The sequence below is a fragment of the Triticum aestivum genome, chromosome 6A (assembly GCF_018294505.1).
Source record: "Triticum aestivum cultivar Chinese Spring chromosome 6A, IWGSC CS RefSeq v2.1, whole genome shotgun sequence".
Lineage (NCBI taxonomy): Eukaryota > Viridiplantae > Streptophyta > Magnoliopsida > Poales > Poaceae > Triticum > Triticum aestivum.
In genome coordinates, this window is record NC_057809.1 from 343,315,357 (window position 1) to 343,387,445 (window position 72,089).

The window sequence follows — 72,089 nt, forward strand, 5'->3', positions numbered from 1 at the left end:
TTCTTCACGCGCGGGCGGCGGGCGCGGCAGATCACGTCGCAGAGGCGCACTCCTTGGCACCAAGGCACCGTCTTGGGGTCGAGGTGGTGGAGGCGCGCCACGAGCCCCGTTGCCCATGGCCTGCTGAGGGGGAGGCACAGAGTGGGACGGCGCCAGAGAGCCCCCAGCGGCGCGGGCAAGCTCGGCGACACGGTCGAGCCACTCCTCATAGACGTTGTCGACGGGCGGTAACGCAGGAGCTCGTTCATCGCGATGAGCGCGGCCCACGCCTCCAGGGGAGCGCGGTGCGCATGGGACGAAGAGCCAGCAGGAGTGAGTGATGGAGAACGGTGCGGCCGTCCTGGCGCACCGAAGGATGTTGCGAGGATGCCTGCTGCTCGTTTCCCACCGGGCCGGTGGCAGCGTTGGCGGCAGGGGATGGAGAACGACGAGGTGGACCGCCGACAGGAGCCGTCTGAGCGACATGGGCGGTGAGGGCGGCCTGACGCTCAGCTCGAGCGTGGCGAGCATCCGACATGGAGACGACGGATCGACGGAGCGATGAGCTAATGGAAGGGAAGCTACGGCGCAGCCCTACCTGGCATGCCAAATGTTAGGGTATGGGGTCCCGGCAAACCCTTAAGGTTCGAACACTGGGGTGCGCGCGAAGTCTTTCCCTCCAACCGATCTACGCTCTAGCTTGCTAGGATCTCGCGGACGAACTCGACGAACTCACAACACAGAAGGACACAGGGTTTATACTGGTTCGGGGCACCATTGTGGTGTAATACCCTACTCTAGTGTGGTGGTGGTGGATTGCCTCTTAGGCTGATGATGAATAATATAAGGGCAGAACGGCCTCCTGAGGTTGAGGTGTTCTTGTGCGTATGAACTTGTGTGTCTCCCCCCTTCTCTCTACTCTGATTCCCCTCCTAATGTGGTGGCTAGTCCTATTTATAGAGGCTCTGGTCCTCTTCCCAAATATCGAGCGGGAACGGAGCCAACAATGGCGGGCTAATTTGAAGGGGGACAGCTAGTACAAGCTATCCTGACAAAAGTAGTCTTCGCCTGCACAAAGTTCTGGTGGTGACGCTGTTCTGGGCTCCACGATGACCTCCGTATTGCAGTCCTTGGTCTTGGTCTTGTTGCACCGAAATGGCAACCTTTGCTTGATGCCTTAGTACTCCGCGACTGCGCTTGCCCCCTTTGCACCAAAGAGGAAACAAGGATGTTGTGCGCGTTGGCGCCCACCTGGTGTCGATCGTCACGGTTCACGTCACGAGATCCTCATGAGGTTCGCCTCGCCTTGATATCTCCACTCCTCATGAGCCTGCCTGGCTAGGCCACTCCAGAGGAGGTCTTGCGTCGTCCGCCTCGCGAGGCTTGGCCCCTCGCGAGCGTCTTGGGCGCTTCGTTGGTGAGGATGGGCCGTGCGGCCTGCTGGCTTAGCCACGCGGCGGGCCGCGGGCAGGCAAGTCTGGGGACCCCCGTTCCCAGAACACCGACAAAGTCCTCAGTGAAGCCATCTTCACGAAGATCGTCTTCAGGACAGAGTAGTGTGAGACTCTTCCAGGACCGCCGATAGGCTTCATGGGAAACAAACGAGTTCTTGGTGGCCAAATTTCGAATGCGGTTGAAATCCACCAAGATACTCTGCATCTGACGCTTTAGCCGGTCATGATGCTTATCATATTTCTGATGCAAGGCCACAAGAAGCTCTCGGTCATTGAGTACACGAGAATGCTTTCAAGGCCTCTGTGCAATCGTACATGTTGTGGCTTCGGTGTTGGCGCGATGTGGCACTCTCATACTCCCAGCTAGAGGATAAGTAGGGGTTGCAGCATTGGGAACAAGAATTCCCTCCATTGGTTGTAAGAAGCTTTGGTGTTCAGCATTTTGAAAATGTAGAGGCTCCTTGGCAGGCTCGGTGTAGATGGCGTCAATGGACAGATCAACCTTAGGCAGGAAAACAAGATGGTTGTGTGTTGAGGGCTGATAGTCAACAGAAGAATGGAGCTTGATTAGGTGCATCACCCATGGAGCATAGAACTTTAGGCCAAACAGATCAATCCCAGAAGCAGCTAGTTGTCTGATGAAGAGATCCTGGGTATTGAATATGATGTCGTTGATGATATAGAATACTAAAGTCTTCATGGCTCCATCAAGTTTGGCTTCAGAAGAATGTCCCTTGATTGTCCATAGAGTACGCCTTAGAAAGTGGTATACTGTGCGTGTCAAGTACTCGAGGTCCTGGATGAAGAATTCCTTTGAGTATTCACCATCTTGAGGTAATGGCTTCATCATGTTGAGCATCTGACCCATATTGGGTTCGGGCCTCTGAAAGATACTCTACAGTTCATCTTGATGACACTGACAACCGGACTCATATAACTCGTCTGGAGTGATCAGGGAAGTAAGCTCGATAATATCTTGAGCTTTGGCTTCGTGATGTACATCACCTGACATCCACTCAAGGATCCATGCCTTCGGATCCCTGTTGTAGCCACGAATATGAAGAGCAGCATAGAACTACAGTAGAAGCTCTCCATTCCAGTGCTCTTTGTCTGTTACAAATGGTAGAATACCAACATCCCTGAAGCAGTCAAGCGCTTCTTCAAGACCTGGCAGCCCAGCAATAGCTTCACTATACAGACGCATGTGGGTAAAGATTCGCTCTTGATTGTACAGAATGCAAGAGTCATAGCTTCGCTATTGATGGCTCCAAAAATGATTAGATGAGATCTTTGGCTTTGTGTAGGGATTTTTGGCACTGTCAAAGAAGGTGTTGTGGGCTCTGAAGCTGTGCATGTTGAAAGAACCCGTTGTAGTTGCAGCACCTAGAAGCCTTGGCAGTCGTGGCTTGGGCTTCTAAACTTGAGGCCTCTGCTCCACATGATAGTCATATTGTGGGCCTGGAGCAGTAGGAGGAACCATAATAGGCCATTTTATAGTGACCAGTTGTCCATGATCAAAGGCCTGTTCAATGGTGTGAGGCCTTGGAGGTGGAACAGTGGCTTCAGCATCCACATTGGCTTCAGGCTCCACATTGTCTTCAGCCATGACTGAGTCATTGGCTTTAGTGGCATTGTTTGTGGCAGACTCAGTGTTTGTAACCTCCGTTTGTTCAATAACAGGAGGGTCGGGCACAAGCACATTCTCCTCGAGAACGACTTGATTAGTAGTAGGGGGTGGGGCAACTCTTTCTTCATCTCTTGCTTCTTCACAATCTTCATTGGTTGATGCAGCCGGAATATCTTTAGTGACTTTAGCTTCAGACTCAGAGACATTCGCAGAAGGGGTGGCTTCAGGGAACACTTGACCAGCAACTAAGCTTTGGTGCACTTCCCCTTCCGGAATGCTCCACATGGTGACCTGTGGCCTGGGGCCTTTGCGAAGCCTGTGAAATGCGAGCGACGCCTTTGGTGAGGGAGTGGTCTGCACCATGTAGTTGTCATCGTCAAGCACCGGAGTGGTGACTTGAGGTGGTGGAGTTATAGGTGTCTCATCATGGACGGGTGTGTCTTGCTGAGGGCGCTCAGCCCATGAGTCATCATGAGCAATTGGTGTAAAATGACGACCAATGCTGATAAGTTCACTGTTCGTAAGAATAGGCGATGATACCGTCTGGGGCTGGAGCTGAGGAAGGACTACATCATCATCAACATTGTCTTCACGACCAATTTCTTCAGCTGCGTTGGGGTCGGCAGCTGGAACTTCTTCACTTGCATGAGCCTCTGTGGAAGCAGGCTCATGGATCACAAGACGACACTCTTGGTTGGTTGAGGTAGGAGGAGCAACAAAAATGGGTTCAACATTGAGGGGCTTAGTGGCCGCATCACACTCTTGCCTTGAAAACTTCATCTTCAATTTCTTCTTGGATGGGGCTTCATAAGAAGTGTTCTTGTGCTTGCGTTTCCTGGCTTCGGCTTCAACTGCCCTTGTTTTCTTCACATTTGAAGATGCTGAGGGGACCTTAGTCTTTGAGCCTGTCATACTGGCAGGGAAGACAATGTGAGGTTCATCCTGCCTTGGTGCTTCAGTTTGGGCCGCAGCAGGCTTCTTCTTTTGCTTGCCAGCCATCCTGGGGTCGATGCCAGGGCGTCCAAGAGCTTTGCGCTTTTCAGCTTCATTGTGTGCTTGAACACACTTCTGCGCGTAGTACTTCATGCGCTCACGAGAGCCTTTGGCTTCTTCCCTCTTCTTGTGAAACTCGTCCTTGAGGTCATGCAGCATCTTCTTGAAGATCTGCACATCAGCCGCACTGAGCTTGGCCATATTCTTCTTGAAATGAGCCTTCTCATAATCAATCTTGTTCTTGAGTTCAACAATTTTCTGAGCCAATGCGAACTCATTAGCAATGGCTCTGTGAAACGTGACGCTTATGTCCATAGGCAGCTGAAGATCATCAATATTGATGCTTTGATCATCGAACCACTCATCTATGAAGTTGTTCAGAATGTCAACATTAAAGAGGGGCAGATCGTTGAAGATCTCCGCCTCTTGCTTACTCTTGATCAGGTGCTCAAGTGCGTCATCACCAAGATCTTCATCACTGGATAGATCAATGGTGTCTTCCTCCTTGGGCAGAACGGTAGCAGGAGTCAGTTCATGCCCAGAACTCTTCTTGGGATTCATGGTTTTCTTGGACTTCTCAGCCTTCTTGGAGACATGAGAAAAATCTTCAGACTGCACACTCGATCCAGGAGGTGCAGTGGTCAACGGCTTCAGAGTCGAAGCTTTTGGTGACGCAGAGGGCTTCGAAGCTTTTGAGTTCTTTTTCTTTTGCTTCGGTGGAGCAGGCGCATCTTCGGAGTCTGTGCCATCAGTTGATTGTTCCATAGTGGCCCTCTGAGCAGCAATGTGAGAGAGAAGCCCATAGAAGCTGTTGAACGGGCCGATGACATTGGGATTGGCATCGCGAGTGCCATCCTACCTAGGAGCAGATGGACCAGGATTGAAGTTGAGTCCTAGTTCCTTCTTGTTCTTTGTAGTTGACTCCTTGGCAAAGTGATAGTTGCACTTAAAGAGATTGTCTTCACGACACCATAATAATGATGATGGGTCGGCATTCTTAGGCTTCGGTCCACGGACCATGCATGGATAGAGGCCTTCAGAAATGGCTTCAGGCTTTGACTTAGGCTGCAGATTCATGTACAGAATATCTCCCCATGGGCGCTTGATGGCATTCTTCTCTGCATATTCAGGGGTTACGAAGTTATACTTGAACCACTGTTCAGCCCAATATCTTCGAATCCATTGGATTCGGGTCTTGCGCTGGCCGTAGCTTTCCTCAGGATCTGACTTGTACAATTCATACAGGTCCGGAGGCAGATCTAGAGCTATGTTGCCTTTGCGCTGCCTGCCATCTTTCCTTGCTGATTTCTCTGTTGCCATTATATTCAAACTGATTGGCTTCAGAATAGTGAAAGGCTTCCTCTACTGGTCAGAGAAGAACTGGCTTCAGGGGAGTGAATATGATGCTGTTATAACTCTGCAAATGAATGCACACTATGAGAACCAAGGAATTCTCCCACGGACATGTACCAGTGATAGCATTAAAATTGCGAGGGAAGGGGAAGAGGTCATATGCATTCTCAGAAGATTTTGAAGATAAATCAGTTTGTAGACATTGACCTCATAGTGCGAAGACACTCACTTATTTGCAGAGAGTTGGTTCTAGATTTGTACGAATCCATGAATAAGTACAAGTGAGGAATCTAACTAGTTATGAAGCATAAGTGAATACCCTTAGCATAGTATGAGATGCAGATAAAGACAGATCCAGATTTGGAAGTGTAGAAACCACTTTTGGTTGAAGTGGATGGATTTTACGTATCAAAACACTATAAAAAGAGAGGTTTATTTACCGCTGGCGAACTACTAGATGAGGCAGAGTTTTGAAGCCGAGCAGTTCAATCTCCCACGCCCTAACTTGGCGGCGGAAGACACCTACGACGGTGGCGGAGAGGACGAGGTCCACGGCCGGCGTGAGTACGGCGTTGAAGAAGTTGCGGCAGCTAAGCGCTTCGTCTCCGGCGTCAATGCAAGCTAGTGGAGGCGCTAGGGTTTGAGCGAGGTGGCCAAGTGGAAGAAGAGATAATGACCGCGCGTGGAGTGTATTTATAAGGAAAGGGACAACACAGTGTAATTACACAGGCGCCCCTGGCAGTTCACATCTGAAGGACACGTGGCTTGCATGCAACTTATTGGAAGTTGTTGCATGTTCCCATGCACGCCTGGATTGTCAGGTGGTCATTCCGCCTTCTCGGGTATTCCGGCAGAAGGGATATATCATTAAAGCAGATTTTAAATGTGTGTCTCTATGTCTTCAGCTGACAAGGATTCAGTGAAGATATTCGACAGGTTTCAACAGAACGCATAAGACTTGGATAGATAGAATTTGAGGTAGAGGCACATACGGGGGATAGGATCCGATCACATTCACTTAGATAAAAAACTTCAAGTGTGAAGACATATCTATAAATGAATGTTGTAGAGGACAGAACACGCACATATATATAGGGTGGGTCTATTATGATAACACCCCTTAAGAGTCTTATTCTAATAACACCAGCCTTATTCTGCACATCCCCCACCAGATCGCCGCCGCCCCTCCCCTCCCGACCTTCTACCGCGGCAGCAGCCTGGGAGCGCCTCCGCCCCTCCCCTCCCGGCCTTCTTCCGCGGCAGCGGCCTGGAAGCGCCATCGCCCCTCCCCTCCCGGCCTTCTTCCACGGCAGCAGCCTGGAAGCCATGCCGCCCCTCCCCTCCCGGCTTTCTCCCATGGCGGCGGCCTGGGAGCGCCATCGCCCCTCCCCTCCCTGCCTTATTCCGCGGCAGCGGACGGCAGCGACACCGTCCCTCCCCTCCAGGCCTTCTTCCGCGGCAGCGGCCAAGAAGTGTCGCCGCCCATCGCCGCTCGGTTTTCTTCCGCAGAAGCAGACGAGCAACGCCTCCCCCACCAGCATATCGGCCTTCTTCCATGGCAGCAGGTCGGTAGTGCCGCCGTCGAACTCCTCCAGGCCTGCAATTAGTTGTACTTCATTAGATGTGGATAGGTGCTGCCTCGAGATCAAACCAATTCGAGCAAGGAGGACTATGTGCAAGGTTCCTTCATCCACGGCAGCTTCTTGGATTAAGTCTACAATGACCTTCAGAGCAAATCCTCCATCTTCGTTCACCTTGAGCAACATCCAGACCGCTCATGAACTTCTGAAGGGCAAGTGGACTGCACAGGCGAACGCGAAAGTTGTGCAGACGGACGAGAAGAGAACTTCCTCCTGCAAACACAAGAAATCACTGCAACACGAGGTAAGCAGTACACTTCCTCAACCATATCAGTTTCGTTATTCCAAACAAAGCAGTACATGTAGTCCAGTACGCCTACAAATACGATGCAGTGTGGTTGCTTCAGTTTGTTGTGGGGGAAAATGCAGTGAACTTGCTTGGTTATGCAGTACGCTTGTGTAGGTTCATTATGGACAACGATGCAGTGCGATTACTTCAATTCACATTGTAGGGTGATGCAGTCAGCATGCATTAGTTTCGCTGTACCGTTTGTAACACATTGCAGTTCGCATGATTCAATTCATTTTTCCTAACAATGCAGCTCGGTCATTTTGTGTGCAGGAAATGACGTTCAGCAGATACAAAATGCCGCGCATAATTAACAACCCAGGGAACAACAACTTTTAGAAGAGTAAAGCTTCTTCTGAAAGAGATACTGGTTGGGTTACCCCTGAGATTCCTCGAGGATTCTTCACGACAACAAACAGGGTGCACTACTCTCCAGAAGAGGATTTTTTTCTAGAGAGAAGAGGTAGTTGAGGATAACGACGATGTCACCTTCATCTGGGAGGGCACTCACTGACAGGAGGATGAAGATGACGACGATGAAGATGACCCAATAACAGTTCTCAACCCAGAGTATAAGCACGAGTTCACTATGTTTGGACAGCATGTTCGAACAGACAAGGATGATGCAGTTGAACACGATGTTGCAGCAGATGATGATGATGTTCCACCACTCCAAAATTTTCAAACCAATCCACTGAGACATCGTCACAACACTAGATTACCACCACGTCCACATGTTGCACCCCAAAACAGAGCTCCAAGAAGAGCTGTTGCATCAACTTCGACAAAGCAACCACCAACGGTGCCTCGGTCAAAAGTCAATAGTATGTACAAATCCTCCTCACTGTTGCCGCCGCGAGATCCTCAACTACACAGATCTGCTATAACCCCGCCATGTCCAATACAACCCGGCGAGCTGCAAACACCATCGGGTGAACGACTCTACACACATGTAAGTTTATGTTTTGAAAAATAATAATAATAGTTGCAGTCCATTCAGATAACATTGCAGTGCACACTGATATTTCTTGTGAGGTTTGACCTAGCATCTAATACATTGGATTCTTCTGAAAACTTAGGAACATTGCAATGCTTTTTTTAAACTCGTATGCACTCCTCGTATTTAAAGACAGAACAGAGCAAATTATCTTATAGAGCATTGTGCTTAATGTAGGATAAAAACATGTCGCTAAACCTCATACCTGCCGTTGGAATGAAGTTCACCACATACAACAAGGCATGGGACTTGTACAACAATTATGCAAGATGTGCAGGGTTTGGCATACGCCAGAGGGCACAACACAAGACAAATACCTACATTGTCTGCTCAAGAGAAGGGATGCACAAGTAGACTATGTCAGATTATCAAAGGAAATGTCAAAAGACATCAAAAAGGATTGACTGCAAGGCAAAGATTAGAGTCAAAAAGAGGAAGGACGGCAAATTTGTGATAGAAATGGTTGAACTCAACCACAATCACAAGATGCTGGAAAGCCCTGGGATGCTTTTGCACAAGCGATCGCACAAAAAAGACGATCCTTTGATAGACCTGTTAGTTAAAGACATGCAACTAGACAACCACACACATGCTCAGATGATGTCAACGTTGTCACGTATGTCAAGTGGTCTGCAGTACATGGGACATACTAGCCGCGACTGGGTAAACAAGTAAGCACATCACAAAACTTATCGCTTGAGCATCATGTCGGTAATTATTTCCTGTTTGATGAGATGAGTTTGCATTGCGTTCGAAAATGCAGGAAATAAAAGTTTGCCAGAGAAGAGTCCCAAGATGATGTCAAGAAACTTCTGGATTTCTTCGAGAAGATGTAGAAGATAAACCCAGAGTTCTTCTATCATTATGACGTTGATGCAGATAACCATGTAAGAAACATCTTTTGGGCCAACACAAGTTGCAAAGGATCGTATGATGATTTTGGAGACTGTGTTACATTTGACACGATGTATAAAACTAACAAATTTCGCATGCCACTGGGAGTCTTCGTGGGAGTGAACCATCCTCTACAGAGCACCATATTTGTTGTTGCCCTCGTGCGAGATGAGACAATACCATCGTTCGAGTGGGTTTTCAAAACATTTCTGAGGTTTATGAAGAACAAGCCGCCAATGTGCATCCTCACCGGTACAAAAAAAACCTGCATACTTACGTTTTTTTGGTGCACTTATATTTCTTCCATCTATCTTACACACACACAAACAACTTAATAAAAACACTATTTGTGCCTTCTTAGACCAGTGTTTTTCGATGAAGGTAGCATTAAAAACTATCCTCCCACATACTCTGCATAAGTTGTGTTGGTGGCATATCATGAAGAAGTACAAAGACCAGCTCGCCTTGCTGTATAAGGCGCACGAGAAACTCAAGGATGATCTCAATGTGGTGCTCAACCACCCACTAATGCCGTCAGAATTTGAACGAGCATGGAAGGACCTCATTCAGAGATACAACTTGCAAGACGACGAAGTGATGAATTCGCTGTGGGAAGACAGGCACGAGTGGTTCTCGGCTTGCTACAAGGAATATTTCTGTGCTCGGATGACTTCCACACAGAGAAGCGAGAGCATGAACCACATACTGAAGCAAAACTTTGTCAAAGAGAAGCATGATCTCCATCTGTTTGCTCAGCAGGTGGACAAGTGCATTCAGACCAGGAAGGCCGCCGAGCACGCAGAGACAGTAGCAAATGAGGTAAACAAAAAAGGTCCATCAAAAACTGCTAAAAATATAACTACAAAAACAAAACAAAAATTCATTTATCTAGTTCGTAACAGTGCATTTCTGATCATGCAGTCAGAAGTAAAGACAACAACATAGTTTGGGTTCGAAGTTCAGCTATCAAAAGTGTATACAAGGGCAGTGTTTGCAGATTTCAAAGAAACACTCTACTGTAGCACTGCATTCAGAGTAGAACGGTGCCCTGAGAACCCGACAAAGTATCTCGTACACCACTACAACATATCGGATGCATTTGACTGGGCAAGGCATAATTTCCAAGTGGTCACCGATGAACAGAAAGGTGTCTACGAATGTGAATTCAAACTCTGGACACACACGGGTGAGACTCCTATCAAAGAAGTTCACTTCCTTAAAATGAACAAATAACAAAAAAAATTGTGTTTATTAATTTCAAGCAGTTCACTTACAAAACAAAGAAATCATGTGTTGTCTGCAGGGCTCTTTTGCGTCCATGTGTTATGCATGCTTTCTCATTTGAGAGTACTCAAGATTCCTGAGGTGTACACCATGAAAAGATACACCCGTAACGCAAGATCAAATGCAACGTTTGACAGAAGAGACTATGAACAAAGAGCACCAGATGGAACATCGCTTTTTTGCCATAGAAAATTGCTGATAGAAATAGCAATGGACCTTGCAAACAGAGCAACAAGGTCCGACGCTGGGTGCCCTAGAGCGTTGTCTGGTATGAGGGCACTGATTGAGGAAGTAGATGTGCTCAACAAAGAAGAAGAAGAAGAAGAAGAAGAAGCAAAACTAAAGCAACAAGAGAAATCGCAGCATGACAATAATGCCGAGCAAGTAGAAAATACCGAACACGGCGAAACTGGTGCTATCAAAAAAGAAACAATTCTTCCACCTCCTGTTTCAAACACAAGAGGAAGGAAGAAAGGGGGCGACGCAACCTAGAAAAAGGTTGCGTGCAAGGAGAAAAATGATGACAAAAACAGTAAGCCACAGCCTGAGCTGGACAGTGATGGTCACCCACTGGGAATAAGAAGGTGCAAGACATGTAATGAAATCAGACGCCAAAATTCCAGGACATGTACAAAAAGACATGAACAAGAAAAACAAGGACATGGCGACGCACAACCAAACAGAAATTCCACTCACAACACTAAGAAATGGACGAAACCAAGACGTTGTAGCATCTGCAAAAAGAGTAAGAGACACAATTCAAGAACCTGCCTGTCGTGGGAACGATTCCGACAATAAGAGAGGGGTAGGATAAAGGAGAATGATCTATCGAGATGCATATGGGTGACACTGTAGTTTTAGCGAGTTCGGGCCTCTCACGGTGGAGATAACAACCCTACATCTCGTGCTCCGGAGAGGCCTTTTTTATCTTAGTATGTATCTGGAGATTACAATGAGAGGAGAAATGATCCCCGTAGTCCTGAGACTAATGGTGAAAAATAGATAGATGGAAGAAGATCCCCCTTGTCTAGTGGTGGGGGTGGCTTATATAGAGTGTGCCACCCCCCACCCCCCCACCTCCTATGTTACAAAGTGGGGCATGAATGCCATAATACCAGCCCACTACCAAGCCCTCACTATGAGAATGATGTCGACTGCTTTGTTGCCTACTGGTCTTCATATATCCGAGTGAGTCGTACGGTCGAGTGGTGAACTGTCATCTGAGTAGATGGTATATATGCTGCTTGGTCGAGTGGATGGTATGCTGCTTGGTCGAGTGGATAGTATGCCTGTATGAAATTTATCTGGACCCACATGTTGTGTGGACCCCATGCTTTATGATATTTCGACCCTTCGTGGGCCTACCTATTATGTGTATCTCCAACATTAGCCCCCGAATCGATTGTGATTTTGCAGAACAAGTTTGTGAAAGACAGAATTTGGTCCGAGTGATTACGGCAATACTCGGTACTTGTCATCGTGCTTTCAGACAACCAAGGTTTGAACAAAATCTCAATGGATTCCGACACTACGCTTCCCGACTGATCTGGGGGTAAGTGCCCGCGAGGAGCAACTTGGTGACATTTGTTCATCTCGCGGAAGAGGTTAACTCATGATTGAAGTATGGGTGTGTCATTAAATTCGGGCAACAAGATTGACGCATGGACTGTTCTCTCAGAGAGATGCCATTCTTTATCCTGGGGGAACGTCAATATGAGTCAGTTCTGGATCCAAACGTGTGACACTTTGAGTCCTAGAAGAAGGCTCAAAACAGGTCCAATGGAGGAGCGTTAAACTCACCTTATAGGATTTTTTTGGGAGTGATTTGGAGCTGGTCCTGCATCGAGTAACTGATTACTTGGAATTTCTTCACGCCTGGGACATGTATTTTTTTATTGTTTGGCCGACACTCGGACCGGGCGGACCGTTCCGAGTGGATACCATTCCAGTGGGGGCACGCTGAGTGCACCCACTGGGGGTAGTCCTCGAGACTGCCGTCGACTACGGGCAGTCGGCGGGAGTCTTAGAGCATGTCCTTTTTTGTTGTTGTTCATCACTCGGACTGGTCAGGCCGTACTGAGTGGAGATTACTCCAGTGGGGGCACGCTGAGTGCACCCACTAGGTGTAGTCCCCAAGACCGCCGTTGACTGTGGGCAGTCGGCGGGGGTCTAAGAGAACTAAAAATCTTCTTAGCAGATACTGATCGAACTTGTTCTTCTCTAACTCGGAGGTCGAGTAATTCTGGAGCTGGTTTTACATCGAGCAAAATGTTTCCTTCTGAGTTCTCTTCCAGTGGGGGCACGCTGAGTGCACCCACTGGGTGTAGTCCCCGAGCCTCTGTCGGACTAGATGAGTCTGGCAGAGGGTTTAAGTCTCCCGATAAACCTCCATGCCGTCGACACGGTAAATATCTTTGTTTGAAATTGAGTCAATCAGATGCATCTTCAGGCGCTTGACATGGTAAGCTCAGCCTGGAGCTGAGTCAGTCGGACTGATCTTCGTGCACTCGGCATGGAAAAAATTTGGCCTGGAACTCGGTCAAGCAGCTGAATCTTCATGCTCTCAGCATGGTGAATGAATTCGGCTTTGAAACTGACGACTGTAGAAAAAATTTGGACACTCCAGCGAGTAATCGTTCCAGTAGTACTTCTTATATTGACCGTTGGATTTTGCGTGAAAGGGGTATTTGTCCGAGTGGACGTGCTTCCCAACTGATCGGGGTATGTTGACTACAAGGAAAAACTTGGTGGCACTCGTATGTCTCCCGGAGGAGATAGACTAGTGGTCCACATGGATGTGCCATGAAACCCGAGTGGCGAGGCTAGTGTGTGGGTTGAGTCTCTGGAGAGATGCCACTCATTATCCCGGGGGAACACCAACACATGCCATCTCTGAGTCCAAGTTTGTGAAACTGACGCCTTGGAGCCAAGGATAAGGGCCAAGTGTATCCGTAGAGGAGAGTTGTTTTCACCCTTTTGCAGTCCTGAAGCTGACTTCAAGAAATGATTTGGGCGATCGTCCGAGTGGATGATACTACCCTTATAGATTTTCGGCAGAACGAGCATGTATGGTCAGAAAGATATTCCTGATGCGATCAATGGGTTGATCGAATGTGCATAACCTCTGAGGGCAGCGTGGCCAACGGCTGTGCGTATCCCCCGAGTGATGCTCGAAAGAGGTAAGCTTTGCTACAGAGTGTGATATGAGGATGAGTAACTTAGTCATTCCTGTGCTGGGGTGTAGAGGTAAAGACATGTCCAAATGATGGTGACGCGCGAGGTGGCCGAGGGGCGATGGTGTGTACAACCGAGTGACGACGCGCGGGGTGGTCGAGTCATGATGTGCGAGGTGGCCGAGTGAAGGACTACGTGTCCAGCCAAGTGGCCGAAATGGTCTTCGAAGGAATTAGCCAGATGCTTTCGAAGCTAATGTAGCGATGAGGTTGATGTAGTGTGGTTGCGACGCAACAAGACCGGCGTGACAACTGAGTTTGAGTAGGAATGAAGATGGCGCACACAGCGTCTGGGTGATTATAAAGCTTGTCAAAGTGGCGGATCGAATGCACTTGTTGAAGTAAAGGATCTAACTGGTGATGAAGCACTCGACCACTCAGGAGAGTGTCATTCCAAATGAGTTGTAGCCCCCGAGTGTGGCGTAGCTCCCGAGCGTACTACAGGCTTCGACAACGGACATGTCGGAATACGGGAAATATAGTTTTGAATGGATAATTTGTAATTCATCGAGTCAGACTCGGGTAAAGATGAGGAGAAGCTTCTGAGTGATGCTCGAAAGAGGCAAACTCGCAAAGGAGTGAAGTGAGAAGTTTAATTGTAAAAGGAACTTATCTGTCTCATGCCTGGGGGGGTCTATATCATTGATACGATGAAGAGGATTCCATAGAGGGGTGGGCTGGATGTGTTTGAAGTCAATAGAGCGACAAGGCCGGTGTTGTGGTGCGCTAGGACTGGTACGGTGACCGAGTCCGAGCAGCGATGAAGTTGGCGCATAGGGCTGTCGAGTGATTGCGTAACTTGTGTAAAAATGGCACAAGCCAATGAAATAATTTCTCGAGGAAATTTGATGTGTGCTGAAATGATTTGTGTGAATAACACCCATAGACACCCGCTGGGAGTGCAAGGGGCTTGCTGGTTAGCCATCAAGAGTCTGAAAGAGCGAAGGATCCGTTCGAACTTGTTGAAGCAATGGATCTGACTGAACTCATTAGAATACTGGCTCAAATAAAATGGAAGTGTAGTGTTTCAACTGAGTTGCAGCCCCGGAAGACCGATGCAAACTCGAAATGAAGAATGACACATGGTGTTCGTGAATTATGTATGCGAAAAAATGGAAGCTGGACTCGTGAGTCACGTAACCAGTACTAAGCAAGTATGTGAAAATAAGCAGCCGAGCATAGAGGTACACTCGGTGGCGTGGCCTCTGAGTGAACATGATGTGTGAATTACAGGACACTCGGGAAGACGGAAATAACTGGATGTAAAATGACTTAGCTGACTGAAGGCGCGTGAGTGGTCGAGTGGTGACGAGGCGATGGTGACAGTCGACCTTCGTCTCGGTGTCCTTGTGGATAGGGATGGAGCGCACATTATACTTGTGATGCAGCTCCTTGAGTTAGAGGTTTGCTCTTGTCTCAGTCGGATTTTGGCTACTTAGGCGAGTCCTTGGACTGCAGCTAAGCCTCCGAGTGGGAGGCTTGCTCTCCACTCGGTAGGATTTCAAACACTTAGGCGAGCACTGGACTGCAGCTAAGCCCCCGAGTGGGAGGTTTGCTCTCCACTCAGTAGTATTTTTTTCAAACTTAGGCGAGTACTGGACTTCAGCTAAGCCCCCGAGTGGGAGGTTTGCTCTCCACTCGGTAGGATTTTTTTCAAACTTAGGCGAGTACTGGACTGCAGCTAAGCCCCCGAGTGGGAGGTTTGCTCTCCACTCGGTAGGATTTTTTCAAACTTACGCGAGTACTGGACTGCAGCTAAGCCCCCGAGTGGGAGGTTTGCTCTCCACTCGGTAGGATTTTTTCAAACTTAGGCGAGTACTGGACTGCAGCTAAGCCCCCGAGTGAGAGGCTGACTCATCACTCAGTAGGATTTTTCGAACTTACGCGAAACAGATTCGCAGCTAAGCCCCCGAGTGAGAGGCTGACTCATCACTCGGTAGGATTTTTCGAACTTAGGCGAAACAGATTCGCAGCTAAGCCCCCGAGTGAGAGGCAGACTCATCACTCGGTAGGATTTCTTGAACTTCGGCAAAACAGATTCGCAGCTAAGTCACCCACTTGGGGATTTTGGTTACAAGTATAAGCAACAACAATTATTTCAGAAAAAAATTGTTAAAATCTATGTGGTGATGAGGTGACCAACCGATGGCGACGCACGGGGCGGCCGAGTGGTGATGAGGTGACCAACCGACGGCGACGCGGGGGGCAGCCGAGTGGTGATGAGGTGACCAACCGATGGCGACGCGCAGGGCGGCCAAGTGGTGATGCGGTGACCAACCGAGTGGTGACACGCGGGGTGGCCGAGTGGTTATGAGGTGACCAACCGATGGCGACGCGCGGGGCGGCCGAGTGGTAATGAGGTGACCAACTGAATGGCGACGCATGGGGCGGCCGAGTGGTGATGAGGTGACCAACCGATGGCGACGAGCGGGGCGGTCGAGTGGTGATGAGGTGACCAACCGATGGCGACGCGCGGGGCGGCCGAGTGGTGATGAGGTGACCAACCGATGGCGACGCGCGGGGCGGCCGAGTGGTAATGAGGTGACCAACCGAGTGGTGACGCGCGGGGCGGCTGAGTGGTTATGAGGTGACCAACCGAGTGGCGAACCGCGGGGCGGCCGAGTGGTTATGAGGTGACCAACCGATGGCGACGCACGAGGTGGTCGGGTGGTGATGAGGTGACCAACCGATGGCGACGTGTGGGGCGGCCGAGTGGTGATGAGGTGACCAACCGAGTGGCGACGCGCGAGGCGGCGGAGTGGTGATGAGGTGACCAACCGAGTGGCGACGCGCGGGGCGGCCGAGTGGTTATGAGGTGACCAACCGATGGCGACGCGCGGGGTAGCCGAGTGATGATGAGGTGACCAACTGAGTGGCGACGCGCGGGGCGGCCGAGTGGTGATGAGGTGACCAACCGAGTGGCGACGCGCGGGGCGGCCGAGTGGTGATGAGGTGACCAACCGATGGCGACGCGCGGGGAGGCTGAGTGGTGATGAGGTGACCAACCGATGGCGACGCGCGGGGCGGCCGAGTGGTGATGAGGTGACCAACCGATGGTGACGTGCGGGGCGGCCGAGTGGTGATGAGGTGACCAACCGATGGCGACGCGCGGGGCGGCTGAGTGGTGATGAGGTGACCAACCGATGGCGACGCGCGGGGCGGACGAGTGGTGATGAGGTGACCAACCGATGGCGACCCGCGGGGCGGACGAGTGGTGATGAGGTGACCAACCGAGTGGCGACGTGCGGGGCGGCCGAGTGATGTAGACGCGTCCCGCAGAGTGGCAACGAGCGGGGCGTCCGAGTGAAGTAGACGCGTGCCGCGGAGTGACGATGCGCCGGGCGTCCGTGTGATGTAGACACGTGGCGTGGAGTGACGATGCGCTGGGGCGTCCGAGTGATGTAGACGCGTCCCGCGGAGTGACGAGGTGCAGGGCGTCCGAGTGAAGTAGACGCGTCCCGCGGAGTGACGATGCGCCGGGGCGTCCGAATGATGTAGACGTGTGGCGCGGAGTGACGATGCGTCGGGGCATCCGAGTGATGTAGACGCGTCCCGCGGAGTGACGAGGTGCAGGGCGTCCGAGTGAAGTAGACGCGTCCCGCGGAGTGGTGACGCGCGGAGCGGCGAAGTGGATGAAGATGCGGTTGGTTCTGTAGATTCACGGTCGTAGTTGCTATCAATGATGTTCTGGATGTTAACCGGTCGAGTGAACCCATGGGCTTCACGGCAAACGAGGGTCATTCGAGTGGAGGCCTCATCTGAGTGTTCCTGCCCATCCAAGTGAACCACAGCTACTCAGCTAGGTTGCGATCTGGACGGTGTGGAGCTGGTTCGGCAGGCCAACTCGGAGTGTTGGGCTCGGAGGCGTTGGCGAGGTTCGGCGTGGAAGTGCCCATGAGCGAACGAGCGATGCTTCCTCCGCTGGAGGCGGGCGGCTGCTAGCGGCCATGGACACCATGCAGCGGAGGCAGCCAGGCGCGACGGCGCCAGAGCTGGGCGCCGGAGGGCAGACGATGAGGTCGACTTGGTACAAAGTCCAGACAGTCATGGAGCAATAAATCCTTCATAATTACGCATTGAAGGAGTTGCCCATGTCCAAGACGTGTACGCAGAATCTGCATGCAAGAGAGCACTAATTAAGCGAGAGTTAGAGCCATTCATGCATGTAATGAACGTTTCCCAGGGCCATTTATCTCCTGCATGCAGGACTTAAATGGGATGGAATTAAGATTAGAAGGAGAGTAGAGGGGCGCAGAGCTCCCTGGTCGGCCACGGCAGCGGCGGTGGCGGCTTTGATTCGGATCCAGCGCAAGGTGAGGCGGCCCACGACAACTCCGAGTGCGGACCACGTTCTTCTGCGAGGCTGCGCGCGGGCGGAGCTTGAGGAGGCGGCTAGTCGATCCGGTGGCTCCCATCTTGTTGTGGCCAAGGACGTAGACAGCCTCGCCCACGACGCCGCGTCAGGTTCATGCATCGACCGCGGAGGTCGCCGCGCCGCGGTTGACGAGGGACGCCGCTGCAGCGTGCCATGTCGGGCCGTCGCAGAGAGGCCGATGCAGCACGAGGCCTACGCGCACGTCGCAACGGCCACGGCCGAGCGCCCGCGTTGCCAGATGGACTACCGAGCACTTGCGATCGCTGCACTCAGATGACGGGTGAGTTGAGGTCGACTGAGAAGAGGAAGCAGGAGGCGCAGTCCAACAAGCTGGCGGCCGTGTGTGAGGGCGATGGCTACGACCCATAGCGCAGCACGTCAATGCCCTTTTCTCTTCCTCGTCTCTTGTCTGATCTATCCATCGGAAGTTTTTGTTGTTTATCCCGATGGGCGCCTGCTAGTACAGGGAGGAAAACAACGGATTTGTTTAGAGCTACGATGATTGTTAGATCATAAGAGGATAGCATAGAAAGAAATTTCTTGATCGATCCGTCTGCGAACAGTCATGTACGCCTGCAGCATCAAGTGAAGATGTATCTTATCCTCTCCTTTTGAGATGCTTTAGTTACCATCTGCATCATGGCTCGATAGATGCCATGCCCCACGGTGGGTGCCAACTGTCGTGGGAACGATTCCGACAATAAGAGAGGGGTAGGATAAAGGAGCATGATCTATCGAGATGCATATGGGTGACACGATAGTTTTAGCGAGTTCGGGCCTCTCACGGTGGAGATAACAACCCTACGTCTCGTGCTCCGGAGAGGCTTTTCTTTATCTTAGTATGTATCCGGAGATTACAATGAGAGGAGAACTGATCCCCATAGTCCTGAGACTAATGGTGAAAAAGAGATAGATGGAAGAAGAGCCCCCTCGTCTAGTGGTGGGAGTGGCTTATATAGAGTGCGCCACCCCCCCACCTCCTATGTTACAAAGTGGGGCATGAATGCCATAATACCAGACCACTACCAAGCCCTCACTATGAGAATGATGCCGACTGCTTTGCTGCCTACTGGTCTTCGTATATCCGAGTGAGTCCTACCGTCGAGTGGTGAACTGTCATCTGAGTAGATGGTATATATGCTGCTTGGTCGAGTGGATGGTATGCTGCTTGGTCGAGTGGATAGTATGCATGTATGAAATTTATCTGGACCCACATGTTGTGTGGACCCCATGCTTTATGATATTTGGACCCTTCGTGGGCCTACCTAATATGTGTATGCCCAACACTGCCCCAAAAGAATAAGATCCGAAAACGAGGAAGATGAGGAAGATGAAATCAAAGAAGAAGATGGCGACACAACTGAAGAAGAAATGTCTTATGAAGAAGCAGACGAAGAAGAGGAGGAAGAAGAGAGTGAAGAGGATGAAGAACATGAAGAAACTGAAGAAACAGTGGCTTATGAAGAAACAGATGATGAAGATGAGGAAGAGCAAGAAGAGGAGGAAGAAGAGAGTGAAGATGACGACGAACATGAAGAAACAATGCCAACAAGACCACCACAAAGGAATGCTGCTTTATAGAAACAACCGAGAACGACACCACTTTCAAAAAACAAGGTAGGAGCACGAAAGGATGCAGTTCACAGCACTCAAAAACAAAAGCAGCCATCAACCAGCACGCGGGGAGCAAAGAAGGATGCAGTTCACATCACTAGAAAACGAAAGCGGCCATCAACAAGCACGCGGGGAGCAACGAATGTTGCAGTTCAGAACACTCAAAAACAAAAGCCACCATCAACCAGCACGCGAGGGACTACAAACACAACGGTGCAGAGACAAGAACCAGCAACACCGCCACAGAGAACAAAAGAAAGTGCGACATTAGACACGCTCCAGTCACCGCGGAGAAGCAGCAGGTTAACGACCAAATACATGAACTTCAATAAATTAATCATATGCATAGCAGTTTGCTTATCTGTATGACTTATGTATCAGTTTAAATTTCGTGTAAACACAAATTTCCCACTGACTATGAGTTATTCAACTAAACCATCTAAAGACAAATGGTGTATATAGTATACCATATATATATAGCAGTCTAGAGTAAAACTTTGACACATATTAATCTAAAAACGATGTAAAAATGCAGTTAGCTCACTGGGAGCATGAAGTTCGGAATTATAATTGAAGCGATTCAGATCACAGAAGTGCTTATTACAAAACACATCAAAAAGATGAAGCGTTCGACACGCAAAAGTACTTATTAAAAATCTACCTCATAACCTTAACCAATCACGTCAAACATGATTCTAACAGTACGATCCTCGAGTTCAAAGAAGTTGAGGACAACAACTTGCTCAGACTTCAGGCCACTATCAATGACAAATTCCTTCCACCCTTTCTGCAGACACATCCGCCCGTCAACGCCTACACGGTACTTGGCTGGTTTAAGGTGTCCATTACCAAGAACAACTTGGAGAATTCCCTTCTTCTTGAGCCGGAGATACCTAACAGCTCGTTGGGGAATTTTCTGCAAAAAAACAGTACAGATTAAACGCAATCTAATGTGCAGCTCGGAACTTGCAAACAAGAAGTACTCTTGCAAATATTATGAAGTTCTTGAGACTACCTGCATGTAGTACAAAACCTACAAGCGGGGAAAATTGTGGAAACTATTACTTCTCATCTATTATCTAAGCAGTTCACATATTGTAACCATGCAAAATAAAACACGAGCTCCATGCACACAAGCAAAGAAATAAAAACAAGATATAAGTACAAAGTGCAGTACACTTCAATAAAACAAAATAAGTACATTCCTAAAAAACTAGAAGTTCAGACTAGTATGGAATTATACAAAAAAACACAAAGAAAAAATCAGATCAAGCAAAAATTACCATCTTGTAGTGAGTCTCAACATTTGTTGGCCTAAGCTGATGGACAAAAGGACTTGTGCGGCCAAGGCCACGGCGAAGCAGGGCGGAATAGAACGCAAAAACGTTGATGTGCCCATATCCAATCCTTCTGTGAATATTGTGCCATATGCAAGCTGCTCACGTCGCCCAGCTCGGCACAATACCTTCCCCCATGATGAGCACGACGGGCCTGCGAGCAAGCTAAGCAATCGCAATGCGTCGGCACACCACAACCATGCCCGCAGCAGGAGAGATTCGCGCAGGGGCCTGGAGCCATCGCAACAAAAACCTAGAAAAGGTAACAAATAAAGAGAGGCTAGAGAAAGGAGAGGAGTTGCAGCTAGAGGAGAAATGAACTGCAAAGGAAGGGTAGAAGTTGGCCTACATTTATAGGAGAGGAATGCAAAAAGGTCAAAACTGAAAATTAAAGAGGAGTTAATGAAAATTATGTTACCAAGAATGAAGGACAATCAATAAAGGTTTATGTTACCAAAACAAAAAAGTCTTACCAGGAAATTCTACAATGACTTTGACTTCACAAATTCATGACGAATTTGTACACCTGAAGCACAGGACCATGACGAATGCAGTGCATAAAGGCAACAAAGTAGTACACACCCCTACCAATGCAGTGCACAAAAATGTAGCGCAAAACATGTGTTGTACGGAATGCGTGCACATGCAGTCCAGAAAACTAATCAATGCGGTGCACGGATGATTTGCTAAGCAGTGCACGCCCCTACATTGAAAAAAATACTTAAGATAGAAAATACAAAGAAAAAAATTTGACCACCACAGGTGCATCCGGCCCCAGCCAGTCTCGTAGTAGGTCTGCGCCCATCGTAGGCAAGCCGTTCTGATCCACAATGCATGGGACCGGGCGCACATGGGGCCACAGGTCAAAGAGCATAGAGCTTTGAGCACCGGATATAAGCGCCCAAATAAGTAACCAGAGGAGTTCAACATGGCCGCCTCGCCAACGCTTATAAACAGGTCGGGCGCGCCTTTTGCGGGCGAGGTGGGACTAAATATTTGGCCGCACACAACGCACCGGGAACCAGCCGTGCTCACAGGCCGACTTGGGCCCAATGCGTCTTCACTCCACGAACACAGGTCCAACAAGGCCCACTAAGAAAAAACAATAACTTCAAAAAAAAATGGGGGGCAACCCCCCCCCCTTACCCCTCCCATACAGGGACTGCAGTAAGTAGAAGCAAAAAAATGGATGCAGTACGGAGCACTAGAAAGAGGTGGTGCATTTAGCTACACGAAGCAGTACGGTTTAGCAAATCCAGTTCTGGATTACCTACATGAATAAATACACGGTATAGAACACAGCGAAAAACTCATAAAATTGCGGAATACATTGTACTTTATTCAAGGGCTCCAGCAAGGACACGCAAAAAATACTGTGAAGTAAGCACCTGTACACAACATGCAGTTCTCCATTGCACATGATGCAGTGCAGAACTCTAACGAATGCAGTTTCGTTATCATGCAGGATACATATAAAACATCACAAAATGCTTGTTCGCACAAAAAGTGGTGGTTAAACAAAATCTACTGATCAAAAATAAAAGAACCACGTTAAAAAACACCACGTTCGCATACAATCACCCAATCAGAGCGGTTCCATCGCCACGAGGCCACAATCACAGACACAACACCAACCCACAATCTGCACAAACCGCATCGTCAGCAAGATCGTGTAGTTCATCTGATGCGACCATCCCACCCCGCGCCCTCCCCTTAAATTCAGACCCCTGCCATAGGCCTTCTCATCCACAACAACACAAGTATCCATTGCGCTGCCACCAAATCACTCCATCACATCCATCTCCACGCAAAACACCAAGCCCCTACTACCGGCCATGGCGTTCGCTGACGAGTACAAGGATGTGGAGGCCCACAGAAACACCAAGTTGCACGTCATCCACACCAACGACAAGAAGCAGGTGGCTATCACCCTCGCGCAGTACGAGCGCCACCTCAGCCTCCAGCACCACAAGATCATCGGCATTGATCTCGAGTACAACAACGAGCCTAAAGCGACGCAGAAACCCGCCCTCTACCAACTCTCCATCGGAAAGAAACACCCGGTGCTGCTCTTCCAACTGAGTGCCGCTGAAAGGTGCACCGTCTTCCACAACTTCCTCGCTGACCCCAGGTACACCTTTGCAGGCTTCTCCATCAACGGCAACAAAAAAGGCTAGAGCGCATCAATCTGGAGGTCGCCAACTTCGTCGACATCCAGAAGGAGTGGAGGGTGCCCGAGGCAACCAAGGAGTTGGACTCCCTTGGAGACGTCTCTGGCATGCTCATTGACGACTACTACAACAACATGAAGAAGAAGATCACCGACGGCGAGCACAAGCACTGGGCCACCCTGCCTCTATCCATGAGGCACATCAAGTACGCGGCAAAGGACGCCAACGCAGTGTATGAGATATGGAACCGCATCACCCTCACCCAGGATGGGCTTCGCCGTGCAAAGCTGGAGAAGGAGGAGCCCCCCAAGAAGCGCGGCAGGAGCAGCTGGGGATGGGGAGACGCTGACTGGTGAAGAAGAAGATGGTGCCGGCCAAAGAGCAACCAATGCCAGCGTCGTTTTAGAATTATTATCAAATTTGCTTTATGTTGTTTGCTTATGTATCGTTAGTTTGCTTGTGATCATTTGCTTTTGCTGAACTTAGTTTGCTTGCCATGCAGAATCGCTTGTAATGATGTGAACTTTGATTATGTTAGATTGCTTTCTATTGAAATTAGTTTGCTCATGATGAACTTGTCGTACAGAATGCCTATGATAATTTTTTTTCTATTATTTTCTTATGAATCATTAGATTCGAGCAGTGTGCAAAACAAAAAATAAGATGCAGTGTGCAAATAGGACGCATGAAGTGCAAGTTGTGTACCAATGAAGTACATACTCTGTCGAATTAAGTTTACACATACGCAATGAAGCAGTGAACGCCCCTAAATTTGATAAAAAAGAATACATAAGAGCAAAAGGACAAAAATAAAAAATGCGACTGTATATGTAGTGCGGAAATATATGAACGTGCAGTACACAAACATAATCAATGCAGTACGGGTTATGTTTACTAAGCAGTGCACTCCCTACATTGGAAAAAAGATTACATAAGAGCAAAAACATGAAAACAAAACATGAGAACAGTACATCTACTACAGAATGCATGCGCATGCAGTACAGAACACTGATCAATGCAGTGCACAGATGGTTTACAAAGCAGTGCACACCCGTACATTGAAAAAAGATGTAGTGCGGAAATATATGAACATGTAGTACAGGGATATAATCAATGCAGTACAGGTATGTTTACTAAGCAGTGCACTCTACATTGGAAAAAAGATTACGTAAGAGCAAAAACATGAAAACAAAAAATGAGAAATGTGCATGTAGTACGGGCTGCGTGCACGTGCAGTACAGAACTCTGATCAGTGCAGTGCACAGATGGTTTACAAAGCAGTGCACACCCAACCCCCCCCCTACATTGAAAAAAACAATAGAAAAAAAATTGACCACCCAGGTGTAGCCGGCCCTAGCCAGTCTCATAGTAGGTCTGTGCCCACAGCAGGCGAGTCGTTCTGAGCCACAATGCATGGGGCCGGGCACATGGGCTCATAGGTCAGAGAGCATAGAGTAGCGAGCGCCGTGTATAAGCGCCCAAATAAGTAACCAGAGGAGTTCGATATGGCTGCCTCGCCAGCGCTTATAAATAGGTCGGGCGCGCCTTCCGCGGGCGAGGTGGGACTAAACATTAGGCCGCACACAACGCACCGAGAACCAGCCGTGCTCACAGGCCGACTTGGGCCCAAATGCGTCTTCACTCCCCGAACACAGCCCAACAAGGCCCACTAAGAAAAAACAATAACTTCAAAAAATAAAACATCAAAGAAAAAATAGAAAACATTTTTTAAATGAATAACAACAACAAAAGAAAAATGTGCGTGGGCACTGCCAGAAACTACAGTTTGTTATTAATAAATAAAACGTAGAAAGCCTGAAGTAAAAGTACAAATGCAGTCCGCGACGCCAAACAATGCAGTTATCCACGTGAAAGCAGGAAGTATTTTTTCTGAAATGCAGTTCTCCTTCTACTGCATTGTAGTCTTGCTAAAATGAAGAATGCAGCCATGTTAGTTAAGCAAAGCAGTCCGCTATCAAATAAAGAACTACATGAAAGAACTCCATCAAGAAACACAATCCTAATCTGATATAATTTAGTGCATGAAGAATAAATTTCACTTCCATGTAGTACACTACATGGACGTATGCAGTTATGTTCTGATATAAAAGAAGTGCACTTAATAGGAAAATTCACCGAAAACACAATCATCACATTTTCTGACAGTTGCATCCATACCTGAACAAGTCACGAAAAAAGAGGACACCACGTTTCGGATTTCCAACGCACTAACAGAGCCTCCTCATAGCAGAACCTCTCTGTAGTTGCCACGTAACTAAAAACAGAGCCCCACCACGCTACCACCCTGCTCCACCTCTCCCACGTCCTGTCAAGGAGAGCACAGGAGAGCAGAGGAGAAAACACAACTGCTTCGTACCCCAAAAAACCCATTGCACCTTCTTCTCCAAACTTCCTTTCACCAACATCTTCTCTCCAGAACAAACATAAGAGAGCAGAGGAGAGTCATGGCAGATGCACCTCTTTACAAGCAGCGCTGCAGGTACACCAGGGAGCTCCACGACGTCGACCTCCACGGCAACCACAAGCTCCACGCCATTTGCACAAGCAAGGGTGAAGACGTGGACAAGATGATGTCCACGCTCAGGAGGAAGCTCGGCGGAATGCCCGTCAAACTAGTCGGCGTTGATGTCGAATACACGCACTACGTGAAGCCACAGCAGGCAGCAGTGCTCCAGCTATGCGTAGAAAAAGAATGCGTTGTCTACCACATCTCTGCAGCTAAAGACATGTCAGAATATACCTATCAATCTGTACTATCGATTGTCAATATTGATTTTAAATTTTCTTCACTGCAATCGCCACTATTTAAACTTTGGTTTTCATTTTTGAAAAGCATGGCATGTGAATTCATTGACAGTTTTCATCTGGCTCCATGTATGTCACTCATGTGCTTGATTCTTGAATTATATGATCTAGCAATACACGCGGTTTTATTTTGTTTTACCAAATACAAACTATTTGACTGAACAATAGAAAACTGCAACATTACTATACAAAACATGTATGAAATTCAGTTCAAGAATACAATCATGCACAAAACATGCATTGTTTATGCAATATATTATCAGATTTACTAGTTATGATGAACAAAGTATTAGCAACTACTCAATGTAATAGATTCGGATATTCATATTGCAGTTCAGTTTCAGACAAAACAAAAAACATTGGTACTCCTAAGAAAATAAACTATATTCACTCTATACAAACATCTTGCAGGCCAATGGAACTAGAGAAATTCCTCATGAATGGTGAGTACACCTTCGTCGGATTCGCCATTGAAGGAGACAAAAGCAAGTTGAAGCTATCTGGTTTGGAGATCAACTCTGACAACTACATTGATATTCAGGTGGAATGGAGAGACCCATACAATAAAAAGAAGTTTGACTCTTTGGTTGATGTTGCCGGCAGGATGATAGACATTCACTACAATGACATGAAGAAAAAAATTAACCACAAGGAGGACCATACTCTGTGGGGATTCTGCCCACTGCCAAAAAAGCCTATCAAGTATGCAGCAATAGATGCATTCACAACATATGAGTCATGGAGAATCATCTACGATGTCATCATGGGATTGGACAGGGCAAAAAGAGACAAAGAAGCAAAGCAGAAGAAGAACAAGGTTGTAATCCAAAAGATCAACTAGAAATAATTCAGGGCTATGTTTTAGTTTCACTTTACTTTAGTCGTTGTGTTGTTCTTTGTTTCATGTATGCAAGCTTTTGATTATGTCCATTGATTCATATCGAACATTTCTTTTGTAAAAACAATGTCATTTTAGAATTATCATTAAATTTTATTTCTGTTGTTTGCTTATGTGTCACAGTTTGCTTCTGATCAATTGCTTTCGCTGAAATTAATTTGTGTTAGAACAAGTATTCAGAAAACTTTGAAAAAATTAATGTGTGATACCAAAACGTGAATACAGTTCACATAAGAAAAATAACGCAGTTCATAGAGTGTATACATGAAGTGCAGTACATGCACAAATGCAGAACAAAGGGGCTGCAGCAACTTTCGTTCAGTGCAGTACTCAACGTTGGTGCAAGCAGTAAAAATGACATCATTTGTACTACCACGAAATATATATACTCCAAAAGAAAAAATGCTTCAGATAAGGAAAAAAAATTGACCACCCAGCTACAACAAGGCCCCAGCCAGTCCTGTAATAGGTCTCTAAAAATGCGTGCAGTTCTCCAAAGTCTTACAAGGAAGTTCAATATATGTGTGCATGAAGTGCGGTACATGCTCAAAATGAACCACAAGAGAAGCACTTTCGTGCAGTGCACAACACAGAATTAGTGCACCTAATGCAGTACTTAAATGTAAGTCATGCAGTCCGTAGCGTTGGCATAACCAGTCACAACTTTGGCACAAAGAAGGATGCACGCAGTGCAAAATGTGTACACGTGCAGCACAGGACTATGACGAATGCAGTGCATATAGAAGCAACAAAGCAGTGCACACTCATACACTAGAAAAAATGATACGTAAGAGGGAAAAACAATAAAGAAATATGATACCCATGCAGTGCGCAAAAATGTAGCGCAAACATGTGTAGTACGCAACCCCAGAGCCACACCCCTAAGATAGACAGGGAGGCGACGGGGTGTGACTGACTCGCCTGCGCATGCGGCGCCGCGGCACACCGCGTTGCCGCCTGCTCCGGCTCGTTCCAGGCTCGGCCTCGCGGGGGGTGGGGAGGGGGGTCACGACCCCCCCCCCTACCCCCCTGCTCGGCCTCGCGCTAACGCACGCAGTGCGCTTAGTTAACAGGCGCAGTGCGGACATTTTGTTTTTCCAACAATAGGACGCACGCACCCCAGAGCCACACCCCTAAGATAGACAGGGAGGCGACGGGGTGTGACGGACTCGCGTGCGCATGCGGTGCCGCGGCACGCCACGTTGCCGCCTGCTCCGGTTCGTTCCAGGCTCGGCCTCGCAGGGGGGTGCGCAGTGCAGACATTCTGTTTTTCCAACAATAGGATGCACGCAACCCCAGAGCTACACCCCTAAGATAGACAGGGAGGCGACAGGGTGTGATGGACTCGCCTGCGCATGCGGCGCTGCGGCACGCCGCGTCGCCGCCTGTTCCGGCTCGTTCCAGGGTCGGCCTCGCAGGCCCCCCCCTGCTCGGCCTCGCGCTAACGCACGCAGTGCGATAAGTACAGGGAATACAAAGAGCAAATACAAATCTATAAAGAACCAAAAAATGGCGGGGCCAACCCCCCCCCCCCCCCCGATACCTTACAATACAAACAATAAAAAATAACCAACTGAAGGACGCATCTTTAGGCAAAAGCAGTGCACTTGGTTAGGCAAAAAGCAGTGCAGTATCATAAAGCAATGCAGTTCCAGGATACACACATGAATGCAGGGTCTGCGGCAAAAAAGTGTAGCAAAAAAAAGAACATGTACAGCATAAACTTGTAGACAAATGCAGTCCTTTTTGTTGGACGAAGAAGTTCGGCATCACATGCAATGCAGTTTATGCGACACATAAGATACATATAAGCGTGACAAAAATATCAGTTCACAGAGAACGTGTAAGTTCAACAAAAATAAAAATATACACATATATATACTGTATGAATTATTTATATAAAATACACATACAGATACATATTCATACATAAAAACACTGCTCCAAAAAAGCAGACAAAAATCATAACAACATAAAAACAAAAGTCTTTTCATACATTATATACCTTAGACACCACACAGTACACAACATGAACCCCTAGTTCTTGTCCATACATAGGGTTTTTACCAAGTAGATTGTTACTGCGTCTGCGATTGCGACAGGGAAGTAAGCCCGAGGTCCGCAATCAGTTCTCGTAGCCCAAGCGGCATGTCTTCATAACACAACATGTTCGAAGGATTGAACAGCAGCTGGAACATGTACTCCGCATTTCAATCTTCAACAGCAGGCTAAAAAAAATTAAAAAAAAATGCAGACAGTGATTAAAATAAAAGGTTGTCATAAAGAACAAAAGGTGAAAAAGAACAATAATAAAAAAAGTAACAAGAAAAAGAAGAAAACAGAGAAGGTGTTACGTCGGTTTTGATAATTTTCTCAACTAAATGTTGGTCGTCATACAACTGCGTCACCCTCAGAACATCGATTCTGCACTCGTTTACTTCCTGCGCTGGCACGACTGGGGTAAGAGGGCTTCTCTGCCAATTTAACCCAGTCAGGGTGGTTCTTAGATTTATACACTTTTTCACCATAAATCGCCTTCAGCAACTGAGTCATCCTCCTCATCTGGCTAAAAAAGGAAGCACAATGTAAAAATAACACACACCACAAATCAAATTACTATTCAGACGAACCGAAAAATACAAAATTGTTCTCAACATCTAGACAGTCCCTCTTTTAAATGCACGTGACGTCATTTCCTTTTATCTCCTTTTTTACAAGGATTATGGGGGCCTGAGGAAAATGCAGTTCTGTCACGCACATGTTGCAGTGCAGTACATAAACAAGTGTGGTTCTATGTGTACTAACATTGCATGCGCAGTTTATAAAAAAAATGCAGTAGGAGAAACACAAAAAAGCTCTGCACTTGGCAAGAAAAAATGACATACCACTTCAGTGCAATCTGAGTGGTAATCAATCCTGCGCCACTTTGCCGTGACATCAGGATGGCCAGTGTACTTCCTAGTGTCATGGATATCAAACGTCTGGCGATGCTCGTTCATCGTGTATAAGGAATAATGATCATCCTTGGAGTGCGGCATCATAATATGTTCACATCATAAAAACAAAAAATGAAATGAAAAGTGATTTTGACACATAGCACTAGGACCATTGTTACAAAAATAACTATAAAAAGAAATGCAACAAACCAGAAAAATAAATGACAGGAAACAATGAACTTACCATTTTGCATCCAACAGGTTTTAGTCGTCACTCACAAAAACCTTGAACTGGTTAAATGCATCTTGTAAAACAAATGTGCTATGCACAACTGGCAACACAGGGTTTCCTTCATCATCTCTCATCGCAAAGGTTTCCATCTGAAGAACATACTGCAAAGAAAAAAGAACAAAAAAAGGAAATGAAAAAAGGAATAAACAGTGCATTCAGGCATGGACATAAAAAACTAATACAATAGAAAAAAATGACAGGACACTTTTACCGTGATAAATAAGGGTGAAAGTAGCACACGTTCACCAGAATGATAAACTAAACCCATTTTAGGGTCTTGCTTCCAGTACTTAATGACAAAATCCATGAGATATGAATCCATTAAAGCTCCTTTGCCAAATGTATTATATATATAGTTAACATTGTCAGTATCAAGATCACCAAAAGGACTATGCACCATAAAGAATGCATTCCTGCAGTAAACATTCAGATATGGGATCAATAAAAATAAAATTAAAAACAAAACACACAAAAAGGATTAAGCACACACACATAAAACTTACTCGTGGTATTTGGTTACAAAATCTTTGCTCAGAACAAGATCCTTTATTTTCCTCACCTCATCAATATATTTGAACCTCACAGGCTTCAATTTCTCTATGGAGCACCTCAACTTAAAAGCCCTCTCAACTGCCCTCTTGTTCGAAAATATTTCAACGTCATCTTCAGGAGGGCGATTAATTGCTGCACTCCTAGCCCTAGTGGCGCGAGGACACAGCGTAACAAAAGCATCATCATCAACATCAAATACATCGCGTGGAGAGCTAGGTCGAGAAACACTTCCACCATCAGGTCCAGACGCCATAACTGTGTTCAAACCATCTGTAGCCAAAGAACCAGAATTATCTGGAGAGATTTCAATGACACAATCCTCCATAACCACCTCAGAACCCTGGGACTCAAACAGTGACGTACAGCCATCATGAAGCCCCCCATCAAAACCTAACACCGTGTAGAGAAAACATGGAAACACTCAGCACAAAATACAAAACCTAAAAACATGTAATATAGCTCATTAAAATAATAAAAATGCAGTTCACTAAAGAATAGAATGCAGCATGATTGTCTACAACAATGCAGCCCACTTGTATACAACATTGCAGCCCACTTATGAAGAACAATGTAGCTCACTTGCCCAAAAAATAAAATGCATCTCACTAACACAACAAAAAAATATACACATCAATTATAAATCACGAACTTAACTAAACAAACTAGTAAAAAAGCCCGTAAGAGCCGGAAGCAAGCAATACACAAAAAATAAAGGAAGGATAAAGCAGTTCACTAAAACAACCTTTATCTACAAAAATTAAAAGTGATGTTAAATCAAGGGAACACTTTCTTGATGTGAGCCAACTATAGAGGATGGTCTTTCTGATGTAGCCAATGTGCTCCACTCCAAACTGAGCAACTCGAACACCATCCCAAGTCTGCAAGAGTTGAAACATATAGAATCCACAATCATGCCAGCAATAAAAGAATAAAAAACATCAGTTTCACAAAATGAAATAAAAAAACTTGAGCAGTATGGAGAAGAGGGGTTGTATGGAACACACCCATTTGGCTGCATTGGGACAATGACATGTTTCAACACAAATCCATCAAGTGTAGGAGGATTTAGCGGCTCATCAAAACTTGAGCTTCCTTTTTTCCATGCACGCTTGATATTTTTAACCATCCTCCTAAAAACCCTGATCGCATCAGCGCTGCCAGGTTTATTGAGCGAGTCAAGAAACTCAAACCGCCTTTCTTTCACATTTAACGCAACTACACAATAATGACCAACGCCATCCCTCATATCTGGCGGATCAAAAGTTGCAAAAAGGACCTGTTCAAAGCACGAAAAAATAAACAAAAGTATTATAAGAAGAAGAAGAAACAGAACACTATAAAAACAAACACGCAAAAATATAGTATTCGACAAATAAAAACGTTACTCACCATATCCTTTTTATCAACACGCTCCTCGGCTTTTGAAGAGAACATCATTTTAACACTCCTGCCTACAGTACCACCATTCCAAATATTTGTCTGCCAATACAAAACCAAAAATCAAATAGTGCTCAAGAAAACATGTCCTCGCACGAAATCAGAAAATAAAAACAAAAAATAAAACATAAATTTCTGCATTCTTACACAAATATGGTACGGGACAACCATTGTCGGAGATCCCTTAAACTTGTCTACCAGCAAAGAAACCCCAAGATCTACAAGTCTTGTAGTGAGCATCCCTTTATCCCAAAAGGATTGACCAACTTCACCAATGGTAATATCACCCAACTCAGTTTTAAAAGCAATCATGTCCCTGAATTTTTCATGACAAACTGAAACATAAGATACTAAAAAATAACAACAAAGAAAAAGGGCTAAAAACCAAAATTAGAAAATACATATGAACAAAACAATTTCTCAGAAAATCATACTTCTTCTTCTTGTCCTTCCGAACTCTCGTAACAGAAGCGTACAACTCATTGTATCTTTTCAGAGTGTTGGATCAATGCTTGACGGTGTCACAACAGGAAGTTCATCATCTGTAATAAAAAAGATGAAGTTCACTTATCCAAATAATGAAGTTCAAATATAAATCCAAGGAAATTCTGCTAGCTATTTTGAAAATCATAAACAAAAGATCAAGTTTCACTTATCATTAAACATCTAATATAGATACCATAGTAATTAAACAAAAATGAAATGAGAAAAACATCAACTGTATTGTTCAAAACAAAACTCTTGCCTTCAGTGTCAGAGTCTTCATGTTGTTGTTCTTCAGAGCTGACCAATACATTTTCTTGGATAGGTTGCGACGAATCCAACACAACATCACTGGACTGCCCTTCTGCAACAACATAAGCATTATCTAGATTTACAATAGTCTGGTCAACTTCAACGTCCTTAGATACTTCAGCTACATGAGGCTCCACTCTCGATACTTCAGGAACACCGTTGGCCGATAGGCAAACACGGGAAGCAACAACACTAACAGCAGGGATGACATTCTCCAGCGGCTTTTCAATGCCAAAATCAGAATCCTCAAGCCGGCTGGGGGAAACAGCATCATGGGATTGTTGAGATACATAAGGGTCTGCAAGGTCGACGGCAACCGATGCAGAAGCACCAACACTGCCACCACCATCAACAGCACAACCGCCCTGAATCAGATCAACGTGAACTTCCACGTTTTCTTCTCCAGATTGTGGAAAGATTAAAAAACACACAATAATACAAAACTAAGCGTGGGGATAATTAACACAACAAACAACTGCAACCCACGTGTATCAAAACAACTATAACTTCAACACACATATACGTAGAAAAGAACTGCAGTTCACTTTGTCGAACGTTGCAGTTCAGTTATGTTAAATACTGAAGCTCACTTATGTAAAACATTATGGACCACGCATGCAAAATTGAATGCAGTTAACTTCTGTCAAAGACTAAAGCTCACACATGTAAAACTATTGCAGCTAACATATGTAAATGAAAATGCATATGACTGAGCATAACACCGCACATCAAGTTTATAACAACAACAAAAAAATTAGATTACAACACACTAACAGAAGAAGTAATACAACTATAACTTATCAGCTACAACATCCGAAGGGGACGATGCATCACCCAAGACCTCATCCTTCCCAGAGCCATCGTAGGACTCTTTGTGCACATCACAAGCAGCAACACCAGTCTACGGGCGTAGAACAAACCAAAAACGAAAATAAGATGGTTACGAAAAAAAAGAAAAAAAATCAACTATGCACAAGCAGTACACACTTTACAACCGTGCAAAAATACAATAAAGATGGAAAGCAACAAATGCAAGTTTAAGAAGAGGGACACGTGGCAGAACAGACATGGCAGAAGTACTTGTACATGACCAATTCCATCGTCCCTGGTTCCATGGACACCAGAAGATTCCACTCCAGCCTATCACAAAAAACAAAAAAAGTGAGGAGAAGTCCACATAATACACAAAAGAGGTTCAAAGCAACAAAAAACCTAGAACATACATTATCAGCGCCAACCCCGGCGTCCTGACGGTTTATTTCATCCAAAATATTCCCAGCATCCTTCTCATATCGACCGCATTTTTCCTCCTGTGTATGTCTCAATTGAGCATAGAAGACCGAACATTCGTCACTGCAATCTTCAGGCTTTCAATCACGCCACAATCAAAATTGTGAGCAGCAACAATATCTTCATCTCCTGGGCCATGGCCAACAAGGAAAAAACCAGGAACTGTCCTCAACCTGTCACCAGAGGTTGGCAAATCTTTAGTCAACTTCAAAACCATCACAAGAAGCTCATCAATCTCCTCGTGTTTTTTGCCGCCAACAAATGTCTGTTTAGAAGAGCTTCTATTATCAAACATCTGTCAAGCCATGAAACCACGAGTACGCGGCACCTCATCATCACGGGCAGGAAGCTGGCTAGATATAGGCTCATAAAACCTAGCATGAGTGCTAGGTCCCGCATCTGAGCTGCCGCATACAACTGCAACAGGACGGTTGTACACAATATCATCTGACGCCTTCCACTGCAAAAAAAGACAAGAGGCAAAGACAAGTACACATGTGAGTACTAGAAAAGTTCAGATTTATAATGGCTGCACCTTTTTAAAAAAACTGATATTAAAAACTCGGATGCACTAACCGGCAGCTTCCCAAATTTGTAAGTTTCCAAGTAAAGCTTTCCTTCACAAGCACATCCTCATTGTATAACTTCATCAGGTCTTTGGTCGTCAGGTATGACGCACATGGCGTCAACGTGTGCATGACTGAAAATTTGCGAAGCTTCAAGCAGTCAAGATACATAATCAAGGGGACAATGGCACAACCCTCTGCACAATTCTGCTTGCTGCCTTCTGTTTGCCACCTCACCACAGCTGCCTGCAACTCATCAACAACAAGCTGGCAAAAGTCCATCTGAGCCATAGCTGCATAATCCATGTTCTCTACCATTGCATCAACTCTACCCAAACGAACTGCAGGCCCAGGACACAGCAAATTATGGTCAGGAAGAACACCTTCACAGCAAGGTCAACAGTCACATGATCATCTTCCTCCACCAACGCCTTCAACTTATCAAGCAAGTCCTTGACACCTATACTTTTTGAATGGTCAAAGCCAAGCTCATCCTTGAGGGCACTCAACGAGTCATCATGGCCGCCAGCAGCAGGCATGGGTGCAGTGTGACGTCCCATGGGTAAATCAAAAATGTGATGAACTGCATCACGATTTATTCGAAGAACCCTGCCATTCCCAAAGTCCATTATCATGGTGTCAGGGTCAATCACTCCCATCAGATAGCACATAAGAATGCACGACACTTTCTCTTTACTGTCAGTTCAAAGACAACACCAAATCCAGCATCCCGAACACGACTACAGTGTGCCTCTTTCAGCAAGGAAGCAGCCTTGCAAACAGTGGGAAGCGACAAACGTACAGTTTTGTTAAATCGAGAATCATCTCCCTCAGCATCATCTTCAGCTACATTGCTCTTACTAGACTTCTTCCTCTGTGTAAAGGGAAATGCAATCCACATTAGAAAACTAGCCATAAAAACGAGACAGAGAAAACACAGATAGAATAACAATGAAGAAAACAAATGCAGTCCACTTCAACAAACCTTTGGAACAACATCCACCTCCTCGTCAGAGTCACCACAAAAATCTTCATCGACATCGTCACGGGCACGCTTGGGTAGACTCTTAGATGAACCACAGTCTTTGCGTCTACCACTATGAACATCCCTCACAAAATCAGCAAGCACAAAGTCGTCATCATCAGAGTTGGGACCTTCAGTGACATGTAGTCACTTGCACTGAGGATCATCCTTTCCACCAGCTTCAGTAGTTCTCTTGCCAAGATTCTTGTTCATGCCAGCAACACGTGGACTCCGCCGAGGTGTACCACCTTCCTCAGCAACAGTACTCAGCTTCTTCTTCTGCAAAGAAGGCTTCTTCACCTTGGCAAATTTGACACCCTTGGCACCATCTGCAGCTCTCCTCTGATTCTCCTTCTCCACAAACTCTTTTGAGTCACTTTCAAACCTCAACTTCTTCTTGCTTTGCTTCAACTCATATTCATGAAGCTGTTCCGAGACAATCCAATCCTGTGTAACTTCCTCTGTACCATCAACAGACTGCGACTGTGTCTCAGACAAAACGGGACGTCTCTGGTCAAAGCTCACACCAACATTACCCTCTGAAAAATAATGGTTAATCAATTGAGTAACCTCCTCAAACCCAAGCGCCCCGGCATGGAAAACAGACACTGCGTCAAAATGAAGTTTGACTATGGTCGTTAAAAAGTGCACAAAAAGAACAAATGCAGTACACTTGGACATATGAAATGCAGTGCTCTAACCATAAGCTAAAAATAAAAATTAATGCATTACACAAAAAACTTGAATAAAACAACAATGTAGTTCACACATACATATAGTGGAGTTCACATATAGAAAATAAATTGCAGTGCTGCATACACTAACTTCATGTTTCTTCCCAACAAATTGTCGTACTAGATACAACAAGGCAACACCAATTGGTACAACATCAAAGTAACCAGCATACACAAAATAAACAAATCAATCACATACCAAAAGGAGGGGCCATACTTATGGGAGAAGTTTCAATCGGCAAATTCAATTGATGTCCTCCCTCCACACCATGATCCTTACCACCAGGACAACAAGACCCAATTAGCATATCATTATGAGAACCACAATCACCTACTTGATTCAAAAAGAACCAGAAACAGAAATTACAAAACATCATGTGACAAAATAATGCAAACGAATGCTGACAACTAACAGAGCATAAACCAATATGCAGGATGATTTAGGAAACTAGATAAACATCAAACAAAATAAACAAAAAGCCTAAAATAAGCACTCCACATACCCTGAATTCCTCCTCCCACTCTGCTCGGCGAAGACATGGCGTTTGCCTACAGCACAATGATGAAGTGACAGATTTAAGCAACAAAATTGGTGAAAATCTCACGAAACCCTAGATCCACCTTGCTACACAAGAGTATCGACTCCAAAATCGAGATAAAATCGGCTGCCTACGGAAAAATTACACAAGCAAAAATAGCAACAGCAACTACAAGAATAACAAAACAAGACGAGCGGATGATCAAGACCGAGAACAAGCGAAACGTACCACAAAAAAAGGTGTGGCGTAGGCGGCGGCGATGACGGGGAGGGGGGAGGGTGCGGCAACGGCAGCAGACAGGAAAGGGTTGCGGGAGCATAGCGGCAAGGGCTCGTGGAGCGGGCGACGCGGAATGCAGGAATAAGAACCTCTTGAGGGCGGCGGTTCCTCGGGCGACGGCGGTTGCTGTGGGTGATGGCGGTTTTGCTCAAGGGAGGAACTGCAAGAGAGGAGAGGGGATTGTTCTCGGTCTCTCTCCCTGTCAGTGGAGCGGTGGGATCGCCTGGAACGGACATGTAGGAGACCCGCGTGTGGCAAAAGGCAACATAAAATGGGCCGGCCCAAAAACGGCCCGGCTAAAATAAGAAAGACCACATCAAAACGCACATGATGCAGTTCTCTATGAAGAACAATGAAGTTCCGTCTGTAAAACAAAAATAAAATAAATGCAATTCGTAAAAAAGGTAAAATCAAAAAAACATGCATGTTAAGAATTCACATCCGAAAAGAAAAAGTCTACATTCAAATAAGTGCCACACAAAAAAATGCGGGGGCCAACCCCCCCCCTACCCCTCCCGTACAGGGACTGCAGTAAGTACAGGCAAAAAATTGATGCAGTACGCAGCACTGGAAAGATGCGGTGCATTTAGCTACACGAAGCAGTACGCTTTAGCAAATCCAGTTCTGGATTACCTACATGAATAAATACACGGTATAGAACATAGCGAAAAACTCGTAAAATTGCGGAATACATTGTACTTTATTCAGGGGCTCCAGCAAGGACACGCAAAAAATACTGTGAAGTAAGCACCTGTACACAACATGCAGTTCTCCATTGCACACGATGCAGTGCGGAACTCTAACCAATGCAGTTTCGTTATCACGCAGGATACATATAAACGTCACAAAATGCCCGTTCGCATAGAAAGTGGTGGTTAAAAAATCTACTGATCAAAAATAAAAAACCACGTTAAAAAACACCATGTTCGCATACAACCACCCAATCGGAGCGGTTCCATCGCCACAAGCCCATGATCACAGACGCAACACCAACCCACGATCTGCACAAACCACATCGTCAGCGAGATCCTGCAGTTCATCCGATGCGGCCATCCCACCCCGCGCCCTCCCCTTAAATCCAGACCCCTGCCATAGGCCTTCTCATCCACAACAACACAAGTATCCATTGCACTGCCAGCAAATCGCTCTATCACATCCATCTCCACACAAAACACCAAGCCCTACTACCGGCCATGGCGTTCGCCGACGAGTACCAGGGCGTGGAGGCCCACGGCAACACCAAGTTGCACGTCATCGACACCAACGATAATAAGCAGGTGGCGACCACCCTCGCGCAGTACGACCGCCACCTCAGCCTCGAGCGCCACAAGATCGTCAGCATTGATCTCGAGTACAACAACAAGCCTGAAGCAACGCAGAAACCCGCCCTCTGCCAACTCTCCATCGGCAAGAAACACACAGTGATGCTCTTCCAATTGAGCGCCGCTGAAAGGTGCACCATCTTCGACAACTTCCTTGCCGACCCCAGCTACACCTTTGCAGGCTTCTCCATCGACGGCGACAAAAAAAGGCTAGAGCGCGTCAATCTGGAGGTCGCCAACTTCGTTGACATCCAGAAAGAGTGGAGGGTGCCCGAGGCAACCAAGGAGTTGGACTCCCTTGGAGACGTCTCCGGCATGCTCATCGACGACTACTACAACAACATGAAGAAGAAGATCACCGACGACAAGCACAAGCGCTGGGCCACCCTGCCTCTATCCATGAGGCAGATCGAGTACGCGGCAAAGGACACCTACGCAGCGTACAAGATATGGAACCGCATCACCCTCACCCAGGACGGGCTTCGCCGTGCAAAGCTGGAGAAGGAGGAGCCCCCCAAGAAGCGCGCCAGGAGCAGCTGGGGATGGGGAGACGCTGACTGGTGAAGAAGAAGATGGTGCCGGCCAAAGAGCAACCAATGCCAGCGTTGTTTTAGAATTATCATCAAATTTGCTTTATGTTGTTTGATTATGTATCGTTAGTTTGCTTGTGATCATTTGCTTTTGCTGAACTTAGTTTGTTTGCCATGCAGAATCATTTGTAATGATGTGAACTTTGATTATGTTAGATTGCTTTCTACTGAAATTAGTTTGCTCATGATGAACTTGTCGTACAGAATGCATGTGATAATTTGTTTTGTATTGTTTGCTGTAAGTGCATCTAGTGCCCCTTAGTGATTTTGGTGTATTGAAGACTTATAGGTTAAGGGACTAATGTGTTTGTGAGTGTACACAGGTATATAAGTCTATGAGGAGTTTGATATTTATAGAGAAAGTCGACCTCTAAAAATGAAGTTCTTCGACTGAAGACTTTGGATCTCTGAAGACTTTCTGAAGACTTTGAAAGTGAAGAAATTGGTGTGACCTTGAAGACTTGGTATTCATTCGAGGAACATGAAGCGTGAATACTTTTGTTTTCGTAGTTTCATTTTCTCTTTCTTGAGTCATAGGAAACATCGTACTGTTAAAGGGGTTTGAGGAAATACTAAGGAAAAATTTCCATGTGATGCTTAACTCAAAATCCTACACCTACCAATCCCTTCGAGTGAAGCCATTGGAAATCTCATACAGTTCAGTCATATTCTTCAGTGACAGAGATGAAGTTCTTCTGGTCACTGAGGAATTTGTTCTGACTGAGGAGTTAGGAATTCAGCAGTGCGGATTGCCTACACAGTGGGGAACATGATAGCCCTGAGGATTTTGCTACTCAAAATTTCGACCGTTGTTGTGTTATGCGCCAGCTGTCCCAAAATATCTATCCATCTAACGGTCATATCATTGAAGGGCATTTATGTATTATCATGTCGGGCTGCTCCCTAGGCTATAAATAGCCGCCCCCTACAACCACTAGCTGGTTGGCTGCTCCGAGAGAAACTGACACCTGTCATTTGAGAACAACCCATCCTCCGAGGACTTTGAGCGAAAATCATCAAGTGAGGAAAAACCCAAACCCAAACACCTACAAACACCAAGTGATTGAGCATCACTGAAGAGATTGATCCTGCATGGATCCGAAGCTTGTTACCTTTGAAGACTGTGCTTCTTCCAGACAGTTAGGCGTCATGGTCTAGAACATCCAATAGGAATTGTGGATCGCCGAGTGACCGAGTTTGTGAAGGTTCGGAAGTCACCTGAAGACTTACCATGAGTGATTGGGTGAGGTCTGTGTGACCTTAGCTCAAGGAGAATACGGTGAGGACTTGGTGTCCTGAGCTGCGTGTTCAGGACTGGGTGTCCGGGACTATGTGTCCTCGAGTTTAAATACTCAGCCGCTCCAACCAGACATACAACTGAGACAGCAGTTGGAACTGGTCTACCAAATCATTGTCTTCACCAAGCTTACTGGTTCTATTTCCTCAACTCTTTCATTTCCTCATAACTGTGTTGTGTGCTTGTTCATATCTGTGTTCGAAGACTTTGACTGAAGACTTTCTCAATTTCCTCAGTTCATTTTCTTTAGTCTGTTTGTCTTCATCCTGTGTTATCCTGTGATTACGCTTTCAGTACTCTGTGCTTGTCTTCATTTCATCATCATGACCATGCTTTTCTTCAGTTATGTTTACTTCTGAATACTTACTCTGCTGGTAGTAGTTCTTCATTAAGGAATTTCCTCACCGGCAAATTCCTCAGTGAAGAATTCATAAAAATCGCCTATTCACCCCCCTCTAGTCGATATAACGCGCTTTCAATTGGTATCGGAGCAAGGTACTCCCTTGTTCTGTGTGATTTTGGTTTAACCGCCTGGATTTTTAGTTATGTCGGTCGCAGGTATGATCAAGGTCTCTGCTGGGTGTTCTACCTTCGATGGGACGGACTACCCCTACTGGAAGAATAAGATGCGAATGCATCTTGAGGCAATTTATAACGATCTCTGGTATGTTGTGGAAAATGGTGTTCCCTCAGTCACACCTTCTCTGAATGCTGCTGATGTGAAGAGATTCAAGCAACTCGACTCTCAAGCGAAGAATATCATATGTGGCCATCTGAGCAAAGGACAGTATGGAAGAGTGAGTGCTTTGGAGATAGCGAAGCTTATCTGGGACAGGTTGTCCAAAGTGAATGAAGGAGTCTCAACACAGCGTGACTCTCGAGTTGATGTTCTTTGCAATCTCTTCAACCGCTTCAAAAGACTCGACAATGGAAATGTACAACAAACCTTCGATCGCCTCACTGACATCTCAAATGAGCTTCAAGCACTTGGTGCCACTGACATCACCGACCATGAGGTGGTGAAGAAATTGCTGAGATCGCTTGATTCCTCATTTGACACTCTGGCATTGATGATACAAGAACGTGCTGATTACAAGTCACTTGATCCTGCTGATATTCTCGAGAGGCTAAATACTCATGAGTTCCAACTTGCTGAAAAAGAGATCTCTATGGTTCGAGCTATGGCAGATCACGTGCACTGAAGGCCAAGGCAGTATCTGAGTCCGAAGATGAAGACTCTGGTAGCAGCCTTCGTGATCCTGAAGAACTAAGCCATGATCTGGCTCTGCTCGTGAAGAAGTTGCAAAAGTTCTCAAGACGTGGTCACCTTGGAAGACCCTCAAGGAGCAATGATTCCTCATCCAGTGACTACAAGAGGAGGCTCTATCACAAGTGCAAGAAACCTGGATATTACATTCAAGATTGTCCTCAGTGGGAAAAGGAATCAAAGAAGAAGAAATACAAGGATTACAATTCTGATGATGCGAAGAAAAAGAAGAAATCCACAAAATCTTCATCATCAAAATCCTCAAAGCCTTCATATCACAAGAAGATCAGCTCCAAGAAGGCTAGGGCATTCATTGGCAAGGAAATGGACTCTGAGGCTGAATCTGAAGAGAATGAGGAAGAGGAGTCATCTGAGGAGTCCGAGTCCGGAGTGGCGAGCCTAGATCTCACTACTGCATTTGTCAGCAAGTCTATCTTCAACACTAAAGAAAATGACCTCACCAACAAGGCTGATGAAGGCGATGATGACTACGCTCCCACCTATTTCTTCATGGCAAAGGGTGCCAAGGTACTCCAATATACCTCCTCTGGATCTAGTGAGCATGAATCTGATGAAAACCTTAAGCCCAGCTATTCTAAACTTGCTAAGATTGCTGTAAAACAACAAAGGCCCCTTGAAAAGTTTCAAAACATGCTAGAAAAAAGTGATGATATGTTGGGTGAAGAAATGGATCGCACTAAAGCCTTGAATGAAAATCTTCAGAGATTTTAGACTAGGTTTGACAATCTTCAAGGTCATCATAACACTCTCTTATCTGATCATGAGAAGCTTTCTTATGAATTTCTTCAAAGAAAGCAAGACCTTGAAAAGCTAAGAGTGAGTTATGAAGATCTTCAGAAGGAGCATGATTCATTACTTGCTCAACAAATCAGCGCTTCTCAGGAAGAATTTGTTCCTCCTTGTTTGAAATGCATTGAACGTGAATCTGCTAATTCTTCACCTGAATGTTCAAATGCTGCAAATGTTTAAAATTCTTCACATGCCTCTGCTATCACTAATTCCTCATCTGAGGACATTGCTAGTATCACTGACGATGCAGGGTTGAAAGAATTGTACATGACAGGCATGTACAAAAGCCTCAAAGGGCATCAGACTCTTTGTGATGTGCTTAAAAAGCAGATACTCAATAGGAACCCTAGGAAAGAGGGTATTGCCTTTGAGAGGAAACTTAATGCTGATGGTACATATTGGAAGCCTGAGCAGTACCCTAAAACTACATGGGTTGCTGCAAAGGGACCTCCAGTTGATCCATCTAACTTATCTGGATTTGCATGTGAATCTCCTCGTTCTGATGATGAGTCATTTGACTCCAACTATAAACTGTTCAAAAATCAGAATGGTGAAGTATTTGCTAGATATGTTTGTCAGGACCCCGACTCGATGTCACATCGATCTAGCTGGTAACACCTCATATCACTTTGCGGCCTCACGCACGGTATCCCCACGGGTGTCGTCTTACCTTTTTCCCGGGACCGTTTGCGCCTTTTGGCTCACGTATATGATAGTGTCGCTAGCATCCATATGATAAAGAGCCCGGGCTGACATGACTAGTCGTAAACCCAAAGTGGCACAGACTTACAGGGACAGGCATCCATGACCCAGCTTCGAACGTGTCGGTCATCAGCAAGTGGGTCTGGGCTGTAGCACTGGGCTAGCAGGACTCCGGTAAACCGGGCTGTAGCGGGCTAACAGGACTCCGGTACTCAAAGCGTGACATTTCCCCGAAGGGACAGACACAGGAACGAAGAAGGACACATGCCGGCCAGCCTAAGTGTTCCAGAGCAGTAGCAAGCTACCATGGCTCAGCGGTAACACTAGGAGACATTTCCCGGTAAGCGAGGCTACTAAAGATAAACAACTAGATAGTCAGATCCCACACATACCAAGCATTGCAATCATACACACAATATGCTCGATATGTGCAAATACAACGAAGCATCACAACATGACTCTATGACACAAGTACTTTATTTAAGGCCCAGGGAGCCATACATAACATTCACAAAGGTACGGGTCTCACGACCCAACATACAAGTCATACAGTCATACAAGCCAGCAGCGGAAGTACATTGTCTGGGTACAGACAACTAGTGAAATAAAAGGGGCTTGGAAAGCCTAGCTATACTACGTGGTCCATCACAAGCTCAGGGTCACCACCTGGGTCTTTAGCCTACTCGTTGATGTCAACGTCTACATAGAACCCATCAGAAGGGGTTGCAGCGTGTTCTGTAAAAATGTAGATTATAGCAACATGAGTACAAAGGTACTCAGCAAGACTTACATCAGATCCTACATACATGCATATTATCAAGAAGGGTTGGTGGAGTTATTGCAGCAAGCCAGCTTTGACTCTTGGCTAGACTATCCTACGATACTCCAACTTGAAATGTTTTGCGCACACGAGTCCACTACTCACCACTTCAATACACTACCGAGGATCCACCTCCGTTTTCCTACGGAAGAGCCATCCTCGGCACTCACACTTATCTTGAGGCTTTTAGTAGTTTCCATTTACTTGTCTATGAACTGTATAGGCAACCAAGTAGTCCTTTACCGCGGACGCGGCTATTCGAATAGATCATGTTAACCCTGCAGGGGTGTACTTCTTCATACACGCTCTCACCACTTACCGTCGTTTACACGACATGTACTCGGCAACCTTCAAGCGGAAGCCCAACATGGGTGTCGGCCACGACCTACCTAATCACCTAAGCCTCCAGTCCAGGTTTATCGCCTATTCAGGTTCCATCCGCAGGGAGTCCGGCCGAGGTTTCCCATACGGCCCCGAACGATGTGAACAGGGTTCCCGGGATACCTAACGGGTATTCGGTACACCGTGCCACGTACCTACCGCATCACAGCCCACCCCTACGGTCAGCGCTGTCCACGGCCTCCAGTAGGCTACAAACACCAGAAACTACTTGCAACTCCTGGACGGAGAACTAGGGTGAATAAGAAGTCGAGAGGGTCCATTGGTTTCGGGCCCAATGCATGGTAGTAGCTGATTCTTAAATCACACATACAGATCTCAGTGCTTAAGGTCGGCTTCAATGAAACAACCCACCATGTACTCCTACATGGCCTCTCATCGATACCTTTACCAAATCGTGTTCACCACACCACTCTCATTACCGACATAATCATTTCACTCTAGCCCATCACCCAGATGAACCAGACCTGACACGACTCTAAGCATAGCAGGCTTAGGAAGGTAGGAACAACACATACATATGGCTCAATCAACTCCTACACATGCTAGTGGGTTTCATCTAGTTACTGTGGCAATGACAGGTCATGCAGAGGAAATGGGTTCAACTACCGTAACACACAGCAGTTTGAATCGCGTTGTCTTAATGCAGTAAAAGAGAGCAGGAGCGAGAACATGGGATTGTATCGATATGATCAGATGGTTGGTTGCTTGCCTGATGGTTCGTTGCACGGATACGGTTCTTCGTTAGGGTAATCACGGTACTCCTCGGGGACAGATCCTGTCGCAAAGGACATCGATACACAAACATCACCAAACAATATGCAACAATATGATGCATGCATGAAACATGGCAATATGAGTGTGTTGGGCTAATGCAACTAAAACCAGAAGGGTTTGAACAAATTTGAATCAAGGATTCAAATTTCAAATTCAAATATGGCCTTTTAAAGTGCCTTTTCTTGTTCTGATTAAAACATCAACTTAACTTGTTTGATCATGCATGGAAATGGTACAGATGGATAGATTGGATTTTTCTGATCATTTTTCATATATAATTTGTCCAATTTGGAGTTACAGAATAAAAGTTATGAATTTTTGAAGTTTAATTAATATTCTGGAATTTCCTGATTTAATTCAACGCTGTCAGGACCCCGACTCGATGTCACATCGATCTAGCCGGTAACACTTCATATCACTTTGCGGCCTCACGCACGGTATTCCCACGGGTGTCGCCTTACCTTTGCCCGGGACCGTTTGCGCCTTTTGGCTCACGTATATGATAGTGTCGCTAGCATCCATATGATAAAGAGCCCAGGCTGACATGACTAGTTGTAAACCCAAAGTGGCACAGACTTACAGGGACAGGCATCCATGACCCAGCTTCGAACGTGTCGGTCATCAGCAAGTGGGTCCGGGCTGTAGCACTGGGCTAGCAGGACTCCGGTAAACCGGGCTGTAGCGGGCTAACAGGACTCCGGTACTCAAAGCGTGACATTTCCCCGAAGGGACAGACACAGGAACGAAGAAGGACACATGCCGGCCAGCCTAAGTGTTCCAGAGCAGTAGCAAGCTACCGTGGCTCAGCGGTAACACTAGGAGACATTTCCCGGTAAGAGAGGCTACTAAAGATAAACAACTAGATAGTCAGATCCCACACATACCAAGCATTTCAATCATACACACAATATGCTCGATATGTGCAAATACAACGAAGCATCACAACATGACTCTACGACACAAGTACTTTATTTAAGGCTCAGGGAGCCATACATAGCATACACAAAGATACGGGTCACACGACCCAGCATTCAAGTCATACAGTCATACAAACCAGCAGCGGAAGTACATTGTCTGAGTACAGACAACTAGTAAAATAAAAGAGGCTTGGAAAGCCTAGCTATACTACGTGGTCCTTCACAAGCTCAGGGTCACCACCTGGGCCTTTAGCCTACTCGTTGATGTCAATGTCTACATAGAACCCATCAGAAGGGGTTGCAGCGTCTTCTGTAAAAATGTAAATTATAGCAACATGAGTACAAGGGTACTCAGCAAGACTTACATCAGATCCTACATACATGCATATTATCAAGAAGGGTTGGTGGAGTTATTGCAGCAAGCCAGCTTTGACTCTTGGCTAGACTATCCTACGATACTTCAACTTGAAATGGTTTTGCGCACACGAGTCCACTACTCACCAATTCAATACACTACCGAGGATCCGCCTCCGTCTTCCTACGGAAGAGCCATCCTCAGCACTCACACTTATCTTGAGGCTTTTAGTAGTTTCCATTTACTTGTCTATGAACTGTATAGGCAACCAAGTAGTCCTTTACCGCGGACGCGGCTATTCGAATAGATCATGTTAACCCTGCAGGGGTGTACTTCTTCATACACGCTCTCACCACTTACCGTCGTTTACACGACATGTACTCGGCAACCTTCAAGCGGAAGCCCAACCTGGGTGTCGGCCACGACCTACCTAATCACCTAAGCCTCCAGTCCAGGTTTATCGCCTATCCAGGTTCCATCCGCAGGGAGTCCGGCCGAGGTTTCCCATACGGCCCCGAACGATGTGAACAGGGTTCTCGAGATACCTAACGGGTATTCGGTACACCCGGCCACGTACCTACCGCATCACAGCCCACCCCTACGGTCAGCGCTGTCCACGGCCTCCAGTAGGCTACAAACACCAGAAACTACTTGCAACTCCTGGACGGAGAACTAGGGTGAATAAGAAGCCGAGAGGGTCCATTGGTTTCGGGCCCAATGCATGGTAGTAGCTGATTCTTAAATCACACATACAGATCTCAGTGCTTAAGGTCGGCTTCAATGAAACAACCCACCATGTACTCCTACATGGCCTCTCATCGATACCTTTACCAAATCGTGTTCACCACACCACTCTCATTACCAACATTAACATTTCACTCTAGCCCATCACCCAGATGAACCAGACCTGACACGACTCTAAGCATAGCAGGCATAGCAAGGTAGGAACAACACATACATATGGCTCAATCAACTCCTACACATGCTAGTGGGTTTCATCTAGTTACTGTGGCAATGACAGGTCATGCAGAGGAAATGGGTTCAACTACCGTAGCACACAGCAGTTTGAATCGCGTTGTCTTAATGCAGTAAAAGAGAGCAGGAGCGAGAACATGGGATTGTATCGATATGATCAAATGGTTGGTTGCTTGCCTGATGGTTCGATGCACGGATACGGTTCTTCGTTAGGGTGATCACGGTACTCCTCGGGGACAGATCCTGTCGCAAAGGACATCGATACACAAGCATCACCAAACAATGTGCAACAATATGATGCGTGCATGAAACATGGCAATATGAGTGTGTTGGGCTAATGCAACTAAAACTAGAAGGGTTTGAATAAATTTGAATCAAAGATTCAAATTTCAAACTCAAACATGGCCTTTTTAAGTGCTTTTCCTTATTCTGTTTATAACATCAATTTAACTTGTTTGATCATGCATGAAAATAGTACAGATGGATAGATTGGATTTTTCTGATCATTTTTCATATATAATTTGTCCAATTTGGAGTTACAGAATAAAAGTTATGAATTTTTGAAGTTTAAATAATATTCTGGAATTTCCTGATTTAATTTAAATCCAGAAAATCAATTACTGCGTCAGCCTGACGTCAGTGTGACGTCAGCAGGTCAACGGAACAGGTCTGGGTCAAACCTGACAGTGGGTCCCGCATGTCAGGGTGATTATTTTAATTAAAATTTAATTAAAACTAATCCTGTTTAATTAGCAGGGCTAGGCCCCACCTGTCATTGACTCAGGGGAGTCAACCAGGGCCCACCCGTGGTCAAAGTCAAAGCCGGCTGCCGGCGTTTAGTCGCCGGCGAGCCCGACGCGGCGGCGGAAGTGGTTTTGGTCATTTCGGCCACCAAAGGGGCCGCGGAGACCACCGGAGTGGAGCTGAGGTCGACCCGCAGCTCTTGGCGGAGTCCGTTGGGGTCGGGGTGGCCGGAGTCGACGCCGGCGACGACTTTGGCGGCCACCGAGGTTCGGTCGGAGGTGAACTTGGTGCTAGAGGGTTCGGTGAGGCTCGTGGAGTGGCTAGCTAGGTGCTGTGGGATGCGGTGAGCAAGATGGACACCATCTTGTGGCCGGAGGATGACCGGGAGCACGTCGGCGACGAGGTCCACGGCGGTGGGTGCGGTTGAGCTCCGGGAGGTTGCTACACGGCTCGGGAGCAAGAACGGAAGGGAGGGGAAGATAGCTAAGCTCACAGTGAGTGCGACGGAGTCCCTGGTGCGGCCGGAGATGGACCGGAGCGACGATGGCGTTGAAGGGGATCTCCGGCGACGGTGAGCTCGGGCGAGGTCGGTGCGGTGGTCTCGGGCGTTGCGAGCGCTCGGGGCTCGGCTGCTCGATGAAGTGGACAGCGGCGGAGCTCCTGGACACGGTGAGACGGCGTGGGGTGGTCGGAGGGCGTGGCTACGGCGAGGGGGTGGCGGCGATGGCGTCGGCCATGGCTGGGGCGTGCGAGGGGAAGGAGCTGGAGAGGAGAGGGGGTGTCTGGGGGGTTCGGGGGAGAGAGAGAGGCCGATCCACGGCGTTAGCCGGGCGAGGGAGGCGGCGAGGCGGCGAGCAGCTGCGTGGCGAGCTGCGGTGCCGCCGCCGAGCACCTTGGCTGCCTGCCTGGCGAGCCAAGCAGCTCGCTGGAGCGGTGGCCGGGCTGGGCCGGCCAGGTGGGCTGGCTGGTGGGCCTGCGATGGCGCCAGGTAGGTTTTCCCCCTTATTTTCTGTTTCGGTTTTTATTTAATATATCTGCAACTTTGTTGAATTAAATAAAATACCTAGGCAAGTTCAAAAATCACCAAACTATTCCTGGCCCATAGTTGGATTATTTCCAACATGAAACATTTTAGTTTGGAGATATTTGAGCATTTAAATATTTTATATTATTTTAAATGCCCAAATTCAAATATTTATGATTTAATTCAAAAACCCTAGGATGGCCTAGGAAAATGTGCACCACTTTTGGCAGAGGTTCTGAACCAAGACAAAAATGATGGGCATTTTAGAAGGGCATTTCAGGTTCATTGAAAAATTATTTTAGTAACCCTAGTTGGTTTCAGAGGGGACTGGGGGTTCTGTCATCCCCATTTCAAGTTTCTGATGAAAGAGTAAACATGATGCAACACTCTAATGCATGACTAGCTAGGGTGTGACAACTCACCCCCACTCAAAAGAATCTCGTCCCGAGATTTGGGTTCCTCCGAGAAGAAGGCGGGATATTCAAGTCGAAGATGATCCTCCCTTTCCCAAGTTGCTTCATCCTCAGAATGGTGCGACCATTGAACCTTGAGAAACTTGATATTATGATGTCGCGTGGTACGTTCGGCTTGATCGAGGATACGAATGGGGTACTCTCGATATGTAAGATCATCTTGGAGATCCAGCGTTTCGTGGTCCACTTCACGGATAGGATCCGAGAAGCAACGCCTGAGTTGAGAAACGTGGAAGACATCGTGAACTCTGGAGAGGTGCGGAGGTAGTTCCAACTGGTAGGCAACTTCTCCTCGTTTGGCAAGAATGCGAAAAGGTCCAATGTAACGAGGAGCCAATTTGCCTTTGATACCGAAACGATGGGTTCCCTTCAGAGGGGTGACCCGAAGATAAGCCTTCTCGTCAACCTCGAAAGTCACAGCCTTATGTTTTCGGTCATATTGACTCTTTTGACGAGATTGGGCTGTTTTCAACTTTTCACGAACGATACGAACTTGTTCTTCTGCTTCCTGAATCATATCCGGGCCAAAGAATTGTCTTTCCCCGGTCTCTGACCAGTTAAGGGGTGTTCGACATCGTCGTCCATAGAGAACTTCAAAAGGGGCTTTACCCAAGCTAGATTGATAGCTGTTGTTGTAAGCGAATTCGGCAAATGGAAGGCACTTCTCCCAGTCCATTCCGAAAGAGATAACGGAGGCTCGAAGCATGTCTTCTAGAATCTGATTGACGCGTTCCACCTGACCACTTGACTGAGGGTGGAAAGCGGTGCTGAAGGAGAGACGGGTTCCCATAGCATTTTGGAAGCTTTCCCAGAATCGAGAGGTGAAAATACTTCCTCGATCCGAGTTAATTTCCAAAGGAACACCATGGAGAGACACTATTCGGGAGATGTACAAATCTGCCAGCTGACTAGCGGTTATACTCTCACGAACAGGTAGGAAATGAGCTACTTTGGAAAGACGATCGACCACGACGAAAATAGCATTATTCCCTCTCTTGGTCCTGGGAAACCCGGTAATGAAATCCATACCAATTTTATCCCATTTCCATTCAGGAATAGCTAAAGGTTGAAGGGTGCCAGCAGGCCGTTGATGCTCCGCTTTTACACGACGACAGACGTCGCAATTTGCAATATACTGAGCGATTTCTCTCTTCATCCTAGTCCACCAGAACCTCTGGCGTAGGTCCTGATACATTTTAGTACTACCGGGATGAATGGTGAGAGGAGATTCATGAGCTTCCTTAAGGATTAAACGCCTTAGGTTGCGCACTTTGGGAACCACTAGTCGATCCCCGAAGTATACTACCCCTTGATCATCAATGGAGAAACAATTCGCAATTCCTTTCTGAATGTTTCTCTTGATGCGGGAGATTCCCGGATCTACCTTCTGTGCTTTGATAATTTGATCCGTAAGGGTAGGTTTTGCCACCAAGGTGGAAAGAGAACCTTGAGGTCTAATGTGAAGGTTAAGCTTCCGAAATTCCTCATGGAGAAGCGGTTGACTTTGTTGTAACATCAGGTTGTTACAATAAGATTTACGACTTAGCGCATCAGCCATGACGTTGGCTTTCCCTGGGGTGTAGGTTATTCCTAAGTCGAAGTCTGTGATCAATTCAACCCAACGTCTCTGCCTGAGATTCAAATCCGGTTGGGTGAAGATGTACTTCAGACTTTGGTGATCAGTGAATATTTCGCAACGATTACCGAGGAGGTAATGTCGCCAGGTCTTAAGTGCATAGACTACGGCTGCAAGTTCTAGATCATGAGTAGGATAATTCTCCTCATGTGGGTGCAATTGCCGTGAAGCGTAGGCAATTACGTGTCGATCTTGCATAAGAATGCAACCTAGTCCTTGTCGCGAGGCGTCGCAGTAGATAACAAAGTCCTTGGAGAAGTCTGGCGGTACTAGTACGGGAGCAGAGGTCAGGCGTCTTTTCAGTTCCTGAAAGCTGTGCTCACATTGTGGAGTCCATTCGAACTTCTTATCTTTCTTGAGGAGTTCGGTTAGAGGTTTAGCAACTTTGGAGAAGTTCTCGACAAAGCGACGGCAATAGCTCGCTAAGCCTAGAAAACTCCGAACTTGCTTGACCGATTCGGGTGGAGTCCAATCAAGGACGGCTTGAACTCGCTCAGGGTTAACAGCAATACCGTTACCAGATATTACATGACCTAGATAGGTCACTTCTGACAACCAGAATTCACATTTAGAAAATTTGGCATAAAGGCGATGCTCTCGAAGTTTCTTCAACACTAGCCTTAAATGTTCGGCATGTTCTTCCTCGTTCTTGGAGTAGATGAGTATATCATCGAGATAAACTACGACGAATTTATCCAGATACTCCATGAAGATTGAATTCATTAACCGAGAAAAAGTGGCTGGAGCGTTGGTTAAACCGAAGGACATGACGGTGTACTCGTATTGGCCATAACGAGTAACAAAGGCCGTTTTAGGAATGTCCCCGTTTCTGATTTTGATTTGATGGTAGCCCAACCTCAAATCCATCTTGGAGAAGACTGAGGATCCAGCGAGCTGATCATACAGGTCGTTGATCCTGGGAAGCGGGTATTTGTTTTTGATTGTGACCAAATTGACAGGTCGGTAATCTACAACCATCCGGTCCGTACCATCCTTCTTCTTGACGAATAGGACGGGGCAAGCCCACGGAGATGAACTAGGGCGGATGAAACCCTTTTTCAAGGATTCATCGAGTTGCTTCTTAAGCTCGGCTAGTTCTAGTGGTGCCATCTTATAAGGTCTTCTAGCAATCGGAACGGTTCCGGGGATGAGGTCTATTACGAACTCAACATCCCTGTTAGGTGGAACACCTGGCAATTCCTCTGGAAAGACATCCGGGAAGTCACAGACTATCGGCACGTCTTCAAGGTCTGGCAAAGGGCTGGCGTTAAGAGAATATAATTGTCGCTTGGCTATTCGGGTCAAGACATTAACTATCTTCCCCGAAGGATGGGTGAGTTGAACAGTCCTAGAGAAGCAATCAATTTTGGCTTGATGAGCTGACATCCAGTCCATACCCAGAATGATATTAATATCTGAAGATTTAAGGGCTATCAAAGATGCGAGGAAAACAAGTCTGTCGACTTGGATTTCATTTCCATAACTTACCCTAGAGGTCTGCCATCTAGAACCAGGAGTAGAAATTTCCATAGTGGACGGCAAGTCACAGAATGCAACGTTATGCAAACGAGCATAATTTTCGGATATAAAAGAATGAGAGGCTCCTGTATCGAAAAGAACAGATGCCGGGTGGCAATTAACAAGAAGCGTACCGAGAACGACGTTGGGGTCCTCTTGAGCTTCTTCGGCAGAGATACAGTTGACATGGCCACGTGTAGCGGTGACCGGTTTAGCATGAAACACCTTCCCTGTCGGCTTGCCACGGCCAACAGCTTTAGCAGATTGATTGGGGTTGGTCTGGGGACACTCACGCATATAGTGACCAGATTCCCCACACTTGAAACAAGTCACGAAACTGGTACGTGGAGGAGCATTATTGGTTGGACCCCCATAGGGCTTGGCCGGTGCAGACTGTTGAACAGGGCGAGGCGCCTGGAAGGATGGCCTCGGTGTGAATCTGGGTGGCAGGGCGGTGTTGGGTACCCACACGCGGCGCTTCTGAGGACCAGCACCGGATGAGGAACCCATGTCACGTCCATGCTTGCGTGTTGCGTCATAGTCAGTCTGACCCGTTTCAGCACTGATGGCTTTGTTGACAAGTTTCGAAAAAGATGTGCACTCATGCAGACGGAGGTCGCCGCGAAGCTCAGGACTAAGGCCCTTACGGAACCTTGCTTGCTTCTTGGCGTCAGTAGACACTTCCTCAGTTGCATATCGTGCAAGATTACCAAACTCCCTGCTGTAAGCATCCACAAAAAGTCGGCCTTGGGTGAAACTGCAAAATTCTTCACGTTTACGGTCCATGAGACCCTCCGGAATGTGATGTTCACGGAAAGCCTCGCTGAACTCAGCCCAAGTTGTGGCATGGCCCGCTGGGCGCATAGCTCCATAATTCTCCCACCATAGACTGGCGGGACCTTCAAGATGATATGCAGCAAAGGTGACCTTGTCAGCCTCCGCTACCAGCGCGGAACGCAGTTTGTGAGAGATACTGCGAAGCCAGTCATCAGCGTCGAGAGGCTCGACGGAGTGGTGGAACGTGGGTGGATGCAATTTGATAAAATCACTGAGTGACACCACGTTAGCCCTCTGATGGTGTGCTGTATTCTGTTCAATACGCTCCAACAAACGGTTTGTCTCCCGCTTGTTTCTCTCAGCTTCCATCATAACCTCGGCTAGTGAAGGAGGATGAGGCAGATTTTCATTCCTGGCTTCACTGCCTTCGGCCTGCTCTTGGGAAGCAGGGTTAGCGCGCGTGTTGACCATCCTAGGTAAACAAGACAATGATTTAGTCAGAATGATAAAATTCCGACATAGGATACATAATGTAAGGAATAACTCAGAATGCAAGATGATCATCCGTATGACATGGTAGATACAGAAACTGCTTCTTTTATTCCATCGTCATACACACCATACAAGGTTTAGTACAAGACCAAACAAAGTACTATTACGGTGAGAAAAAGGATTACATCTCATCGGAGGCATTCCAAGCTCCTATACATTATTTTTCTACACCTCCGGAAAGAGTACAAACTAGGTCATATCCCACGAGTTACGCGGGACGATAGACGACACAGCTAGTGCGAACTAGGGATACTATCACTAACTCAGACCGATCCGTAGTAGTCCTCGTAGAAGTCACCTCCATAGCCTGGAAGCTCAACATGATCATCCGGAAACAGACGGTCTCGCGGAGCTTGTGGACCATAGGGGCTAGGATGAGGTCTTGGACCAACAAACGGTGGCCTGCGGGGACCGCGAGGTGGGGTGATGCCTCCTACATCACGCCAAACCATCACGTCTGGCAGAGCAGATCTCACAGGATAGAGATCGCGCATATCTGAGAATCCAGCTTGTACCGCCGGTGCGAACCGAGTCAAAGTGGCCCAGTGGTCAGCACGGGTATTGAAGAGCTCTAACCTTAAGGCCCGATTTTCACGGTCCTTATCCTCGAGCATCTCAGCAGTGGTGCGAGTCCGTGAATCCTCCTGAGTGGAGTCAGCATAGATAGCCTGGAGATACCCTTGTGCCCCCGGAAGCGATCCTGGCATATACCGGAAATCAGAGTCCCGAAATAAACCAGATCTGACTCGCATAATGGTCATCATAGAGTAGGCGGCGTCCTGCACAGCCATCTCAATAGTAACCCCGAGTCCATAAGAACAGTGAAGAGGCTCGGTGGATCCAGGATAAGATGGAAATATCCTGACAGTGCAGAGATACTGGCTTTGATTAAAATCTCAGAATTGCTCTTCGACCGTGTACTCAGGATACCAGCGGTATCCAGCCTCAGTCATTACCCTGACCAACTTAGCAGTATGGCCGGGTACATCTAGGCATCGAGTCAGGCGAACCACTTGATTGAGGTCGCGAGTGGCCATCTGAAAGCATAATCATAATGCAAAGGCATTAGAATTTCTAGCAAAATTTCGGCAGCATAACAGCTGTAAATGCTCAAGAAGGATTTTGAGACATTTGACAAAGGATTTCGTACACACTCAACATCATCATATCAAAGTTCTGAAACCATTATGGCAACATAATGTGGTAGTAGAACTGAACTAGGCTTGTATCCATCAAACTTATAAGGTACTACTGATTAGTAACTCGTGATCCTAATAGAGAGAACAGATCCTAATTCCTTAACCCCCGGTGGAAGAATGGACTGACTCAGATCAGAATGTCATAAGATAGAGGAGTAAAAGAGCCTTACGTTCCAACCCACAAACAATTCCCCTACATATAACTAAAGAATTTCTAGACTCAACATCGACCAGTTTGGCTTGGAGAACCTACAGGCAGTCTGGCTCTGATGCCAACGCTGTCAGGACCCCGACTCGATGTCACATCGATCTAGCTGGTAACACCTCATATCACTTTGCGGCCTCACGCACGGTATCCCCACGGGTGTCGTCTTACCTTTTTCCCGGGACCGTTTGCGCCTTTTGGCTCACCTATATGATAGTGTCGCTAGCATCCATATGATAAAGAGCCCGGGCTGACATGACTAGTCGTAAACCCAAAGTGGCACAGACTTACAGGGACAGGCATCCATGACCCAGCTTCGAACGTGTCGGTCATCAGCAAGTGGGTCCGGGCTGTAGCACTGGGCTAGCAGGACTCCGGTAAACCGGGCTGTAGCGGGCTAACAGGACTCCGGTACTCAAAGCGTGACATTTCCCCGAAGGGACAGACACAGGAACGAATAAGGACACATGCCGGCCAGCCTAAGTGTTCCAGAGCAGTAGCAAGCTACCATGGCTCAGCGGTAACACTAGGAGACATTTCCCGGTAAGCGAGGCTACTAAAGATAAACAACTAGATAGTCAGATCCCACACATACCAAGCATTTCAATCATACACACAATATGCTCGATATGTGCAAATACAACGAAGCATCACAACATGACTCTATGACACAAGTACTTTATTTAAGGCCCAGGGAGCCATACATAACATTCACAAAGGTACGGGTCTCACGACCCAACATACAAGTCATACAGTCATACAAGCCAGCAGCGGAAGTACATTGTCTGGGTACAGACAACTAGTGAAATAAAAGGGGCTTGGAAAGCCTAGCTATACTACATGGTCCATCACAAGCTCAGGGTCACCACCTGGGTCTTTAGCCTACTCGTTGATGTCAACGTCTACATAGAACCCATCAGAAGGGGTTGCAGCGTCTTCTGTAAAAATGTAGATTATAGCAACATGAGTACAAAGGTACTCAGCAAGACTTACATCAGATCCTACATACATGCATATTATCAAGAAGGGTTGGTGGAGTTATTGCAGCAAGCCAGCTTTGACTCTTGGCTAGACTATCCTACGATACTCCAACTTGAAATGTTTTGCGCACACGAGTCCACTACTCACCACTTCAATACACTACCGAGGATCCACCTCCGTTTTCCTACGGAAGAGCCATCCTCGGCACTCACACTTATCTTGAGGCTTTTAGTAGTTTCCATTTACTTGTCTATGAACTGTATAGGCAACCAAGTAGTCCTTTACCGCGGACGCGGCTATTCGAATAGATCATGTTAACCCTGCAGGGGTGTACTTCTTCATACACGCTCTCACCACTTACCGTCGTTTACACGACATGTACTCGGCAACCTTCAAGCGGAAGCCCAACGTGGGTGTCGCCCACGACCTACCTAATCACCTAAGCCTCCAGTCCAGGTTTATCGCCTATTCAGGTTCCATCCGCAGGGAGTCCGGCCGAGGTTTCCCATACGGCCCTGAACGATGTGAACAGGGTTCCCGAGATACCTAACGGGTATTCGGTACACCCGGCCACGTACCTACCGCATCACAGCCCACCCCTACGGTCAGCGCTGTCCACGGCCTCCAGTAGGCTACAAACACCAGAAACTACTTGCAACTCCTGGACGGAGAACTAGGGTGAATAAGAAGCCGAGAGGGTCCATTGGTTTCGGGCCCAATGCATGGTAGTAGCTGATTCTTAAATCACACATACAGATCTCAGTGCTTAAGGTCGGCTTCAATGAAACAACCCACCATGTACTCCTACATGGCCTCTCATCGATACCTTTACCAAATCGTGTTCACCACACCACTCTCATTACCGACATTAACATTTCACTCTAGCCCATCACCCAGATGAACCAGACCTGACACGACTCTAAGCATAGCAGGCATAGCAAGGTAGGAACAACACATACATATGGCTCAATCAACTCCTACACATGCTAGTGGGTTTCATCTAGTTACTGTGGCAATGACAGGTCATGCAGAGGAAATGGGTTCAACTACCGTAGTACACAGCAGTTTGAATCGCGTTGTCTTAATGCAGTAAAAGAGAGCAGGAGCGAGAACATGGGATTGTATCGATATGATCAAATGGTTGGTTGCTTGCCTGATGGTTCGATGCACGGATACGGTTCTTCGTTAGGGTGATCACGGTACTCCTCGGGGACAGATCCTGTCGCAAAGGACATCGATACACAAGCATCACCAAACAATGTGCAACAATATGATGCGTGCATGAAACATGGCAATATGAGTGTGTTGGGCTAATGCAACTAAAACCAGAAGGGTTTGAATAAATTTGAATCAAAGATTCAAATTTCAAACTCAAACATGGCCTTTTTAAGTGCTTTTCCTTATTCTGTTTATAACATCAATTTAACTTGTTTGATCATGCATGAAAATAGTACAGATGGATAGATTGGATTTTTCTGATCATTTTTCATATATAATTTGTCCAATTTGGAGTTACAGAATAAAAGTTATGAATTTTTGAAGTTTAAATAATATTCTGGAATTTCCTGATTTAATTTAAATCCAGAAAATCAATTACTGCATCAGCCTGACGTCAGTGTGACGTCAGCAGGTCAACGGAACAGGTCTGGGTCAAACCTGACAGTGGGTCCCGCATGTCAGGGTGATTATTTTAATTAAAATTTAATTAAAACTAATCCTGTTTAATTAGCAGGGCTGGGCCCCACCTGTCATTGACTCAGGGGAGTCAACCAGGGCCCACCCGTGGTCAAAGTCAAAGCCGGCTACCGGCGTTTAGTCGCCGGCGAGCCCGACGCGGCGGCGGAAGTGGTTTTGGTCATTTCGGCCACTAAAGGGGCCGCGGAGACCACCGGAGTGGAGCTGAGGTCGACCCGCAGCTCTTGGCGGAGTCCGTTGGGGTCGGGGTGGCCGGAGTCGACGCCGGCGACGACTTTGGCGGCCACCGAGGTTCGGTCGGAGGTGAACTTGGTGCTAGAGGGTTCGGTGAGGCTCGTGGAGTGGCTAGCTAGGTGCTGTGGGATGCGGTGAGCAAGATGGACACCATCTTGTGGCCGGAGGATGACCGGGAGCACGTCGGCGACGAGGTCCACGGCGGTGGGTGCGGTTGAGCTCCGGGAGGTTGCTACACGGCTCGGGAGCAAGAACGGAAGGGAGGGGAAGATAGCTAAGCTCACAGTGAGTGCGACGGAGTCCCTGGTGCGGCCGGAGATGGACCGGAGCGACGATGGCGTTGAAGGGGATCTCCGGCGACGGTGAGCTCGGGCGAGGTCGGTGCGGTGGTCTCGGGCGTTGCGAGCGCTCGGGGCTCGGCTGCTCGATGAAGTGGACAGCGGCGGAGCTCCTGGACACGGTGAGACGGCGTGGGGTGGTCGGAGGGCGTGGCTACGGCGAGGGGGTGGCGGCGATGGCGTCGGCCATGGCTGGGGCGTGCGAGGGGGAGGAGCTGGAGAGGAGAGGGGGTGTCTGGGGGGTTCGGGGGAGAGAGAGAGGCCGATCCACGGCGTTAGCCGGGCGAGGGAGGCGGCGAGGCGGCGAGCAGCTGCATGGCGAGCTGCGGTGCCGCCGCCGAGCACCTTGGCTGCCTGCCTGGCGAGCCAAGCAGCTCGCTGGAGCGGTGGCCGGGCTGGGCCGGCCAGGTGGGCTGGCTGGTGGGCCGGCGGTGGCGCCAGGTAAGTTTTCCCCTTATTTTCTGTTTCTGTTTTTATTTAATATATCTGCAACTTTGTTGAATTAAATAAAATACCTAGGCAAGTTCAAAAATCACCAAACTATTCCTGGCCCATAGTTGGATTATTTCCAACATGAAACATTTTAGTTTGGAGATATTTGAGCATTTAAATATTTTATATTATTTTAAATGCCCAAATTCAAATATTTATGATTTAATTCAAAAACCCTAGGATGGCCTAGGAAAATGTGCACCACTTTTGGCAGAGGTTCTGAACCAAGACAAAAATGATGGGCATTTTAGAAGGGCATTTCAGGTTCATTGAAAAATTATTTTAGTAACCCTAGTTGGTTTCAGAGGGGACTGGGGGTTCTGTCATCCCCATTTCAAGTTTCTGATGAAAGAGTAAACATGATGCAACACTCTAATGCATGACTAGCTAGGGTGTGACAATGTTGGCACTAACTGCAGGAACGGTTCCCCTATGAAGAAAATCTGGGTTCCCAGAAGATGCCTTGAAAATCTTCAGGTGAATGTCATCATGACGCCACCTGTGAAGAATAGGAACCCCAGATAAAATTCTTCGTATGGATCCAAGTCCTCATACGGACCAAACTCCTCACATGGATCATATTCCTCAAAAGGATCAAAGTCCTCATATGAACATCATCGTGCTAACCCGTCTGTTTCACATGGAAGATCTAAGGATTATGGATATGTGCATTATTCTTCAAATCATTATGTCCATAAGTCCTCGAAGAATTTCTCTGCTTACTCTTATGCTTACTCTAACCCCTCTTATGTGAAACGAAATGGACTGGCTTCTATGTCATCCTTCTCATATGGAGCTCGCAGAATGATGAACTCTTTGCCGTGCCTTCAGACGTGGGTGGTTAAGAAAAAGAACTAATCTCTTCTGCAGGGTCAGGTCTCCAGACATACGAAATTGTCTGAAGAATTTGCTGGAGACCTAAGCATGCCTGAAAGGACGCAGGCTAATCATGAAGAAATGAACTTTCATTTCTCACGTCCTCATACTGCTTTATATGTTCTGTTGCTTGATGAAATTGATCTGATGAATGGATGTCATATTCTTCACTGATGAAGTATATGAGTTTATAAGTTGCACTAATTCATCTGCAGGATGATCAACCCAAAACCACTGAGTGGGTCCTTGATAACCCACAAGTATAGGGGATCGCAACAGTTTTTGATAAGTAATAGTGTCGAACCCAATGAGGAGCTAAAGGTAGAACAAATATTCCCTGAAGTTCTATCGACCATCGATACAACTCTACGCACGCTTGACGTTCGCTTTACCTAGAACAAGTATGAAACTAGAAGTACTTTGTAGGTGTTGTTGGATAGGTTTGCAAGATAATAAAGATTACCTAAATGAAAAGTAGGGGCTGTTTAGATAAAAGAAACAATAAAGTAAATATAGCGAGTGTGGAAAAGTGGTGGTAGGAGTTGCGAAATTGCCCCTAAGCAACTGACTACTTTACTAGACCGATAGCAAGTATTATGTGGCAGAGGCCACTGCTAGCATGTCATCCCTGACTTGGAATTCTATGAACTTATGATTGGAACTATTAGCAAGCATCCGCAACTACTAATGTTCATTAAGGTAAAACCAACCATAGCATTAAGATATATTGGTCCCCCTTCAACCCCGTATGCATCAATTTCTATGCTAGGTTGAAGCTTCTGTCACTCTTGCCCTCCAATACATAGTCCTATCAACATACAACTAACCCTACGGTGTGATCCACGCGCGCAATCATATGATGGGCACCAAAGGACAGCAACATAACCACAAGCAAATTAAATAAATCATAGCAATTCATCAACCACCGATAGGGCAACGAAAATCTACTCAGACATCATAGGATGGCAACACATCATTGGATAATAATATGAAGCATAAAGCACCATGTTCAAGTAGAGGGTACAGCGGGTTGCGGGAGAGTAGACCGCTATAGATAGAGTGGGGAAGGTGATGGAGATGTTGGTGAAGATGGCGGAGGTGTTGGTGTAGATCGCGGTGATGATGATGGCCCCCGGTGGCGTTCCGGCACCACCGGAAGCGAGGGGGAGAGAGCCCCCCCTCCTTCTTCTTCTTCCTTGACCTCCTCCCTAGATGGGAGAAGGGTTTCCCCTCTGGTCCATGGCCTCCATGGCACGGGAGGGGCAAGAGCCCCTCCGAGATTGGATTTGTCTCTCTGTCTCTTTCTGTTTCTGCGTTCTCGTCTGGCTCTGTTTCACCGTTTCGTATATATATGGAGATCTGTAACTCCGATTGGCATGAAACCTTCGCCATGATTTTTTTCCAAATATTAGCTTTCTTGCGGCAAAAGAAGAGCGTCAACCGCCTTACGGTGGGCTCACGAGGGTAGGGGCGCGCCACCCTGCCTCGTGACCACCTCGGGCACTGGTTCGCGTTAATTTTCCTTCCGAATTTTCCATATTTTCCAAAAATAAGCTCCGTCCGTTTTTATCCCGTTTGGACTCCGTTTGATATGGATATTCTTTGAAACCAAAAACATGCAACAGACAGGAACTGGCACTGGGCACTAGATCAATATGTTAGTCCCAAAAATAATATAAAAAGTTGCCAAAAAGTATATGAAAGTTGAATAATATTGGCATGGATCAATCAAAAATTATAGATACGACGGAGACGTATCAGCATCCCCAAGCTTAATTCCTGCTCGTCCTCGAGTAGGTAAATGATAAAAAAGATAATTTTTGATGTGGAATTCTACCTAGCATAATCTTGATCATATGTCTAATCATGGCATGAATATTAAGACACGAGTGATTCAAAGCAATAGTCTATCCTTTGACATTAAGACAATAATACTTCAAGCATACTAATAAAGCAAGCATGTATTTTCAAAATAACATGGCCAAAGAAAGTTATCCCTACAAAATCATATAGTCTGGCTATGCTCCATCTTCACCACACAAAATATTCAAATCATGCACAACCCCGATGACAAGCCAAGCAATTGTTTCATACTTTTGACGTTCTCAAACCTTTCCAACTTTCACGCAATACATGAGTGTGAGCCATGGACATAGCACTATAGGTGGAATAGAATATGATGGTGGAGGAGACAAAAAGGAGAAGATAGTCTCACATCAACTAGGCGTATCAACAGGCTATGGAGATGCCCATCAATACTTATCAATGTGAGTGAGTAGGGATTGCCATGCAACGGATGCACTAGAGCTATAAGTGTATGAAATCTCTAACTGAAACTAAGTGGGTGTGCATCCAACTTGCTTGCTCATGAAGACCTCGGGCATTTGAGGAAGCCCATCATCGAAATATACAAGCCAAGTTCTATAATGAAAATTCCCACTAGTATATGAAAGTGATAACTCAAGAGACTCTCTATATGAAGAACATGGTGCTACTTTGAAGCACAAGTGTGGAAAAAGGATAGTAGCACTGCCCCTTCTCTCTTTTTCTCTCATTTTTTCTGTTTTTTTATTATTATTTTTTATTTTATTTTAAATTTTTTTGGTGGGCTTCTTTGGCCTCTTTTATTTTTTTGTAAAGTCCGGAGTCTCATCCCGACTTATGGGGGAATCATAGTCTCCATCATCCTTTCCTCACTGGGGCAATGCTCTAATAATGATGATCATCACACTTTTATTTACTTACAACTCAATATTACAACTCAATGTCTAGAACAAAGTATGACTCTATATGGATGCCTCCGGCGGTGTACCGGGATGTGCAATGATCTAGCGTAGTAATGACATCAAAAATGGACAAGCCATGAAAACATCATGCTAGCTATCTTACGATCATGCAAAGCAATATGACAATGAATGCTCAAGTCATGTATATGATGATGATGGAAGTTGCATGGCAATATGTCTTGGAATGGCTATGGAAATGCCATGATTGGTAGGTATGGTGGGTTTATGGTACCGGCGAAAGTTGTGCGATACTAGAGAGGCTAGCAATGATGGAAGGGTGAGAGTGCGTATAATCCATGGACTCAACATTACTCATAAAGAACTCACATACTTATTGCAAAAATCTATTAGTCATCGAAACAAAGTACTACATGCATGCTCCTAGGAGGATATATTGGTATGAAAAGACCATCGCTCGTCCCCGACCGCCACTCATAAGGAAGACAATCAATAAATAAATCATGCTCCGACTTCGTTACATAACGGTTCACCATACGTGCATGCTACGGGAATCACAAACCTCAACACAAGTATTTCTACTAATCCACAACTACCCACTAGCATGACTCTAATATCACTATCTTTATATCGCAAAACTATTGCAAGGAATCAAACATATCATATTCAGTGATCTACAAGTTTTATGTAGGATTTTATGACTAACCATGTGAATGACCAGTTCCTGTCATCTCTCTAAATAGATATAAGTGAAGCACGAGAGTTTACATCTTTCTACAAAAGATATGCCCATGCTCTAACAAATCTAAGTGAAGAAAAAGAGCATTCTACAAATGGCGGTTGTATATGTAAAGAAAAACAGGCAATCCAAGCTTCAAATGATATAAGTGAAGCACATGAAGCATTCTATAAGGCCATACTCAAAAGATATAAGTGAAGTGCAATGAGCTTTCTATAAATCAACCAAGGACTATCTCATACCAGCATGGTGCATAAAAGAAAAATGAAAACTAAATGCAAAAGACGCTCCAAGATTGCACATATCGCATGAACGAAACGAATCTGAAAACATACCGATACTTGTTGAAGAAAGAGGGGATGCCTTCCGGGGCATCCCCAAGCTTAGACGCTTGAGTCTCCTTGAATATTTACTTGAGGTGCCTCGGGCATCCCCAAGATTGAGCTCTTGCCTCTCTTCCTTCTTCTCACATCGAGACCTTCTCGATCATCGAACACTTCATCCACACAAAATTTCAAAAGAAAACTCGGTAAGATCCATTAGTATAATAAAGCAAATCACTACTCTATATACTGTTGCAAACCAATTCACATTTTGTTTTTGCATTGTGTCTACTGTAGTATAACTTTTTCATGGCTTAATCCACTGATATAAATTGATAGTTTCATCAAAACAAGCAAACTATGCATCAAAAACAGAATCTGTCTAAAACAGAACAGTCTGTAGCAATCTGAACATTCACCATACTTTTGATACTTGAAAATTTCTGCCAAAATTAGGAAAAATAAACAATTTGTACAGAAATATAGTGCAAAAATAATTAGAACCATTTGATGTCCCAGTAAAAAACTAAAATTCATGCACTACAGCAAAAGTTTCTGTCCTGCACCGCACAAACCAACAAGCATCGTAAACATCCTAAAGGCAAACCTTGGCACATTATTTTTATAATACAATGGAATTGTACAAGGGGATAATTATTTTTGTTGAAAAGTTTCTGTAATCAAGATTCACAAAGTTGCCGTGAGCATGAACAAAGTTCAAGGAGCTCTCCCACTTCAACAATGCTTGTCTTTCTCACTTTCGCTTTTCTTTTTGAAAAAGTTTTGGGTTCCCCTCTTTATTTTTGTTGTTTTTAAACTATATGAAAGCACTCAACAAAAATAAATGACTCTCTAAAACTTCCGGGTTGTCTCCCTGGCGGCGCTTTCTTTAAAGCCATTAAGCTAGGCATATAGTGCTCAAGTAGTGAATCCACCCGGATCCCAAGGTATATCAAAGCCAATTTTAATTAACAATGATTTGTAATTTAGTAGTGAGCACAAAGCAACATATATCAAGCAATGACGAAGTCTAACTCTCTTCCTATGCATCGGCATGTCATAAAAGAACAATTCATGCACAGCTAGTAAAGGCCAATGCATAGTATAAACAGTTTCTTGCAATTTTATCATGTTGGAAACATAGAGAGGTGGAGATATAGTTCCTCTCTCATAATAATTGCAAGTAGGAGCAGCAAGAACATGTATATTATATTCATCAAAATCATCATGTGTAACGGTAAAAGGCAACCCATCAATATAATCCTTAATAAGTGTAAACATCTCCGATATAGTATAATCGGGAGAATTCAAAAAGATAATAGGACTATCATGCATGGGTGCAATAGCAACAATTTCATGTTTAACATAAGGAACTATAGCAAGTTCATCTCCATAAGCATAATTCATATTGGCATCTTGGCCATAAGCATAGCAAGCATCATCAAAAAGGGATATTTCAAAAGAATCATAGGGACCATAACAGTCATCATAGCAATCATCCTTCGGTAAGCACGAAGGGGAATTAACAATGTAAGAGTTGAAGAGTTACTCTCATTAGAAGGTGGGCACGGGTGATCAATCCACTCTTCCTCCTTTTGTTCTTCGCTCTCCTCATCATCTTTTTCATCCAATGGGCTCATAGTTTCATCAATTTCTTCTTCCATAGACTCCTGCAAAATATTAGTCTCTTCTTGGACAGTGTAGTATTCCTCAATATATGGTTTAACATAGGCATTAGAAGCATAATTATCATAGCAATATTTAAGTATGGCAAAATTTTCAGATTCGTAAAGAGTAGCACCATACTTTTCAATCAAAGAAGCAATTTCGTAAGCACCCTTAAAAGCAACAAATTCTTCAATTTGTTGAACATCATAGTAATTATAAACACCCTTAGCATACGAAGATACGATTCCATTATTACTAAACTCACATTGATAGGGAAGGTGTTTCTTAGGGTTTTCAAAACAACAAGTAAAATCATATATTTCACATAAATTCCAAGCATAGCATTGCAAACGTTGAATTTGACTCCATAATAGTTTCCCTTTTTCAGATATACGGTGTCGCACATAACAAGCATGCTCATCTAAAGATTTTCCCTCAACTAAGCTAGTTGGGGTTACGGCACGAGCACAAAGGGATCGAAGATGATCCAAGTAAAAAGCTTCAACAGTGTGATAGATTTTGAGTGGTCCTTCAACCATTGGTTCAGTAGGTACAACTAATTTTTTGGTATTTTGTGTTTTCTACCCATAACTAAAGATACAAAACAACTAAGAACAACAAATAAAAATTACTTAGTGATAAAGCAAACAAGCACACACGAGAATATTCACCCCACGCTATTGCTCCCCGGCAACGGCGCCAGAAAAAGGTCTTGATAACCCACAAGTATAGGGGATCGCAACAGTTTTCGATAAGTAAGAGTGTCGAACCCAACGAGGAGCTAAAGGTAGAACAAATATTCCCTCAAGTTCTATCGACCACTGATACAACTCTACGCACGCTTGACGTTCGCTTTACCTAGAACAAGTATGAAGCTAGAAGTACTTTGTAGGTGTTGTTGGATAGGTTTGCAAGATAATAAAGATTATGTAAATGAAAAGTAGGGGCTGTTTAGATAAAAGAAACAATAAAGTAAATATAGCGAGTGTGTAAAAGTGGTGGTAGGAGTTGCGAAATTGCCCCTAAGCAACTGACTACTTTACTAGACCGATAGCAAGTATTATGTGGCAGAGGCCACTGCTAGCATGTCATCCCTGACTTGGAATTCTATGAACTTATGATTGGAACTATTAGCAAGCATCCGCAACTACTAATGTTAATTAAGGTAAAACCAACCATAGCATTAAGATATATTGGTCCCCCTTCAACCCCGTATGCATCAATTTCTATGCTAGGTTGAAGCTTTTGTCACTCTTGCCCTCCAATACATAGTCCTATCAACATACAACTAACCCTATGGTGTGATCCACGCGCCCAATCATATGATGGGCACCAAAGGACAGCAACATAACCACAAGCAAATTAAATAAATCATAGCAATTCATCAACCACCGATAGGACAACGAAAATCTACTCAGACATCATAGGATGGCAACACATCATTGGATAATAATATGAAGCATAAAGCACCATGTTCAAGTAGAGGGTACAGCGGGTTGCGGGAGAGTGGACCGCTGTAGATAGAGGGGGGAAGGTGATGGAGATGTTGGTGAAGATGGCGGAGGTGTTGGTGTAGATCGCGGTGATGATGATGGCCCCCGGCGGCATTCTGGCACCACCGGAAGCGAGCGGGAGAGAGCCCCCCTCCTTCTTCTTCTTCCTTGACCTCCTCCCTAGATGGGAGAAGGGTTTCCCCTCTGGCCCATGGCCTCCATGGCACGGGAGGGGCGAGAGCCCCTCCGAGATTGGATCTGTCTCTCTGTCTCTCTCTGTTTCTGCGTTCTCGTCTGGCTCTGTTTCACCGTTTCGTATATATATGGAGATCTGTAACTCCGATTGGCATGAAACCTTCGCCGTGATTTTTTTCCGGATATTAGCTTTCTTGCGGCAAAAGAAGAGCGTCAACCGCCTTACGGTGGGCTCACGAGGGTAGGGGCGCGCCCTAGGGGGGGCGCGCGCCCCTGCCTCGTGACCACCGCGGGCACTGGTTCGCGTTGATTTTTCCTTCCGAATTTTCCATATTTTTCAAAAATAAGCTCCGTCCGTTTTTATCCCATTTGGACTCTGTTTGATATGGATATTCTATGAAACCAAAAACATGCAACAGACAGGAACTGGCACTGAGCACTGGATCAATATGTTAGTCCCAAAAATAATATAAAGAGTTGCCAAAAAGTATATGAAAGTTGTGTTGGAGAACGTAGCAGAAAACAAAAAATTTCTTACAGTTTCACCAAGATCCATCTATGAGTTCATCTAGCAACGAGTGATTGGATGCATCTACATACCTTTGTAGATCGCGAGCGGAAGTGTTCAAAGAACGGGGATGAGGTAGTCGAACACGACGTGATCCAAATCACCAGAGATCCTAGCACCGAACGGACGGCACCTCCGCGTTAAACACACGTACGGTCAGCGTAACATCTCCTTCTTCTTGATCCAGAAAGGGGAGAGGAGAGGTTGAGGAAGATGGCTCTAGCAGCAGCACGATGGCGTGGTGGTGATGGAGCTGCAGTACTCCGGCAGGGCTTCACTAAGCACTATGGAGGAGGAGGAGGTGTTGGAGAGGGAGAAGGAGGCAACCAAAGGCATAGCTCAAAATCCCTCCTTCCCCCATTATATATAGGAGGGCCAAGGGGGGGGCGCCGGCCCTAGGAGATCCAATCTCCTAGGGGGGGCGGCGGCCAAGGGAGGTTTCCCTCCCCCCCAAGGCACCTAGGGGTGCCTTCCACTAGTGGGACTCCTCCCCTTTGGAAACCCTAGGCGCATGGGCCTATTGAGGCTGGTGCCCTTGGCCCATGTAGGCCAAGGCGCACCCACTACAGCCCATGTGGCCCCCGGGGCAGGTGGCCCCACCCGGTGGGCCCCCGGGACCCTTCCGGTGGTCCCGGTACAATACCGATAACCCCGAAACTTGTCCCGATGGCCGAAATAGCACTTCCTATATATAATTCTTTACCTCCGGACCATTCCGAAACTCCTCGTGACGTCCGGGATCTCATCCGGGACTCCGAACAACATTCGGGTTACTACATATACATATCCCTACAACCCTAGCGTCATCGAACCTTAAGTGTGTAGACCCTATGGGTTCGGGAGATATGTAGACATGACCGAGACGACTCTCCGGTCAATAACCAACAGCGGGATCTGGATACCCATGTTGGCTCCCACATACTCCACGATGATCTCATCGGATGAACCATGATTTCGAGGATTCAAGCAACCCCGTATGCAATTCCCTTTGTCAATCGGTATGTTACTTGCCCGAGATTCGATCGTCGGTATCCCAATACCTCGTTCAATCTCGTTACCGGCAAGTCACTTTACTCGTACCGTAATGCATGATACCGTGACCAGACACTTGGTCACTTTGAGCTCATTATGATGACGCATTATCGAGTGGGCCCAGTGATACCTCTCCGTCATACGGAGTGACAAATCCCAGTCTCGATCCGTGTCAACCCAACAGACACTTTCGAAGATACCTGTAGTGCACCTTTATAGTCACCCAGTTACGTTGTGACGTTTGGTACACCCAAAGCACTCCTACGGTATCCGGGAGTTACACGATCTCATGGTCAAAGGAAAAGATACTTGACATTGGAAAAGCTCTAGCAAACGAACTACACGATCTTGCGCTATGCTTAGGATTGGGTCTTGTCCATCACATCATTCTCCTAATGATGTGATCCCGTTATCAATGACATCCAATGTCCATAGCCAGGAAACCATGACTATCTGTTGATCAACGAGCTAGTCATCTAGAGGCTTACTAGGGACATATTATGGTCTATGTATTCACACGTGTATTACGATTTCCGGATAATACAGTTATAGCATGAATAAAGACAATTATCATGAACAAAGAAATATAATAATAATGCTTTTATTATTGCCTCTAGGGCATATTTCCGACAGTCTCCCACTTGCACTAGAGTCAATAATCTAGTTACATTGTTATGAATCGAACACCCATGGAATTCTGGTGTTGCTCATGTTTTGCCCTAGGGAGAGGTTTAGTCAACGGATCTGCTACATTCAGGTCTGTATGTACTTTACAAATCTCTATGTCTCCATCTTGAACATTTTCACGAATCGAGTTGAAGCGACGCTTGATGTGCCTTGTCTTCTTGTGAAACCTGGGCTCCTTAGCAAGTGCAATAGCTCCAGTGTTGTCACAGAAGAGTTTGATTGGCCCCGACGCATTGGGTATGACTCCTAGGTCGGTGATGAACTCCTTCACCCATATTGCTTCATGTGCTGCCTCCGAGGCTGCCATGTACTCCGCTTCACATGTAGATCCCGCCACGACGCTCTGCTTGCAGCTGCACCAGCTCACTGCTCCACCATTCAACATATACACGTATCCGGTTTGTGACTTAGAGTCATCCAGATCTGTGTCGAAGCTAGCGTCGCCGTAACCCTTTACGACGAGCTCTTCGTCACCTCCATAAATGAGAAACATGTCCTTTGTCCTTTTCAGGTACTTCAGGATATTCTTGACCGCTGTCCAGTGTTCCTTGCCGGGATTACTTTGGTACCTTCCTACCAAACTTACAGCTAGGTTTACATCAGGTCTGGTACACAGCCTGGCATACATAATAGATCCTATAGCTGAAGCATAGGGGATGACACTCATCTCTTCTTTATCTTTTGCCGTGGTCGGACATTGAGCTGAGCTCAATTTCATACCTTGCAAAACAGGCAAGAACCCTTTCTTGGACTGATCCATTTTGAACTTCTTCAAAATCTTATCAAGGTATGTGCTTTGTGAAAGACCTATGAGGCGTCTCGATCTATCCCTATAGATCTTGATGCCTAATATATAAGCAGCTTCTCCAAGGTCCTTCATTGAAAAACTCTTATTCAAGTAGGCCTTAATGATGTCCAAAAGTTCTATATCATTTCCTATCAAAAGTATGTCATCTACATATAATATGAGAAATGCTACGGAGCTCCCACTCACTTTCTTGTAAACGCAGGCTTCTCCATAAGTCTGCATAAACCCAAACGCTTTGATCATCTCATCAAAGCAAATGTTCCAACTCCGAGATGCTTGCACCAGCCCATAAATCGAGCGTTGGAGCTTGCACACCTTGTCAGCATTCTTAGGATCGACAAAACCTTCCGGCTGCATCATATACAATTCTTCCTTAAGGAAACCATTAAGGAATGCCGTTTTGACATCCATTTTCCATATCTCATAATCGAAGAATGCGGCAACTGCTAACATAATTCGGACGGACTTCAGCTTCGCTACCGGTGAGAAAGTCTCATCGTAGTCAACCCCTTGAACTTGTCGATAACCCTTAGCGACAATCCGAGCTTTATAGATGGTCACATTACCATCCGCGTCTGTCTTCTTAAAGATCCATTTATTTTCTATGGCTCGCCGCTCAATGGGCAAGTCAGTCAAAGTCCATACTTCGTTTTCATACATGGATCCTATCTCGGATTTCATGGCTTCTAGCCATTTGTCGGAATTCGGGCCCGCCATTGCTTCTTCATAGTTCGAAGGTTCACTGTTGTCTAACAACATGATTTCCAAGACAGGGTTGCCGTACCACTCTGGTGCGGAACGTGTCCTTGTGGACCTTCGAATTTCTGCAGGAGCTTGATCAGAAGCATCTTGATCATCATCATTAACTTCCTCTCTAGTCGGTGTAGGCACCTCAGGAACATTTTCTTGAGTTGTGCCATTTTCCGGTTCAAGAGGTTATACTTCATCAAGTTCTACTTTCCTCCCACTTACTTCTTTCGAGAGAAACTCTTTCTCCAGAAAGAGTCCGTTCTTGGCAACAAAGATCTTGCCTTCGGATCTTAGGTAGAAGGTATACCCAATGGTTTCCTTAGGGTATCCTATGAAGACGCATTTTTCCGACTTGGGTTCGAACTTCTCAGGTTGAAGTTTCTTGACATAAGCATCGCATCCCCAAACTTTTAGAAACGACAGCTTAGGTTTCTTCCCAAACCATAATTCGTACGGTGTCGTCTCAACGGATTTAGACGGAGCCCTATTTAAAGTGAATGTAGCTGTCTCTAGAGCGTATCCCCAAAATGATAGCGGTAAATCAGTAAGAGACATCATAGACCGCACCATATCCAATAGAGTGCGATTACGACGTTCGGACACACCGTTACGCTGAGGTGTTCCAGGCGGTGTGAGTTGTGAAACGATTCCACATTTCCTTAAGTGTGTACCAAATTCGTGACTTAAATATTCTCCCCC